The sequence below is a fragment of the Apteryx mantelli genome, chromosome 3, assembly GCF_036417845.1.
Source record: "Apteryx mantelli isolate bAptMan1 chromosome 3, bAptMan1.hap1, whole genome shotgun sequence".
In the NCBI taxonomy this organism is placed as follows: Eukaryota; Metazoa; Chordata; class Aves; order Apterygiformes; family Apterygidae; genus Apteryx; species Apteryx mantelli.
In genome coordinates, this window is record NC_089980.1 from 3,044,529 (window position 1) to 3,116,617 (window position 72,089).

Consider the following 72,089-nt stretch of genomic DNA (forward strand, 5'->3'; position numbering starts at 1 on the left):
GGAACTCTGAGGAGCCCGAGAACTGTGGTGAGCACGGGAACTCGGGGGAGCGTGAGAACTGTTGCGAGCGCGGGAACTCTGGGCAGCACGGGAAATCAGGGGAGCGCAGGAACTCTGGGGAGCGTGGGAACAGGCCTGCCCTTAGGGGCCCGAAACAGGGGCTTTTTGTTGGCTGCTCTGTGGTTGCAAACAACAACTAAGGCCTGTGTTTGGGGGGCCTGAAAGGGAGGCTGAGGTGGCTGTTTCTAATCCTCAAAGCGGAGACCAAGTCGTATGTTGTCAGGTCCAGAAACAGAGACTAAGGAGTCGCATGTTTCTGGGACTTGGCAACGGAGGCGAGGTCAGCTGTTTTGGGCACTAAAAACAGAGGCCAGTGCTGTGTTTTGGGGCCACCGAGGGCAGCTTAGTCCCTGTTTGCAAGCACAAGAACAGGTGAATGAGTCCTGCATTTTTGGGGCCCAAAAGAGAGGCTAAGTCCTGTGTTTTGGGGGCCACAAATGGAGGCTCCCTTGGCTGTTTCTGTGGCTGAAAACACAGACTAAGTCCTGTGTTTTGGGGACTTGGAAACAGAGGCAAGTTTGGCTGTTTCCAGCCCCAAAGGGGAGGCTGAGGGGGCCCTTTTTGGGGTGGGGGGAGGCGGTGGGATGGGGGGGAGGGAGGGAGGGTGCGTGGACCCTCCCCGAAGGGGGGGGGTCCATCCGCGAGTACCCCGAGGGCAGGGAGGCTGGCATGCACCAGGCCGAACCTCGCGTCTGAGATAGATAGTTTCTGGCGCAAAAGTGGTTTTGGGGAGGAGGCAACACCAGGAGACACCATCTTCCAGGGCCAATATTTATTCAACATTCATCCAAGACTTTCACCACTAATTAACCAATTAGCTTGGAAGTATTGAATCAGTCCTGACCAGGGAGTCAATATCGATTCAATATTCACAAGCTAAATGCTCAATTAGTTCAAGGAGTCAACAGGGAGTGGACATATAGAAACCAATTAGTCACCATTCACACAAGACTTTCAGCACTAAATAAACAATTAGCTTAGAGGCTTTGAAGCAACAGGAACTAACTAGTCACTAGGGATTCCAGATGTGTAAGGTCATTAGTCATCCCTGAGTCAATGTCCCTGAGCTCATTACTCAGCCTTCACTGAATATTCATAAGGGAATTAGTCCGCACTGATCCCATATCCATCAGCTAAGGCTTCAACACTGATGCAACCTTCAGTGATGCCACCAAGCTCTGAGCTGTGATAGCAACTGATTTATGGCCCTGTCAATAACAAATCAATAACTAATCAATAACGAATCAACAATTAACCAGTTGGCTATTGGATCAGTGTGAGCTCATCAGTGCAGGCTGATGCCATGTGCACAAGCTCATCACTCCGCACCAGCTGTTGTGCCCGAGCAGCGGCTCTGTTGTGCCTGCGGCTCCGTCCGGCGCTCGCTCCTGGCAGTGGCTCCGTCCCTCCGTCCCTCCGTCCAGTTCCTGCTCCCGGCGGCGGCGGCGGCTCCGTCCGGCTCCCGCTTGGCGCTGTCCATCCATCCATCTGTCCGTCCATCTGTCTGTCCGTCCGTCTGTGCGTGCGTGGCAGCCCCGCGGCTCGCGGCCCCCGCGGGAGGGCAGAGGCGTCCCGGGAGCGCTCGCGGCCCCACGGGGCTCCGCACCGGGCCCGGCCCGGGGCTCCCCCGAGGGTGCCCGCTGCTGCCCTCCCCTGCCCTCCCCGGCCGGGCCCCGCCGCCGCCCGCCTGCGGCTGTCACGGGGGCCGGGGCCGCCCCCCCCGCGACTCCCCCCGCCCCGGCCCGGCCCGGCGCTCCCGGCGGCCGCGGCTCCCGCCAGCCCCGGCGGCTGCGGGGCCGGGCCGGGCCTCCGCCCCCCGCTGCCCCGCGGACAAGCCCGGGCCGCCCGCTGCGACCCCCCCGGGGGGGCCCCAGGTGCCTCCCGGCAGAGCCGGAGCCCGTCCCGCCTCCCCGCTCCCTGCTGCTGCTCCTTTTTCTGCCCGCTCCTCCCGCTGCTTCTGCCGCCGCCGCCGGTTCCGGTTCCGGTAGCGCCCCGCCCCGCCGGTTCCGGTTCCGGTAGCGCCCGCCCGGCCCGGCGCGGAGCCGCCGCGCACCTGCCGCCCCTCAGCGCCGCTCGCCCGCGCACGGCGGCGCCGCCTGGCGGCCGCGGGGGCGCTGCAGGGCCCGGGCAGCCCCCGCGCGGCGGCGCCCCGGGGCCCCGCGACCGGCGACAGCGGCAGCGGCGGGGCCCGGAGCCGCGGGGAGAAGAGCGAGAGGGAAAAAGGAAGGAAGGAGACAGAAAGAGAGAGGGAGAGAGAGGGGGCAGAAAGGGAGAGGGAGGAGAGAAGGAAAGAAAGAGGGAAACGAGGAGGAAAAAGGAAAGAGAGAAAGGGAAAGCGGAACAAGGAGGGAGAGAGGAAGAGAAAGACGGAAGAGAGAAAGAAGGAGAAAAAGAGAAAAGAAGAAACAAAGGAGAAGGAAAGAAAGGACGAGAGAGAGAGAAGGAGAAAGAAAAAGAGACAAGGAAGAGAGAGAAGGTGATAAACAGTGAGAGAAAGGGACAGAGAGATGGATAAAAGAGAAAAATAAGGAGGGAAAGGGAAAGAAAGAACAGGAGAGGCAGAGAGAGAGAAAAGGAGAGAAGGAAAGACAGGGAGAGAGAAAGAACAAGACAGAAAGAGGAAGGGAAAGCATGAGAAAGAAGAGAGGAGGAGGAAGGGAGAGAAAGACAGGGAGGAAGCCAGAGCGAGAGAAAGAGAGAGAAAGAGAGAGAGAGGGAAAGAAAGAACAAAGAGGGAAACAGAACCAGAGAGAGAGAGAGAAAGGGAAAGGGGAATAAAGAGGGAGAAAAAGAAAAAGAGGAAGGGAGAAAAAGAGAAACAAAGAATGAGAAAGAGAGAAGGAGAGGGAGAAAGAAAGATGGAGAGAGAGCGAGAAAAGACAGGAGAGAAGGAAACGGGGAAGAAAGAGGGAGAAAGAGGGAGAGGAGGAGGAAGAGAGGCAGCAAAAAAGACCAAGACAGAGAGAGATGCAAAGCATGATAAAAAGGAGCGGGAGGGGGGAAGAGAGAGGGGAAGGGAGAGGGAGGGAGAACAAGAGAGAGAGAGAGGGAAAGAGAGAAAGCGGGAGAGAGAAAGTGGGAAAGAAAGGAAAAGACAGGAAGGGAGGGAGGGAGGAACGGAAGGAGGCAGGGAGGGAGGAACAGAGGCAGGAAGATGGTGAGAGAGAGCAGGAAAGCAAGCGGGAGAGAGAGAGAGAGGGAAAAGAGGAAGAGCAAGGGAAAAAAGAGAGAGCAAAGGCAAAAAGGGAAAGAGTGAAAGAGAAAGAAAACAGGGAGGGAGGGAGAGAGAGGGAAAAAGACAGCAAAAGAAAAGAGAAAGTCAAAGAGAAAAAGAGCAGGAGAAAGGAATGGCAAAAGAAGCGAAGGAGAGAGGGAGTAAGAGGGAGATCGATACAGATAAAGATAGAGGGAGAAGACCGGGAGAGAGAGAGAGTGACAGCAGGAGGGAGAAAGGGAGAGAATGAGAGAGTGAAAAAGAAAGAAAGAATGAAGGAGAAAGAGAGGGAGAGAAGGAAGAAGAGTAGGGAAGGGAGAAAGGGAGAGAGAGAAAGGGAGAGAGTGAGAAAGAAGACGACAGAGGGAAAGAATCAGAGAAAGAGAGAAAGACAGGAAAAGCAGGATAAAGAGGGAGAGACAGAGGGAGACAGAGAGAGAGAGCAAAGGAAAGAGAGAGAAGGAAGAGAGAGAGAAACAGAGAAAGAAATAAAGAAAAAACTGAGCGAGAAAGGGGGAGAGAGGGAGGGAAAGAGGGAGAGAGAAAGAAGAAGATGGAGAGTAAGAGAGGAGAAGAGAGAGGGAGAGAGAACAAGAGAGAAAGAGGCAAAGAGAGAAAGCAGGAAAGAGAAAGAGGGAAGGAAAGGAAAAGAGAGAGGGAAAGAGGGAGGAAGGGAGGAAAAAGGGGGGGAAAGAATAGTAAAGAGAAAGAGGGAGAGAAAGAGGAGGGTGAGAGAAGAGAGAAGCAGAGGGGGAAAGAGACCAAGCGGGAGAAGGAGAGAAGGAAAGAAGGGCAGAGAGAGAGAGTTGAGGAGAATGAAGGAGAGAAGGAGAGAAGGAGAGAGAGGCAAACCAAGGGAAAGACAGGAGGAGGGAGGAGGACGGGCAGATAGGAGAGAAAGAAGAGAAAAAAGCAAAAGAGAGCAAGTGAGGGAGAGAAAGACAGCGGGAGAGAGAGAGAGAAAGCAAGAGAAAAAGAGAGAAAGAGTAAGAGTGAAGGAGAGAGAAAGAGGAGAAACAAGGCTAGTGAGAGAAGAGAGGGAAGGAGAGAGCGAGGCAAGAAGAGAAATGCAGAGGGACCGAGGAAGAGAGAGCAAGAGAAAGAGAAGACAGAGCAAGAGACAGAGGGAGAAGGAGACGAGATAAAGGGAGGGAGCGAGGGAGCGAGGGAGAGAATAACAGAAAAGGAGAGAAGAGAGGGGCAGGTAGAGGGAGAAATATAGGCTGGGGGAGAGAAAGGAACAGAGAAAGAGGAAGGTGAGAGAAGGCGAGAGAGAGAGAAAAGAAAAGTATGAGTGAGAAAGAGAAAGAAGAGAGCAAAGGAGGGAGAGAGAGGGAGAAGGAGAGAGAAAAAAGGAAGAGGAAGAAGAGGGGGGCAGAGAGAAAGAGGAGGAAAGAAAGAGCAAGAGAATGAGAGATGTGGAGGGAAAGAGAGAGAAAGAAGAGGGAAAGAGAAGGAGGGAGAAAAAGGGAGGGAAGGAAGAAAGAAGGAAAGAGCAAGAGCAAGAAAGGGAGAGAAAGAAAAAGGGGCAAAAGAGAAAGGTGCAGAGAGAGAAAGAAAGCAAGAGGGAGGGAAAGCGAGGGAGAGGAGAGAAAGAAAGGGCGTGCGAGAGAAGGGCAGAAAGAGGGAGAGGCACTGAGGAAAAGAGAGGGGGAAGAGAGGGAGGGACAGGGAGAGAGAGAAAAAGAGGGAAAGAGGGAGGAAGAGAAGAGCAAGAAAGGAAAGAAAGAGCGAGAAAGAAAGAAAAGAAAGAAAAAGAAAGGGGAAGAAAGAAAGAGAAAGAAAGAAAGGAGGGAAGGAAGCCTGAGAGAGAGAAGGAGCGAGAAGGAGCTAGATGGTGAGAGAGAGCAAGAAAGCAAGCGAGAGGGAGAGAAAGGGAAAAGAGGGAGAGCAAGGGAAAAAAGAGAGAGCAAAGGCAAAAAGGGAAAGAGTGAAAGAGTGAAAGAAAATTGTGAGGGAGGGAGGGAGGGAGAAAGAGGGAAAAAGAGAGCAAGAGAAAAGAAAGAGTTGAGAGAAAAAGAGCAAGAGAGAAAGGAATGGCGAAAGAAACAACAGAGAGGGAGTAGGAGGGAGATCAATACAGATAGAGGGAGAAGAGAGAGGGGAGAGAGAGACAGCAGGAGGGAGGAAGGGAGAGAATGAGAGTGAAAAAGAAAGAATGAAGGAGAAAGAGAAGGAGGAGGAGGAAGGGGAAGGGAGAGAGAGAAAGGGAGAGAGTGAGAAAGACAGGGAAAGAGAAGCAGAGAAAGAGAGGGAGAAAGAGAAAGGGGAAGTGGGATAAAGAGGGAGGGAGGGGAGAGAGAAAAGGAAAGAGGGAAGGAAGAGGGAGGAAGGGAGGGAGAAACAGAGACAGAAAGAGAAAGAAAGAAAACCCAAGCAAGGAAGGGAGAGAGAGGGAGGGAAAGAGGGAAAGAAAGAACAAGGCAGGGCAAGAGAGGAGGAAGGGCGAGGGAGAGAGAACAAGAGAGAAAGAGGCAAAGAGAAAGCAGGAAAGAGAAAGAGGGAAGGAAAGGAAAAGAGAGAGGGAAAGAGGGAGGAAGGGAGGAAAAAGGCGGGGAAAGAATAGTAAAGAGAAAGAGGGAGAGAAAGAAGAGGGTGAGAGGAAGAGAGAAGCAGAGGGGAAAGAGACCAAGCGGGAGAAGGAGAGAAGGAAAGAAGGGCAGAGAGAGAGAGTTGAGGAGAATGAAGGAGAGAAGGAGAGAAGGAGAGAGAGGCAAACCAAGGGAAAGACAGGAGGAGGGAGGAGGACGGGCAGATAGGGGAGAAAGAAGAGAAAAAAGCAAAAGAGAGCAAGTGAGGGAGAGAAAGACAGCGGGAGAGAGAGAAAGCAAGAGAAAAAGAGAGAAAGAGTAAGAGTGAAGGAGAGAGAAAGAGGAGAAACAAGGCTAGTGAGAGAAGAGAGGGAAGGAGAGAGCGAGGCAAGAAGAGAAATGCAGAGGGACCGAGGAAGAGAGAGCAAGATCTGTGCCTGACTTCATCAAAATAGGCCCAATCCATTGTACGCGATGCTGCACTGATCACACCAGTGCCAAGGGCTAAATGATGACCCACAGCACAAGGGACAGAGAACTGCTGTCGTTACTGAATATGTCAGACCTGATCCCAGGCTTCCTTAAGCCACGTGGGCACCCCGACTGCAGCACTGAACCTCACACATCGAAAAAAACCCTAAAAGCAGTTCAAAAATGGGAATGCTGCATATGCTTAGCCCACAGAACAGATATCTTGAGTCTGAATATTAAATCCCGTTCAGTACAGAAACTCATCTTCAAGTGCCCCCGTCCCGCCAAGGAATGGGTGGCAGGAACGTAAGCCGCAGTAGTGGGCAGTAATGTGTCTCCTAACTAGGCTGACAACACTGGCACACGTTTAAGGCAACGTGCAGTGCATCATCCTGCACTTCTCCACAGCAACAACTATTATCAATTGGCTGTGATATACGGAGGGAGATTTAGGACTTATTTTCCTTTGGGAAGGATTTATAGACCCGTTAGCCCCTAGGCAGACTTAATGCTATACTTTGGAAAAGGAAATGAAAGAGGAAGGAAAAGGAGTAATAAAGCAGATTGGAGCAATTCTGGTTTAGGACAAGTTCCCTCAGCCAGCCTTGTTTTTTATAAGTCAGTATATTCTGTTTCTTTATCTGCTCAAGGGCCAGCAATGATTTTGGCCAGTTTCAAACAGTATAATACAAACAGTGCTATTAAAAGGCACGTAAAATTAGTACAGACACATATAAAGTCTCCTGAACATGAGAAAACCTGAAAGTCCTGCGAATTGTGCTGTTGTCAGAGTTCAGCTGCCTCTAGGCAGCTTTCTTCCACAGCCACTTCTGTGCCATCTGCAGCACATTTCTGTCTCCCTTCATGAGAATGAGAAGCTTGTTGTGAACATTCATTGCTGTGAGCAGACAGTGTTCTCAACACATGCTAGTAGAAGACTGAAAATTAGTATTTCCCCTGTGGACTTCCTTATCCCTCCTCCTCCTGTCCTTTAGAAGAGAGAGAAACTTTTCTTAAAAATTAAAACAAGCTTTGCAGCCCTTAAACCCCATCCTCCTGGCTTTGAGGCTTCTCATGAGCCCCCCTAGCTAGTTTCACATCCTAAGAACAGAATCTGGATTTACCTCTATTTTCAGGCAGAAAGGTTGTTTCGCTTCCCAAAGCTCTGCGGAGGTTTACAGCCCCCATTCTACTTTGGGTCCTGTAAGCACACAAAGTCATGCTCTTGGACCTGAGAGTCACTTTCCAAATCTGGTAGTCAGCTTTTTCCTTTGTACAAGCAAGTCTGCATTTATCTTACCAAAGTGCAGGCTCCTGGGGGCAGCGTAAAAGTGGACATACAGGTAAGCGGGTTCCTCCTTTCACTGCTGAAGAGAGAGGCATCAAAGAGAGAGATTAAGCTAGGAAATGCCTAATTCTCTCTACTGATTTTGCAGGAGACACTGTGCTCCTGACTTGTACCTAAAATTAGGTAGGATGAATCCGGGTCACAGTGCCAGAGCTGGTGCCACTGGGCTGATGCCACATAGCAACACTGGGAAGAGACCGTAAGGGTGTTTGGGAACTTTGGGATAGGCCCTCCTTTCCCAAAGCAAATGGTTATTCTAAGAAACCCCATTTTGGTGTACACAGTTTGAGACCCCTTATGGAAATCTGATCCTACTTAAAAATACTTAAAGGTATGCCAAGTTAAGCCTGTTTGCCTTAAAACTATGGCAAACAAGACCACTAGCTAATGTTTCAAAACATTACAGATTTTTAAGATGCTTAATCTGGATTAAAGAGGGAAATCTAGGATAATTTTGCATCACCATCCTCCTCTGCATGGTGCACCTGTCATTTGAGAGGGGCATGAACTACACAGGAAGAAAGACGGAAGATCTGCTTCTGAGTGCGTTTCAGACCAAGTTAGACCTCAGGTTAGGCCGCTCTGCAAATGCAGTACAGCTTCTGCCTTCTTTGGAGGAAGCTTATTCCAGCTACCAGAGGAGACAGAAGACCGGACCAGTCTGAACATGGGTCTGTTCTTCTTCGGCAAGTCCTGTGAGCCTAAAGATGCTTCGGTCCTATTGACTCCATGACAAGTTTCTGACGCAGTAAAGCAAAACTAGAGGAAAAGACATTTTTCCAAAGTGCTGCTATCTGCAAACAAGATGCCTCAAGAGACTAGAAAAGTGGGCTTTTCAGACCCACTGTCCCAGGAGCTGCTTGCCAGCGGGGAGCATGGCAATGTTCATCCTTCCACCAAAACGTGACCTGCTTTTCTCTCCGCTGAGTCCCTTTTCCACCACTGCCAGACCAAGGCCGATTGATTATAACCACATGCTGAGCAGGAACTTGAGGAAGGGAGGAGAATTCCCTGTTCCCTTTCTCCTCTTCTCTAACACCACACAGTGCATTTGTTTTCAGCCGCTCAACATGGGCGTCCCACGTGTCCCCGTGTCTAGGACAGATCTTCTCATCTCTTATCCAGGAACCAAGCTGTGGACATGGAAACAAATCAAACACTCATAAAGTCATGGCTCCATAGAGCAGTGCTGAAATCTGCATTGATCTTAAACATCTTGAGCCATTTTGAGTAAATGGTACTGCACACGGTCAATGTGAGAGAAAGAATTGACTTTGTCCTTCATCCTACACTGTCAGACTTCCCTATTGCCCCTGCCTAGCCCATCTGCCCAAGCTACAGCACGGTTTGCAGACTGGCTCCTCCGAGTCAAACGCATACTGTGTCTAAATTATGCAGCTGCAGAAAGCACATTGACTTTAGGAGGCAGAACACACATAATATTCCCTGCATATTTTGTCGCAAAGATAACAGAGAGAAGTGCAATCAGTAAATGTGCAGATCCATCTTCTGTTGTAAGTAAATCCACAAAATACCTAATGGCAATAAGCAACTCTTTAGTGAGCAGAAAGCACAGGAAACCTGCCTCAAGCCCATAATGCCACTTAACAAAGCAACAGATGAATGGAAATTTAGTATCTCCCTCTCGCTGGCTGCAAAATGTTAGGGATACTCAGGCCATTCTCGCCCAGTGCCGGAGGCAAACGCCGCACTGTGCACTGTTCCCAGACAGAACAGAGACCTCTGTGCAGAACAGGATTCTCCTTGGTGGAGAAAACTCATCAGGAGCCTTTGGTTACTTGAGCCAGTAGAAAACATTGTTTTTTCTATTCGTACAGATGATAAGGACAGTCATGAATGAAAACCACTGCAGGGCAAAACACACTGCGTAACTCAAATTACATTCAGTTGACCTGCAAGCGTCCTTCAAAGGAAGCTTGCCACTTGCTGCCCGACTAGCACTCTCCCCATTCCACGCAGGAATAGCCGAGAAGCGAAAGACACACAGCACATCGCTGCCCCAAGGACAGCAGCAGTCGCCTCCAGAGCAGGCTTCAGAGAAAACACAACTTTCCTGCCCACTAGGCACCGCACCGCACACTTACCGGAGGCAGTTCTAGCTCAGCAAAGGCAAAAGACCTTGTTCTTCAGGAAGCTTTGATCCCAGAGGCAAGCGGTTTACTAGGGAAGTGCATTCTTCCTGCTGGGTAACTGCCGTGCCGCTTCAAGCACTATTTGATTCTCAAACCGTTTTTCTTATTTCCTCAGCCCTCAATTTCCCCGTTAGCTCCGAAGAAAACACAGGCTGCATTTGTCAGCTTGTTTCCAGCAGGCAGGAGAAAGGGAAAACAGAAAGCAATAAACTGCAGTATGTTGCTCTGCTGGATAAATCAGGCACCAAACAAATCAGCAACAATTTTTTTTAGGAAACTCTCCTGTCAATTTTAATATACAACTTAAAAATGCTGCTGTTATTCAGCATAATTCCTGTGCTCAGAGGCCTCAGTAAAGACTTGTACTTCTCCACATTTCTGCCTAAATCCACATATCTCCATGGCACATTAAATGCACAGTCTTTCTGCACGGCCCAAGCTACTGCTGGCTACACACCTTCAGAAGCAGCCGTTTTCAGCAGGCCCTTCATAAACCTCTTTTGCTGGCTAATAAACCTGTAAGAGGAAAAGGCTCGGGGCTCTAGTGTCTCCGAATCTTATAGGACATACATATAAAAATCAACACAACTTAAAATTTGGCAAATTCAGTGGACTCTAGTAGAAAATTTTGAGTACAAGTTAACTCAGGACATTTGGAAATTACTCTGGGGAAAAAAACCATCCTTCCCTCTAAACGGGAAACTCCTTTTGTATCCCAGGTTTTTCTTGAATTTTGTGTCTTAGTAACGGCAAGCAAATAAGTTCCTGCCATATGGGCAAGCCCAGACAAACCAAGGCGGAAACTTTATACTTAGGATACCTTGAGACAAAGAATCTGGTCAGAACCTCAGCTGTGATTAATTGATGTCACTACATTAATGAACTATTACTATTAAACTGAGGATAAGATTACTTGAAAGAACTGGGTTGGTGGATGCTGCTGATTTTCTTTCAGCAAATATTTGATGACATGATTAGGTAATATGGGCTTGTTCAACGAGTTTAATTACATTCTGGTTGAAGAAGTCTCCTCTATTCTTCTACACGCCATGGAAAGGAGGAGACAAAACAATATTAGATTGTGAATAGCACAGATTTCACAAAGTGAGTGAAATACCATCTTCTAATTAGATTTATAACTAGAATCAGGCCATGCAGAGGGAAAATCAAGAGCATAAATCTCAGCAAAAGGATTTCTGAAAGATTTGGAAATATAGGATGAAATAAAAGGTGATAATGTAATAGAAGAGAAGAAAGCAAGACGGAAATGGAAAGTGTCGCAAGTGCTTCAAAATAAATTAGCGTGTGCCCAAGGGTCATGTCTGCCATTTCACACTTAGACATACCAGGACTGGAAAAGGCTAGCAAGGATGCAAAAAAGGAAAAAGTGCTTGAAGCAAGAGTAGATATGAAAGAGATGCAACAAAAGGAGATGCAAAAGAACATAAAGGTTAGCAAAGGGAAGCTGGGGGAAGAATGAGGAAACAGAGACAGAAAAACCCCCATGAGTGACAGCAGAATTGCTCAGGTTCAGTCCTGCGTTAAAGCTCCCTCCTGGCTTTGGGACCAACGCTGGCTCATACATGGCCAGCTCAGAGATGGATGCCTGCATCAGACCTCACGGACACGTCTTAAGATCTAACCCTGATATGACAGGAAAGAAACCCTAATCCTTTGGAGAAAGATGTGCATTTAGTTGGGCATAAAAAGACTTTGAGGCCAGTGACAGCATGTGGGTAATCTTCAGCTCAGGCCCAGTGAGGCCCAGAACATTGTGAGGGCAGACCTGGAAGGCATGAAGCCTCACACCACATCCACGGGAAGGGGGCAAAATTCTGTGATCAGCCACAGATGAGGAAAAGGGGGGGCTGGCCACTGCAGCTGTTTCCTGAAAAATCCTGTGTCTATACAGTGCTTTGCCACCTGGGTGCCAGGCTCTTCCAAGGGCTCTCCAAGTTTAACCACAAGCCTGGCTTCCAAACCTGCCATGATCTAAACCCGCAATGTCATTTTGCACAAAACTCGCATGAACGTCTGACTTCTTGTGCTTGCTTCTTGATGCTGACTTGGTCTGTTAAGGGTACTCCAAGCACAGCTGGTGGCTCCTGCCAGGAACATGCTGAAGAAGGATAATACACACACCGGTGTATTCTTGTACATCAATATTTCCAGGTTTTCTCTGCTGCACTGAAGGACCCACTAAGCAGAGGGTTAAAAGACAGTCCCCGTTTTGCCATCCTGCCTTCCAGATAAACTAGACACTTGCCAGCTGGCCCAGAGAAAGCGGAAGAAGGAACAGCAGACTGGCTGCGGGACCAGGGAAGGCTTTGCGGAACGGGCACAGCTTAATACACGAGATGCACTTTAGGTGCCTGTTTCCTCGTGGTTTGTGTTTCTTCTCAACCATCCTGTTGTGACTACAGAGCTTAAGCTGTTTGCGGCAGGCTCTGCCTCCTGCATTAAATATCCAAGCAGCAGCTGGCAGAGCAGAGATCTGGTCCTGCGGGGGTTTTGCTCCAGACATTACATTAGCAAATAGCAATAAGTGATCAAAAGAGGAAACTGAAAGGAAGCAACTTAACGCAGAAAACGGAGAGGAAATGAGAGATCCCCCTGGGGACCCTTTTTGCTGACTTGCTCGCCAAGCCCTGCACTAGCACGTTGCCGTGTTAACTCCACTGGGTCCAGCGGAGGCAGGGCTGCCATGGAAGTCGGAAACTCCGTTCCTTGAGCGCTCTCGTGGAGCCTCTGGCCCCAGCGGCCGATTCTTTCTGCTTGCTCGGGAAGCAGTGTCCTGGCGATATTTCCTTTCTCTTTCATTAAAAGGTATAACCAAATTACGAATACAAAGAGTTAGAAGGGGGAGATATCTCACAGCTCTCCATCTGCGCCACTTGCTCCCTCCTCCCATAAAACAAATAAAAATTGAAGTAATTTAAACTGGTGCCTTGCCAAGAACATCTTTTTAAAATGCATTCATTGTCATTAGGACAGATGTCCACATTGCCGTAACATTTCAGCTTAGCTTCTCAGCCCTGAAATAGCATCCCTAAAAAAACTGAGGAACGTCTTCAGTGAATTGACATGTGGGTGCCAGATCCTGATCTCACTTCCACCAGTGTAAAACACGGTTAGCAGTTCTGCACCACATCAGGTCTGGGAGAACTCCCCTGTTTTCAGTTATCTGAAGTTATTCACTGGCCTAACTGATACCATAACACAGCCCATGAAGCTGTAACTGGGATCTGAATCCACTCTTTGATCCGTACATATTTTCTTGATTATTGCTAGGCATCTTCATTACGATACACAAATTTTGTTCTGGCTAGACTGCTGGCCACACTACCACGCATTTCTTTGAACATTAAGGCAAAAACTGATCCACAGTGAAGCTGTAGTTCCCTGAACATTGCAAGGCAGCAGCAGACAGCCACTGCCGGAATAAGCAGCCCCCTGCCCCTCTGCTGCAGAGAGCCGTCCCTGCGCCAGCATCGCTGCAGCCCCAGCACAAGGAACGTGCAGCTGTGTGCTGGACCCGGCGGGAACTCCTCCGGGTTGAAACGCATCCGGCAGAACAGAAATGTTCTCTCTCAAATTCTTTTGCCTCTACACGCTGCTGCCAAGCCCCCTTACCCACGTCAGGGTTTGAGAAGCACCAGTGCAAGCTGTGTACACCCCTCGTCTCGGACTCAGCCGAGTCCTCAGTTTGGCATTCTCTACAGAAGACCCAGCTGCATACCATAAATCCTGGAAAGTATCTGCTTTCTTGCACAAAAATCCTATCTGTGGCCAGAAACTGAAAGGGTCTGGATCATATCTTGTTCCACGCTGTCTGGGGGAAAAAGAAAAAACAGCTAATTATGGCCTTCACCAACAAAGCAAACCTACAGCCCATCTCGAGCTTCTCATAACTCTTAAACCCACTAGTACGCTATAAACCATCACCAGCACAACTGTGCAGCACAGGAAGAGACACTAACGGGCTTAAGTGAACACGGGCATTTTTATACCTTTTCTGTTACCTGATCAGACTAAAATATTGACTCAGGGCTGCTGCTGCTTTTCCCCAGACAAGGAAGTCTGTCGGCACAGCAGAGGGAACTGAACTCAGATTCCATTTGAGCAGTGATGGCAGCACTTAAGACCATCTTCTCTGGAAATGTTCTTGCCACTAAATATTAACAAAACCTTTATATCAGAGGTCGGTGGGGTTTGAAAAGAAAAACAATATGTATGGAAGGAGACAAGCAAAGCAAGAGAAGCTGGGAAAGAATCATAACTAAGTGGTAAATGAAAGGAGTGATTTATCTGAAGAGGGTGTCAACAGATGTGCTGGTATATTTTCATGAGCGACAAATAAGCAGAAAAGGAGGAATAGGATAGATACTGAGAGAAAGCAGAGGGGAGAAAGAGGAGAAGTGCAGCAGGAGGAGAGAAAAAAGTGTCTTAGATAGCGAGGGGGCACTCTTCAGGACAGAACTAGTAGAAGAGTCACTTCCACGAGCGGGAGCCGTCACCTCTCTCACACCAAGTGCAGCTCTGCAACTCTCAAACCCTCCCAGTGCTGCTATATGCCAACCAGTGATAAATAACGAAGGCCTATACGAAAACCAGAAGGCACTCGCGCTGAAGCACTGCTGAGATTTTAAGGCGCAACACTGGGACTAGGTAATAGCTGCGCCAAAACCCCTCGTCTGTCGTGTAGCTTGTCACATATTTTCAGCTGATTTGTCAAAAGCACTGCGTTTGGCTCAACGCCTAACAACCTCCCGTTCCTCCCATTAAACGGGATCAGACCCGTGCCAGGAGCTCGTGCATTTCCATCCAGTGTCCTCGTGTTTCCGACGGGGCCTGACCAGCACTGACAGCACATTCAGGGTGTTACCCACAGGAACAACAAACCCCCGAACAAACTCGTACACACGTAACGCCAATGCGACCAAGTGCAAACTCAGAATAAGCCTCGTGTCTTCCCTTCCCTCCTCTCCCATAAGCAAGGACTTTCTTCAGCAGGAAAGGTGAGGAAGGCACGCCAGGAAATGTGAACCCATGTCACTCGTTATTTCTTACGATAAACTATTCGGAGACGTTAGGATATTTTTCAGAACTCTGCTGTAGATCCTGGTGCCAACAAAACCAAACATATGACAAACCTGGGGCTTGAGACCTGTGTATCAATGAAAAGCAATTTGCAGACTTGCTGCCTTAGTTTTCCCCCTTAAATGTCCCACATTCAGCACACTTTGTTTGGACTACTTTTGCAATAGCTACAGGGGGAGGCACTGTTCTCACAAGCAATTTCTGGTTTTGGCACCCCAGCGAAAATATTTTCAAAGAACTCAACATTCAGAACGTGGGCGTTCCAGTCTTTGACACGATCGGGCAATCCGCTTAATGGGCCTCCACCCGGACACCTCCAAAGCTGGACAAATAAAACATATGGTCACTGCTAAAGGCTGCCCACAAAGAACGGTCTGCATGATTTATCTCCCAGTGCTCTTCCAGACCTAAGACAAATCACAACGGTAGTTTTCAGGCAACTTTTTTTTTTTAGCATTTGCCCTGAATACCTTCCTTGACAAGAAAATAATATTCTTCACCAGAGAGCATCTCACTTTTTCTTTCCTATTCAAGACCATATAAATGGTACTGCATAGACATTTAACCATTCCTGTTGCTCTTCTTTTCCAGATTAACAAATTAGGGTACAGAGAAATTAAATAAATTCACGAGGTCACCTAACAAGTCAAGACCAAAGCAAGAGATAGGACTATAGAGGCCTTTCTAATTGTTACACTGCGATTGAGAAAATAACTTTGCTTAAAATCTGCTTAAGGAAGGAAATAGCTTCTAGCTAAAGAATTTGCATCTTGGCTTATATAAATGAATAAATCAGAGTCAGTGGCTTTTACTTCTTCCTACATTTCACTGTTATCTTGGATTTTATATTCAAATGACAGTGTTCTGACTAAGTTCAATGAAAAGCATTTTCGTTCTTCAGAGCAATTACTTCATTTAAACTAGTGCTTCAATTTACCAAAATGCTTTTTTTTTTTCCCAGTGGGCAACTTCACTTGGAGACATTACTGATTTTCTGAAGGACTATTTAATGAAATTTAATAGAAGTGTCTTTGATTCATTCTTAACGAACTTGTAAACTTTTCATTTTTAGAATCATATGAGGAAAACCTTTAATTTCATATTTGCTTATTTATTTATTCAATTTAATTTCAGTCTTGCATTTAAGTACTGCTATACTCCTCAAAATATTAAAAATCATATAACCCAATTATTATTATTTAAAATCGTTGCACATTTAGAGCAAAATATTTCAGTTAACTCTAAAAAGTATTTGATATTCTAATTACAAGAACCTCTTGGAATGAAACCAGAATGTAAAGGGTCAGCTTACTGTAATTTTCAACTGTTAAAGGAATTTTGAATTAGAATATAAGTAGCAGCTTCCAGGGAATTTTTCTCAGCAAAGTATCAACACCTTTGAAAAATGGAGAAAAACGAATGAAAGTATTGTCATAGTCTTAAATACACCAGTAGAAATGTTCCACTCAACCACGAGAGAGAGAAAGAAAAGATGCGAGAGCCTTTGATCACCCAAATGCAAAGCCAAATCCCAGAAATGCTGACTTTATCTGAAGCACTGAGACTCAAGAGTTACTGTCTAGCTACCCACGACTGCTCCCACCAACAGCAAGTCACCCACCTGGGGCAGCACGCGGTTTTCCTCCTCCAGCTGTCTCCCTCTTGCCTCCAGCTGCCTAACATAGGACAAGGTTGATTCTAAAATTAAAAAGAAAAAAACTCGCATTATCCACAGAGATCTGCTTGTGTAGACTAGTGCCAGAGCCTGTGCCACATGCTGACTTGTGCTCGCAGCAGCCGCCTTCTCTTAAAATCCCCTTAAACATGCAGCTCTGTTCCTCTCAAGGGCACTGCAAATAATGCTGGTACTAGAATTAATCCAGTTCTTTGTCACTTCTGATTCTAAACTGCTGCACTTTAAAACAATATTTATAGTCCCTTCTCAGACAAAGGAAATCTTACAGAAAGGCAACACAGACTTGATTTCTTCTATCCCATACCCCAAGCTCTGTGAGCTTGGACAAGAGCAATGCGTTCTTCTACAGGGTCACCACTTCAAAACTCAGAAAGAGAAGACTGTCTTCTGCTGGCAGATGCAGCCAAAGAGGTCCCTCCACACCAGGAAGCGGAGGGCTGGTGCAGCACATGCAGACTTCCCATGCAAGCAGTGATCCAGCCTGCAGGGAATACCACAGCTAGCCAGCACGGAGGCACAAGGTATAGCCTGGGCTGGGAATCAGGTGCGTTGTCCTGGCTTTAGCCTGTGCTGGGGATCAGTTGTGTGCATCTCCAGGGTCCTGAGAGAGCTTGGAGTCTGGCTGATAGAGTGCACAACCGCCTGAGACACAGCATCCTTACAACTATTATTCCTCGTGCAAGCTAGGGCAGCACCGTACTAGCATACGCTCTCGTAAAGCTGCTTGGCTGCAGAGCAAAATCCCACCCACCCTACTCACGAGTAACATCACTGGCCTTCATAAGATAAATCGATTGATTATGGAGAATAACATTTCCCGTGGATATGAGTACTGAAAGAGCATCTGAATGTTTCAATCAATGGTCTTATTTCCCCCTGGAAAATGAGTCACGGTCTGTTCCGTTCCCAAGAATTTACTGTAAGAAGAGTAGATCCAAGATCCATCGCTAGAAGCATCTGAGAGGTCTTGTATCATGCATTTTGGGGGGCACACAGAAATTCTGCCATTAAAATACTGTACCTAGAAAAAATACATGCCTGGGAAAGTAGTTGGTCACTGTAAGAGAAAAGACCTCTTCTCAGTACAGAATCACTGCTATGACTCTAGGACCTCCTCATACTTAGGTGCAAGCACACCATGGATTTACTCCTGACTCAACGATCCATTAACTTTCTTTGAGATGTCAATTCCATTAATTTATATGTACCCACACTACCATGTAACTAGTGTACAAATAGAAACAACTGCATCTCTGATGTCTAACTGTATGGAATCCATCGGTGTCAGGGCAGTACTGGCAGTTGATATCAACCTGCAAAGCTGCATTGACACCAGAGCAGTTCTCTGATATAAATTATCAGATGAATTTGTGTACCCTTCTCCTCTGATATCTAAATCACCGTGCCAGCCTGCCCATAAAATAAAAGTGACAGGACATGAGGTGTCACTTATTGCTCTTGTGAGACTGCAGTAGGCTAAAATATGCACGCACGGATAGTGCATGCGAATTTACAGAGCATGAGGACAACAGACAGAAATTTGTCAAGAACGATTACTGCACAGCAAGGCACTGCATTAAAAATAGCATCGTACAACAAAAGGGAAAGAGGTAATCTGAGGTTCTGTGTGCTCTACAGCATAACGATTTTCATAGCTAGTGATGGGTGCATCTCTGGAGAGCTGCTAAGCCCGGTTCGGATGAGCACTTAGAAAATGAACAGCTTCTTCAATTAACTATAGACGACAGGGTCCCTCCCATCAAATCAGCTCCTTTCCCAGCAGTAGCGCTTCTGCGAGGAGCTGTAGAAGCTTCCTCACTGGTATGGCCATTAGTGTTGGCAATAGCTCCCAGCACATTTCTTTTCTCCTCTCTGTTGTTTTCTACAGAAGATGGTTTTTTGTGCAACCACCTTTTCTGAGGGACTGAAGTCGGGGCTTTCTTCGGCACTAGCAATCTCCCAATTTGTTGGTTACAATTCTGCTGCTATGTCAGCTTGGGCACCAAGCTCACATTCAAGTCCAACTTCCCCATTATCCACATCTGACAACACATTGACTAACACCCCAGCTCTGCCCGGGTGGAAGCCAGCCAGCTTTCCTGGCCCCAAAATCCAGGGGCAGGGCGGGCACTGATTTGCACATGGGGGCACAATTGCCTCAAGCTAATTGGATCCCAGGCCTGAGCCAAACCCGAGCACAGCTACAAAAGCAGTATAATATACCCCCGGCGACCCCTTCAGAGCGTGCCGCGCTCACCAGCTTAGTTCATGCAAGCTCCCTTCTGAATTCCCGTTAACTCCGAGGCATTTTCTGTGTTACCATTTATTAGTTCCGTATATGCTGCATAGCTCTCGGCAAAGTTTGCCTCTCAGTTTTATTCCTTCACTTATATGTTGGAGTCTAGCGCTGAGATGTCTGCTGCCTCAAAAAAGACAGCTCCACTGTCAGCTCAGAACCTCACAGTGCCAGTTTACACCAGCTGAGGATCTGGTCTGTAATCTGAGCTGAGATCAATTTCAAGATCTAATTTATGGGCCTTTTCATTCTGAAGGCTTGACTTTGCTGTCAACACCATTAGTGTTAATTAAGAATGCCACTGCTATTTTTTTCAGATTAATACTAATGTATAAAGGGGTCGTATTTAGCCATAATGTGGTTTGTCCCTTCTTTTATCTGTCTGACCTTTCACTTGTACTGAGCTTTTGCTGCTTTGGCTGTTCCTCTACATTCCTCTTGGAATTGGTACTGTCTGTCCAGCACCACGGGTCCTTCTGTCCCCACACACATCACGCAGGTGGGCTGAGTTGAGGGTATAGGGACTGAGAACAGATCCCCTCCATTAAATGCTTCTTTTCCAAATGGGAACTGCCCACATTTCTCCCTGCAGCCTTTTCCCACGTCAAGAGAGAAAACGTCTAGTTCCTCGGCTCATTTCAAAGAATATTCACTCACTGGCTTACCTCCGTGGGAAGAAAGCACTCAGCTCATTTTCTTTTAGAGGCTTCTAACTCTGAAAATGTCATAAATGTAGTGAACATGATGATATAGATGTTCATGATATATATTTCCTGTAATAAAACAGTTCAAACAAATAATGCCCCCTTCATAAAGAGCTACAATGGGAAGCTGTATGGATGAGATTATCAGTGCGAAGAGACTGACTGAAAAATTGGTTCTGATCTGTTTATTTGAATTATTCAATACAAGCAGGTGTGAAGAGAAGCAATTTTCCCTAAAAAGACAGAAGGACAAGCTCTGTATTCTTTGTTCTCTCTCTGGCTTCTGCCTCAGAAAATCTTAAAAGCTTTCTAGTTTCCATTTTAGAAAAAACATAAAAGCTTCTTAAAATTACAGCAGAAGTGAAGTCAGTGATTGCAATGATGGGAGACTGTCCACTGAGCAGTCCTAAAGGACATGCTGGCAGCTAAGGATTTGGTTGCAGCTGCATCAAACTTGTCTACTATCCGAAAAAAACCTTTCTTCCCCTTAGCCACTGGGCCTCTGGCAAATGGGAGCACAGTTGAGCCACTGTCCATCTTGAGGGTCCGAGGCTGACATATTTGCCCTTGGAAGACCAAGTGACGCTTCGTAAAACAGAAATACGTGTGTTTATCACAGTGTGCCTCTACCACTTGGATGTGCCTGTGCTTGCAAGTTAGATTTAAAACAGATTCCCATGCTTATAAGGGCATTTAGGTGGAACTTGGACTTCCACATCAAAAACTCTAACCTTGAAAAACATCTGCTTAAACACCATCTCCAAGCTCCTTGGTCACATCACATTTTAAACTGTCAAATTTGCCAGGGAACCTGTTGCGCCTCTGGACTTGCCTAAAATGGCTCCAGCTTGACAGAGCAAAGGAGCTCCGAGTGGAGCTGGCACCTCAGGCAAACGTTCGACACGCCAAGCCTCAGGCTTGGTGGGAGAGGAAGGGACCGAGGCAGAGCGGATAGTCTTTCCCTTGCTGGTCGACCATGCAAAGAATTAATTGGAGACTAAGGTAAAAACAGAGCACAAAAGGGACAGCGAAGCTATCATCTTGAGAGTCTGGTCCTCAAAAGCAAGGCGGGGAAGAGACCTACTTCTGCATTTCAGAAGAGACAAAGCAGGCTGCGAGCAGACGGGTGCAGGACTACCTTCCCCCTCTGCCCTTCCCGGCAGCAGCCCCCGGGCCGGGCCCCCTGCGCCGAGCGCGGGCTCAGCCTTCCCGTCGTTTCGGGCCACCGTGCCGAGACGCCCAACTAACTTCATAGACTGCAGACCGAGGGGAACAACGTGCGGACCACAGGCGTCTCTTCTTCCGCCCTTCAACGGCGCTAGCCCTCGCCAGCAAATATCCCCGACAAATAACACCTCCCCGGCAGAAGGAAGCTGTGCCAGCGTCATTTCTAGTATTCACTTTTCTTCTAAATGCACCGACTCAGGCTCTCGTAATACACAGAAAATTGTGAAGATGCGAGCTCTACTAACACAGAACAATAAATATTTTAGACAGTAGTACATTTACGCAATCCTGTTGCATTACATACACTGGATTTCTCTGTGATCCTTCCTGCTGTTAGAACACCTGTATTCAGCACAGTAAAAGCGGAACCACTTGATTTTTACTTCACATTATATATATATATATATATATATATATAAAATATAAAATATAATAGAAATGTAATATATATATAAAACACATACACGTATTTGTGTTTCCATCACCAACTACCGTATCAGTAATTTCTTCAGACACCATAAGAGCTCTCTAGTTTGTGTCAACAAGCACAGCCCCCCCCAAGTAAAGGGCAGCTGGCACCAAGACCAGAGGCATTAAATTGTCGCTGGCGTCAGGACCGTGGATGCTGACCCCAGTTTGAAACCTGCCTTTCTGAGTAAATCCCAGGTCATCTTCATTTCTTTATTCCCGATGTAACCGCTTCAGGAAAAGGGACTGCCTCGGGCGATGTGTCTGCACGCTGCCTGTCCCAGCAGAGCTGCGATGCTGCCTGGCCCCATACACAGGCAGCGAGTAAACCAGCAGCCACCAAGGCAAGTTCCCTAAGGAGACGCCTGCGACCTGCCCCGGTTCGGCAGCCTGGCCTTGGCTAACAGCCGAGCAACGTCCCAGCTAATCCAGCGGTAACTCTCACGCTTTCGCAATGATTAATGTAGTGGGCATATCTATACTGCGAGCGTTGTAGTGCTCTACATACAGTACTGTACGTGTGCATACGGTGAATGTATTCACACTGTAAATGCTGACATCCGCTGTAAATCCACTGTTGCTGACATGGATTTATTGTTTAATAAATTACGGGTCGGATTTTGAAAGGCAGCCAATGCCCGCTCTGTTCTCCTTGAAGTTACCAGGAAAAGTCTCTCTTGACTTCAGCGGAAAAGTTAGAGGAACACTCAGAATTTTTTTTAAATCCTAACTTACATGGAGATGTAAAAGCTTACAAAATGGGTATACACAAATGTAAATTGCTCAAACAATTCTTTAAATTTACCTCAGAAAATAATTTTGCAGTTTGCAGGTATTTCACTTCAAAGCCACAGCAGACATGAAAGCCAAGAGGAGCAGAGAGAGAGAACTGAGATTCATGACTCTCTTTGTTTCTTAAATCTGGACATAATGCATAATGTTTGAGTCTTAACCTAGACCTGAAGTATAACACACGGCAGCACAATGTTTCTTACAGCAAAAGGAGCTCTATCTTGTAGCAGTAACTTATAAAACTTAAGTAACACGAATAATTAAGAGGAGATTAACAGAAATATTAAATAAATAATATGTTGCATTAAAATAGCATCACATTTAGGTTTTAAAACTCTTAACAGAGAGTGTAAGGAATAGTAAAGCACTTAGAGCAAATAATTTTTACCTTCACCAAATAATCTAACAGTTTAGTGTGTTTAAAGAAGTAACTACCATACACCCGGACTTTCAACATGGCAGAATCTGAGAGGCTGTATACAGTTTTCTGTACTTAGAAGAGGAAGTACCATATCCTAATGCTACAGACATTCTTCCCAAACACTGGGTTTTCTTAAGGGCAACTTACAACAGCAGTTTTGTTAAATAAATAAGGATCCAAATTGCTACCTTTGGTCATGCTGAGCTCCCTTTACTCAGGACCTGATCGTGCACGTAAACTCAAGGTGGGCATGAAGAGCAAGTACAAAGCCTTGGCTGCGCACCACAGCTCACAGGACCAAAGCCCATCAGGACAAAAACCCATTTCCTCAAGAAATGCCCAATTCATTTCAGAAGTATCTCCCATCCAAACACTAACACACGCACCTAAGCGTGATCCTAAGTACCTGCGCATTTAGGTACATCCAAGAAGCCATATCCCAGTGAAGAATAGTCTCTGTCATACTCCTGAGCCCTTTCACCGCCTACATGAAAAAGAGTCGACGTCAGCATCTGCAATTGAAACTGAACGAATAGGATTTGCTTGCCCTTGAGGCAAAGGCAATAGTTATAAGAATCTGCAATTAATTATTACTAAAATGACTTCTTGCATGAGCCTCTGCAAAAGTATTAGTTAAATGAGGGGCGTTTAAATTACAGCGAGACACTTGCAGATTCATAGTTATTTGGATGCGATAGCTCTCAGTAAATGCCGTCTGTTGTAAATCATGACAACGGAATATATTGCAAAAGATACTAAGGAACAGATGACATCTGAAGCCAGCAACAGTTTCAAATCGCACACGGTGGACAGATGTCTCTGTATTTCAGCGGTCACCTTCTCAAATTATTCTTCGGACCATAATACTCAGCTCTCAATAGGCAGAGCATCTCCTATCTGTAAGCGCATTCATTTTATCAATCATCTGATCTGTGGCATTTGTGGCATCTTCCATTACCACCCATCATGAGACACACTATCCTTCAAACATTGTTACATTGTCAGCACTTTTGTACAAGGCGGCTTTTAATGTCTTTTTCTTTGCTTTCCCTATAAAGAATTAAAGATGAGGAAGGTGAGAAAAACATTCCACTTACCATATCTTTTCGTAAAACTCTGATCAACTGCTTTTCGTGTAACTTCTAAAATGTGCCTTTTATTATTAATTCAGTGGATCAGAGAGCTCCTGTAAGACCTTCAGAGACTCTCTAGAACTATGTGCAGTTTACAAGCTTTAAGCACGTGTAGTATTAGACAGCTGCAACGGTTTATTTGGTTTGGGGCATTCATTTTTTCCCCACATATGCAAAACGGTCACCTCCAAGATCACAACGCCTCTCACCTACTGCCCACAAAAACTGCACGCTAACCATCTTTATGCGACTTTTTGCTTAAAGAGAAATGCTGCAGCATCTATGCCACAGGTAGATTTTAACAACCACAATCACGTTTGTATTCTCTCCAAACGCTCCAGCTCTTCCACTCCCTTGACATCTCCATTCTCCCAAAGATGAAGTCACGTCAGCACTGTTAACTGATCGGTAGGAGCTAAGTTTGTCATGGACAAGATCTGGCCTGGCAGGCGTGGTGGTATATGAAAGAGTAAAAAACAGGAGACTGCCTTTTCTGGCTGGATCTTACATTTGGCACTACCACAACCCAAGAAATTCTGTTTCCTCCCAGCACCCAATTCCATCTACAGAGCTATGGGACATGCTGAAGGGATGATAGCCTAAGTACGTGCCTTTGAGGGACTCTTCGAGGAAATCCGTCTGCTGGCATTCGTCCCTAGGCAACTACGGAGCGGCTCCATCTCTTTTGTGGAACAACCATAACCGAGCCAAAACTGCTCTGGTTTCACGTCACCGGAGATTGGAATCTGCTCGGAAGGTACAGCTGAAACATACCCCGAACAACTGGTCTGCCCACTACTCTGGATTTCTAATAACAGTTGTTTAAAAGAGCATCAAATGCATCAGTGGATTTTCCAAGCAAACTATGGCCACCAGGAGCTGGATTTAGAAGCCCTACCTTTACAGAAAGATCAGTGGCTGTCTCATGATACCTTCAAGGTCAGATCTCAGTTGAGATCTTCATGGTGAAAAGCCTTGAAAGCAATGGTATTTCCAAGATGCTATTCAGTCACCCTCCCTTACTTCTCTCCTACACAAAAATAAACTGAGAAAGACACTTTGGGGGATATCATAGGATCTAAAGAACAGATAATGGAACAGTGAACCTTTCACTGCCAGGACACCAGAGACTTCACACAGCAGATTTCACCCAAGAGTGATTTTTTTAATGTTTCCGTCCTACACCTCTAGAAATAGGGCTTTAAGAATATGATTTTCACATTCCCTCGGCTTCGGTGTTACTCTAAAGAGAGACTGCTAAAGAAAGCTCGATTACCTGGGACAAGATAAAAAAGACTTAAAAAAATTAAAAAAAGGTTTCAGGGCAAGTAAGTTAAATGCAGAGTGTACACGTATTTGAGAGACACATTTATTCCATGCAGTTGTATTTTCTCCTGTATTTTTCTCTTTACACAATTCTGTTTAAAATTAATAGGCAGATGGTCAAAATATTTTAACTGTGCACCTATCTCTATTTTTCAGTATCTGAGTGCTCTCTGATTGAGAATCTCTCTTGAGCAATTTTTTGCCATTTTAGCAAATACCCAAAAAGGAGCAAACTGAAGAGCAAAACAAGCTGATTGCCAAATTTTTTTCGAGTAAAAAGCACAGCCTGTGGCTTTACCTACCTAACGGGGTCAGGATTTTCCAGCCCAGCAAGTGTTCAGAGAGCTGGCGCTGGTAGAATCCGTGTCCTGGTCTGGCAGCAGTTCACCAGGCAGCACCCCCACGTCCAGAGACCTGGTGCTTTCCATGAAAACCTTGTCCTGCCTGGGAGCTATGATCAATGTATCTGGGGTTCAACCAGTCAGAACTCCTGAAAAGTTTCAGCCAAATTTTCCATGCAAAGTGCCAAAACTTTCTAAGTTCCAACACACTAGTCTGCCAAAACACTGCATAACCCAGACTTGCAAATCTTTCACTCTTTCAGCATAAACACCGTCAGGCGACAGACAGGTTTAGATGAATGCCATCAGAACCAAGGATTATAGTATTTCACTCCTGACCAAAATTAGGGTAATATATCACCAGAAACCTAGCCCTAGTGCACCAATGAACCCTTAACAAACCAACAGTAATAGCTGTAAGCAACATTATTAATATCTGACACTAACTGCTGAATGTAAATATGCTGGACCTTCCATGCAATTTGATGCAACAGGAATGCATGCAGTGTGGGCACGTGGGTCCAAGTCACCTCTCTTTCACAAAGGAAGGAATTTGCATCACTAGATCAGGTAGACCCAGGAGAAACATCAAGGGCAGGGAACAGTCTGACAATGAATATTCTGCCTCAAAATAAACCGATGGTGACTTAATAGCCTACTCCCACCTCGCATAATCTGCTGCCAATAAGGCTATGAATGAATGAATGAAACTTCTGCACCAGAAGAGTAAGACACTTTCTGTGTGATATTGGGCACTGAAAAAACAAAGGTTGTCTAGTAAAGCTATATAGGAGAACAGAACTGAAGATTGCTATTTTTCATTATGTAAATTGAACAGTTTATAGGACAAAGGTCTGTTTCATTTTCCATTATTGCAATTTATACTTTAAAAAAAAACCAAGAGCTTTGCATGAAAAACTCTTTGAAGGTTCTTTTTCAAGTGGGCTATGTTAAAAACATCTCCTGTTAATATTTTCAATATTGTTACCCAGTAGCTCTACAAAGATCTAAATTTTCAAGTACTTTTGCTCAAAGAAAAGGCTGTATGTGAAGGGAGCAGACAACCTAGCTGAGTCACACTGGTTCCAAGTAAAAGTACAGAGTATTTGATGACAAATGTGAAATATATGTCCCAAAACCAGTGCTGTGCCACATACCTAAGGAACAACATGAGGAAGTTTTTCAGAAAGCATAAATACCAGTTTCCTTCTGTTTACCTTCTGTAGCGTAGTGAAGACATAATTACCCATGAATGGTACAAAAGGCTGCTTTGAATCTATGATTTTTTCTGAAATGCTTCCAAAATACCCAAACGCAGCAAGGCCCTAAATGAGAACTTCAACATCTCAAGAACATCAATCTTTTGTGAGACTCTTACAGGTTATGTTTTGAGTTGCAGCTGATAATCAGAAGCGGAAAAAAACCTATCTAAAAAGTTGAAGCAGTCTCAGAGGAAAGGGGTGGGAGGAATAGAGATTTGCAGAAAGATCTTTCAAATACCAATTCAATTTTTTAGACATCAGTGGATTTTGTGTGCACGATGATCTTCAACAGGCAAAACGGTACAGTAGTGGTCATCCTTTTAAGGTACAACCTAAATCAATATTCTCAAAGATTTCTCGGCCATCTGAAAGACATATGGGCTTTTTTTCCATTTTTGCAATTTTACAGATATTTCTTCTACTTTAAAAAACAACAAATGTTTAAGTCAAACTAAGCTCTCAAAAAAATTACCTTCTGATAACAACCACATGCTAAATGGCAGTTGTACAGGCACTGCAGTAAGAGATTACTCACATCTGCAAGTAGAAAGCATTTATCAAAATTAGAGCCTTATAAACCATCATACATAAACCTATAGAAAAATCAATGCCCATGGCTTATATTAGCAAGGAGCAATGAATTATTACTTATCCAGCAGATAACAGAAGCTTGCTTTTCCTGTAAAAATTCAAAGCCCTTCAAACCATACCCAAAGCCCTTAGAAGTCAGTGAAGGCTTCTCACTGACTTCCATGAGCTTTGGCTGACACCCATAGTCTGTCCTTAATCTTGGCAGCAAATTCTATCACTTCTTTCAGAGAAAATCCAGGGGTTGCTTTAAGTGTGTCTAATCCATGAGGACAAAACTTTAATGAGTTTCTAAATTTATATCTTTAGAAGCAAAAAAATATATATATAGATATTATAAAAAAACCTGTGACCTAGAATCTATTCCAAACCACTGCTCTTCTTTTCACTGGCTCTGCTCACTCTCCCGAGCCAAAGTCTCTAGATCAAATTCATCTCACACACCTGGGCTAATGGACAGAAAATATACTATAACTCTCTCGCCACATAGAAATAAGGTTTTTACCTTATCCCTCAAAAACAGCAAAGGGCTTGAGCTCTGCAGACCCATTATCACCTCAGGGAAGCTATCACCACATCTGGCTGCAGATGTAAGTCAGCAAATAGCTACTTACATTAATCATCATCATATGATTTGACATACAGCTTGCTAACTCGGTGTGCGCATGCATGTGCAGGTGCATATATAAATGTGTGTATTAATATCTATATTATAATTAATCTGCACTGTGATCACTTCCCAGCACTAGGGGAGGGAAGGTTTCACCTTCCAACGAATCAACACATTTTTAACCAATTAGGCAAGCGTGGGAATGGTTATTTCCTGTCTGTCCGAGCAAATGAAAACCATTCAGGACACTCACAAGATAAATTATCCTTTCCACACTGGGAGATGGCAACAAAACTGCTTTGCGAGTTGAATGACTAAGCCCTTTCCTGATCAACTTAAGGGAGTAAACAATTAAGCCAAATAAATAAGCACTAAAACACTGGGAACATAAACTATTTCATAGCGATTCATAGTTTAAGCTAGTTCCATCAACCCGTGGGCTGTATGGTTACAAATGACTAGCTATGTCTCATTCCAACTGACTCCTTATTTCCTTTTACTTAGTAGCTTTTAAATGAAAGTGATTTTCTCTTAGAATGACTTAAATGGCAGAATGCTCAAAAAAGTGTATTTTATTAATTACATTTTTCAGAAAACTGCCTTGATTTGGCAGAAAAAATATTATCTGCAATTTATTAAGCTTGACTCTACAGTTCATTGGCCATCTGAAGTTGCCTGTTTCTCTCTCCATTAACTACAGAGGGAGCCTTGGGTGACTAAGCTCCCAGCTTTCACAGTTGGGAATGGGAAGATAGATGGGAGGAATACAGCCTTCAATTCATCAGACTTGCCAGAAAGATTCAGAGACACCAGTCACTACTGAGCCATTACTCTTCCCCAGGCTTAAAAAGCATAAAAGAAGATTTCTAGGGTCTGGAAAAAAATTGGAAAACTGAAGCTATATTTGAACTGAAATGTACTTGTCCAATTGCCTTCTGAATTCCCCACCTCCATAAATTCTTGTTCAGCAAAGGACCACAGACAAAACATTTCACATGGATTACTTTAGTTTTTACCAACCTGATGTGTGACTTCAGCTAGGGTTACTGGGATGCCTGTCTCAACTATGGAGACCACATAATAAACCTAAGCGTTCAGCATTCCCCTCGACTCTTTTGGTTTTCCAACAGAGAAAAATAATGTCATGTAAAGTGGTGGTGTTACACATTTGATGATTGGATGCTCACTAATGTAACACCCTGCTTAGTGAATAAAAATACGTATTTGTGTCTGAAATGCCATTTTCCGTAATCACTAAACCATATGTTTGATGGAACTTTTTTTTTTTTTTTTTTAGGGCAAGGGCTATACTTCAAATTTTCCGCAACTCTACAACCATACATGAAATATTTGTTCCCAGCTAGTATGTCCACATAAAGAATCACAGCAAGTAACATTTGGGTTAGACATTCACCAGACCTTTATAAGGGTAACAGCAAAGCAATGATATAGACAGCCTGAGGAGACTGTGAAATCTTCAGCATTGGAGATCTGAAGAAAAGGTTGGAGAAATATTTGCCAGGAATAGCTGAGACAGAGTTGATTCTGCCTTAGTCAGGCAGATGAGCCAAGGGACCTCCGAGAGTCTCTTCCACATGAATCTTCTACGGTTTTCTTTGTGTGTATGTGGGTGCCTGACAGCATGACATCGTTTCCAGATGAGAGATATTAGTTTTAGGAAAAATAAGAATTCAAAGAAATGAGGGATTGAGTAGGCCTTTGGGAACAGTAACAGGCTTATCCTTGATAATCACTGTCCATCCTGAAGGTGGTTTAATAAAGGGCAGGATATTGCACAGCATAAAATGAAAGAGAGAAAATGCATAAGAACTTCTTGTGTTCCACTGGGTTGGTTTATAATTTGGCAGGTCTCTAATTTAAAGGAATTGAACAGTACTTTCTAGGCAGACTTTATCAACCTGAAAACAATAATATCCTACTCTAGTACCTAGGGTTTATTACATTTCTAGCAAAACGACAAATGAGAGCAAACAGGAACCTTTCACTCGTTTCTACCCAAGAACTTAAATTCCTTCACTGACCCATTTTCACAGTCTACAGGAAACTACAGAGCAAAATCTTTTACTTAGTCCCATTTTTATTTAATTTTTAAATACATTTATTTACCTTAAAGTGAATAAACCAAAGCTGGTAAACAGCTGGGCGAGGGGGCCAATGTATGGAAAGAGGAAGATAATTTACTGTGTTTAGTTATACATACACAATGTAAAAATTACATAGAAATATGTGAACAATGAACTATGTATTTATGATCACACTGATCGTTAGAGTTGCTTGGTGTAGCTCTCGCTGCATCCCTTTTTTACTGTTTTTCTAGTGTTTATCGTCTTTGTGGAAAAGACAACATTCCTTTGTGTTTCGACAGTGCTGGACGCTTTGGGGATGCCACCACAATCTAGCTAATATCTGTCCCCTTAGAACTCGTTGGCTGACACCTACAAGGCTTATTGAGTAAAAGAGAGCAGGAAAGGCCAAAACAAAGCAGCAGAAGTGCAGCAACGAACACTTGCTGCAGCAGGTGAAAAAGTACAAATCTGACTAATTCAGTCTTCTGTGTTCGTAAGCAGATTCGGATTTTGCTCTCAAGGCTTGACCTGGAATAACTTATGACTCCATCAGAAAAAGAGCGTGTACCAGGACTGCAGATGACATAGGTCAAGAAGATGTAATTTGATGTTATCACACCCTTTGACTCATAATGGTGATAAAATAGTTACTATTGAAGTTTTGACCTTTTCCCATCTGGGGCCAGGCAGAATTCTAGGAGGAAAACCCTGTCTTTTGTAAAAAAAAAATAAAAAATAAAAATAAAAATAAAAAAATAAAAAAAAAGGTTGTAGAGGAGAGACAGAGGGGAGATTTTGTCTCATAAAAATATTAAGAAGAAAATTAAAATAAGAGTATACCAGACATCTGAAAAATAGGGATTTCTCCATCTCTGCATACTCTCTGGGCAAAAAGCTTTGGGAAACCTCTATTCCACTGTTGTCCTGCCAAGACAGCTACGGAAATATAGACTGGTTCTTACTGAATTCAGTAGCAGGCCCAGTGGTAAAGCAGGGGAGCTTGCAACTTAAATCCTGCTCTAGCTCCTGGCAGCATAAATCACACTGGCTTTTGCTCAGCCACCAAATAAGAAATTGGTGCCTCCTTCAATACTTCACCACTTATCCTCTTTCCTAGCCAGCTTGCGTTCAGCACGAAGAGTCCAAAGGCAGCTGACAAGCGACACTGCTTCCTCTTCCAGCTCCAGCATCTGCCTTGCCCTTCTGGGCCGTGCACCAGGACGGTCTTGAGAGCAGCAGCTGGCAGTGTTTGAATCTACCCCTTCAGCCCTGGTCAGTAGCACTGTCCAGCGCTGTTACTGCTGTCCTTGCAGATGCCAGATGCGACACCACCGCATCGCTGGGGTGCAGAACTGGCGGGGGCAGGGACTAAAACCTCCAACCAAACACCTACTGCACTCTGCCCTTCTTCCTTTCTGGTCCTCCAACTTTTGTCCCGTTTGATCCTGCTGAATACATAATAAGTAAATAATGCCTTTCTCCCATTTGCAGATACTGCTAGAGGGCTTCTCCCTTGTCCTTGTTTCATGTTGATTTTTATTCAGTCACATTTTCATATAAAAATGTGCACATCTGTAGGATTTAATCCATATGGTGTTATTTCTGTACATATAGCCTAAACAACATTCCTGCTTGCAAATTCCCTTAATTATAACCATCCACTAGCACTAAAATAAGCCACAGTACCTAATGCTCATAGTGTTCAGTCACAACATGCTCAGTATGAGCTCACTTTGTGTGCAGACCAAATGATCCAGACCAGCTCTATCTATACTGCATAGACAGGCAGACTCTTCTGCACTTAGGGCTCCTCACCAGGTGAGCAAGTTTCTGTGCACGACAGTAATCGATTCAAAAAACAGGTAATACAAACAATTTGTGGAATAGCACTTCAGGACGAAATGAAGATCCAGAATAAAAGACTACATACAGCCTTGAAGTGGACAAACTAACTGGCTGTTTCAGGGACACAGCAATTATCACACTGAAGAGCTGAAGTCAGGCTAGTCTCTACCAGTGATTGGATCAAGATGCTGCAGAGCAACAGGCAAACACTCCACCACAGGCTCATGCAGGTTAATTTGCCCCTGTCCATAGTGAGCATGTCTTGTTCTTTACTGGACAGAAGCAAACAAAATCCTGAAATACAGTTATTCTAGAGCAAAGTTTATTCCATTTAATTATGACGACACTGGACATTCCTAATATCCACGTCTGAGTCTTTTTTCAAATATAACTACATTTTAAGCATTGACAACTTCTTTGGGTAATAAATTTTATTTATATATTTAAACAACAGATGTAGATTGTTTTCATTGATTTTGAATTTCCTGGTTTTGAATTCCATGGAGTATCTCTTATCTTTTCTATGAGAGAAGCAGAAAAAAGCTCCAAAGTGTATTCTGCAGTTATTCATGCTTTACATATTTTCAATCTATTTTCTCTTCTTCCTCTCCTCAAAGATTAAAAATCTTTTCTCAATTGCCCTTCACTGAATCTTTTTTATGAGACGGAGATGACCAGAACTTCACATACTATTTAAGATAAGACTTATACAGAATATACATGTATTATCATATTCTCCATAGCATTCAAGGTCCCATGCAAGCTAGCATCGCCTTCACGTTTTCTAACCAATGCCACACGAGAATATGACCTCATTCAGCTGGAATGCCCAGGTTCAATAGCAGTATTGATGATGCCATGACTTTAGAGCTATGAAAAGTATCTTTGTTATTTCACATCCCTGTTAAAATTATCCTAGCTGGACAGTATGGCTGTCATATTCAGGCCACATATCGTGGCCTTGTGCTCTTTAGGCTCAAGAATCCAAATAAACGCCAGCCTCTCTCCCTAGCCTGCATAATACCTTTCTTAGGCACAGGTTTCCATCACTCTTTACAGGATATGCAGGCTTGGAACAATACAACACCCATTTAAGCCACTACAGTAGTTTAAGTTCACCACCGTATACAGAATTTATCGCTCTGAAGACAAGTTGTATCCTTGGTCTTTTTAGTGATCTATCACTGAACTGTGATGAAAACATTAAAGATGCAATCATTTCCCACACTTGATATCCTATAAGAAACAAGTGCACCAAATTTCAAGATTTTAAATTAATGCAAACGTGTAAATGATTCATATCAGTCATCTTGTTAAACATGTCTAGTGTATGGCATCTGGTGTTAACCATTTCTCCTATCGTCAAGCTCCAACATGTAACTAGCTAGCTGGAGTCATTGATCCAACACTGTCAACCCTAGCTTCTCACAGAAAGAAAACAACAGTAACATATAACGCTCTAGGTAACAGGGGTATCCACAGCTTCCCCATGAGCAAGCAATTCACACCACCAATGAAAGTATCATGTACGTCATTAAAAATGGAAGAGGGTTAACTAGCACTAGCAAGACAAATCCCAAGATGAAATGTTTTTCAATATGTTGCTTGATACAATATGATGACTTTGCATCAAATTTTTGTGGAAAAAATTTATTATATTCAAGTAAGCTGATCATGAATAAATTTGTTTTGCTGTGGAATTTTTCCAGGCATGACTCACATATTAAGCAAACACTATCCACAATGTGTTTTTACTCCTAAAGGCATTTGAATCTTTTTCTAAAAAGAGACAGAAGGACAAATATTTGAGACTCCCTCCAGGGGCAATCTTTGTTCAATTGCTACTTTTCCACCGGGTTTTACTTGCTGTACTCACACCTTCATTGTGAATTCTGCAGAGGTTCCCTCTGTTCTCTTTCACATGTCATTCTCTTTTCAGGTGCCCACCATTGATCTAAAGACAGCTTTTCCTATTTGGTAAAAGGGCAACTGGAGGCAGAGCAAGAGTTTAAAAATTTTCGGTTCCAGTCCTGTTCGGTAGTCAATTTAATCTCATCACCTGCTTCACGCTCCTTTCATTCCTCTTGTTCAGAAACCCATAGACACACGGCAAGAGCTATCCAGAGGCAGAGTGAAACGGCATGCAGCAGGGGCTTAGAGCTGAACTAAGAAAAATTAATTCCAACAAAGGTCAAGTTTTTCACCAGAGGTAACAGAGGGTTCAGTATTGTACTAAAGCACCCCAAACAAAAGAGCAGCACTTTCTGCATGGGCACTTACAGTACAAACACCTGAGCATATGCAGGTGCCAGGCGGGAGACCTGCTCTTCCAGTCCCCAGGCCAGCCTTACTAGCGAGGATCAGAAGGCAGAATGAGGAACTTAAAGAAAAGGCGATAAATGCCTTACATTCACATTGACCAAGTCTCCTTTCCTTTGACCTAACATGGTCCAAAATGAGAGTAAGGACCATCCTGACAGCAAGGGCAGGAAAGTTCAGGTAGCCACCTGTGCTACACACACTTTCAGGTGTAAACCAAAGGCAGAGTAACATAGAGGCAGTTCTAACTAAGAGATGGGTCCTGCTGTTTTACCCTGCTACAGTGTCTGCATCGTGCCTTCCCCTGTTTTGAAGGGAACAGATAACTTCCCGTCAGGATACCCAGGAAGGCTGAGCTACATCCATACGTGCAGAGCTCGAAGCCCTCCTGCCAGCCCGGCTGCCACTGCACCCCGGAGGGCTCAGCCGCCGAGCCAGCTCACACCAGCGGCATTGCACAGCCCTCCTAGTCAGTCTTCTGCTGCAGGAACCATCAGAAGCTCCACAGGACAAGGACGGGGGCCCTGCCGAATCAGAAAACAGCTCTATCTTGCCAGTACCTTCTCCTCTAGGTAACTGCAGATTTTGGCTGCCTGCAGACCACCTGGGAGAAGGTAAGCTGTGCTTCTGTGCTGTATGGCACAAAACAGCTTTCACAGAGACAGTATTTTCCTGCTCAGATGTCCCCTCGGTTGGGAGAGGTTTCTAGCAACCCACCTATCCCACTATCTGTAAAATGTTGGATGTCCTATTTTAACCCAACAGAGATGCTTCTTGCCTTGTCTGAAGTTTTCCTTTATCATTCCTAGGAGATGCTGGAAAGCCTGCTGTCTTCTAGTGAGCTTTAGTTTTAAACCTTTAAGGCACAATACTGAAAGTTAATGGTGTTAAATTATAAGACGAATAAAAATAGCAGCTGATAAAAATCCCTGTGAAAGTGAAATACAGCTTACCCTTCTTGCAACTTCACATGCAGCTTACATTTCTTCATAAAGCCTCAGAAAAGGCCAGGAGACAGACTATTTATCAGGAACCATCAAGCTAGATTTTCAAGTCAGGCTAAAAAGATCCCAAGGGAGCTGTTCCCTTATAACTAAAATTACCCATGAAGTAGGGTTTGGAGCTTAATTTCCTTGCCTTTGAACCCCAAAGCAGAATGTTCCAAATCAGAAAACTCTGTTCACAATTTAATTCACCTTATTTTTGAAGTCCTTCTGCAGCATCGATCAGCTTGCATTTGCTATCAGGCCTTCGTTGTGCATCAGACTATAAAATACACACGTGGCCCTTTGCAGGCTGTCAGCTCATTAAGGAGAGAGCGTTAAAAGCTACAGCACTGTTGGGACACCCTCCAAACTCTACGTTTGGACGTGTCATTAAGCATTCGCAGAACAGCCAAGAGATGACTGAATTGGTCTACATGTACAAATACCTTTTTGCATAGGCTTCTACAGATGAGGCAGACAAGCAAGAGTTTGGAGCCAGCCATGAATACCAGGTGCCATGGCAATAGAATGAAGTGGTTAAAAAAAGCATTAGAAATATTGCGATATTCGCTTTATGGCAGTGGTCTGGAACCAAACCCACAATATCTCCGAGGTATGCCTGTAGTCATATTCATAGTCAAGCAAGTCCATGTTAGGTACACAGAATCCCCCCCCTCCCAAAAAAAGCAGCTCCGTAGCAGTCTGTGCTTAGCCTGAGGTTAAGGGAGGTATACTATTCACTGCAATGACAGAAGAGTTACCTCAATGCTGTATCCAGCTCTGCATACAGCATGGCTCATCATTTTCTTCCCTCCTCACTACAATGTCTTTACATTTTTAAAACTCTTTCATGAAGAATAGGGAAAAAATGAAAACAGCAAGAAAGATGTATTAATACAAGTAACCAAAAAGCCTCTCTTTCCTGGCTATTACTAAATTGGATTAAATGATCTCCTGCAATCAGAGCCACCTCTTACTGGAAAAAGGAGAAATGAAGAAATGGTTCTGAGATGAGAACTGACCTTAAGAAAAATATCATTATTGCCTTCTTTCTCCAAAATGTTAAACATAGTCAAGTCTTACTTGATTTCATCAAGATACTCCCTAGGCAAGAGAAAAGATTCCAAAAATACTACAAACACTACGACTATTTGCACTGCAACATATTCCCAGACACTTTCCTTGCGATCTATTCCTTCTGACATGACATTCAGAACATCACTAAAGCTCAGTATCAGGCCGTGTCAGTCAGCATCTGGCGTTGCAGCAATTATTGAGTTACTGGGATTGAACGCCTTTCCCTGACTAATCCACACGGACTGAGGGTACACAGCAGGAGAATTTGACTTCTGAAGACAACACTGATCTTTCTACGCTTCAACACAGGATGTGTTTCTAGGTCCTGCACGTTTAGCATAACTCAAACCAGCCACAGTAGGAATTTCAACAAGTAGATTATTAAAGCACTGGCATTCTGCAACTGCTATTTACTTTCAGAATACCTGCTATTAATGTCTTCTGTCTAAACAAACACCACCATCACTGCTCCCAGTGCTTCCCAGTTTTCTCCCCTCTTCTTGACCACACTACAATTTCCTTAAAGCTTGACTATAAATCTTCTCATCATTTTAACTAGTCATTGCATTGTGTGTAAGGAATACTGAGCATCAACTAGATCTTGCACTTTTTCTTTATTCTCCTGCTCTTCTCAGGCTTTTATGATTCCTGCTGGCATTGCTTGCCTAGGAAATCTCAGATCTGGAAAAGGATTTCAGTTTCTCTAAGAAAATGAAAAAAAAAGAAAGAAAGAAAGAAAGAAAAGAAATAGCCCATCAAATCAATTGCCTTAACTCATATTAATCAGTCAAATGTTTTGGGGTGCTTTCTTTGCAAGAGCTCTGATTTTTTTTCTTTCTGGATTAAGAACCACCAATGCTTCCTCTAAACTGCGTGTCAGCCTAAGCAGGTGTAGAGACAATGCGACTTCATCCACACTAATGGATTTGGTCCTACTTTGTTTTGGACTTCCAATACAAGACAGACATTGACAAACTGGAGTGAATCCAGGGAGGGCCACCAGAATGGTCACGGGGCTGGAACACACGGCATATGAAGGAAGCGGGGTTGTTCAGTCTGCAGAAGAGAAGGCGAAGGGGGTCTTACTGCTGTCTATGACTACCTAACAGGTGGTTACGGAGGAGATGGAGTCAGACTCTTCTCAGATGCACCGGGAAAGAATAAAAGGTTCCGAGCACAAGGTGCATCAAGGGAAATTCTGATGAGCTATTAGGAAACAAGATTCACAGTGAGGGTGATCAAATGCTTGGCCAGGTTACCCAGAGAGGCATGCAATCTCCACCCTTGGAGATACTCGGAGCGCAACTGCACGAGGCCTTGAGCACCCTGAGCTAAGCTGGTCCTGCTTTCAGCAGGAGGTTGGACTAGAAACCTCCAAAGGTTCCACCAAGCCTAAACTATTCTGTGTTTTTACGATTCCACCCTGATATCACTGAATCAGAAGAGGCCCATTTTCCAGGCTACTTGATTCCTCCAGATAGTTCACTTCTCTCTACAATGAAAACTCACAACTAGTACAATATTTGAGTATAATAGGCAGCTTGTAACTGGCATCTCACATTTAACCTTTCCTTTCCTCTCATACCAAGCAGGGTGATGCAGTTCTCTGCTCTGTTCCTGAGAATGATCAGGAAACATTAATCTCAAGAATGCTCATAAGCTCTTTTCTGTCAGTAACAAAGGACGTGGGAGGCATGGACCTTCTACTGCAAGGATCCAGGGCCTAGCGATCCGTGTTCAGGAATAAATAACCAGTGATTGTAAGGAAGCCAAGTCTTTTCAGGCCAATACATTCTCTGAAGATAATGAACTATCCTGACATATTCTGCAACTCTTCTCCCTGTCCTCTGTAGCAATGGGAGAATGGAACCATTCATCAACATGACACAGCATGGCTTCCAAATACTGAGACATCTCGATACAGTCAGCTGAGTAATATCGCTTTTGGCATCTCTGCTGTTGCTTTCAGCAATGATCTAGTAACAACCAGGCAAAGACAAAGCTGTGATAACTTTCCACAGGCCAGGTGAAAGCACACACCAGACCAGGTAAGGCACAATTATTCTGAGCTTCGTCTTCTAGCTCCCTAGGGAAAAGTTTTAGGGCTGCTTTCTTCTCACATGACTTTGCTGAATGAGCCATTTCTGACAACAACATATCCAAAGTACTTTCTTTCTCCACCACATTTTTGCCATTCCCTTCTCTATTCAACCAGGAAACACTAAAGCAAATCATATAGTACAAAGTACGTATTCGACATAAAGTGCAATATATCTTAAAGTATGCATCAAAACTAAATGCTGCCTTTGGATGCAAGCATAAAGCTTCTGCAAGTATCTAAGGGAAAGAATTTTTTCAGGATTCAACTGAGACCACCAAGTACAAGTGTAATACTCAAGTTGTCTGAATTGCCAGAGTCAGAGGCTGGAAGCAGGCCTGTACTTTTTGGCAATACAGCACTTCATATGATGCAACACATGGCTCCAGTCAACACTCCTTTCTCTGGTACAGCAGGCAACAAAAGATCAAGCCATTAGTCCTTCACTGTTTTCTATTCCAAGGTTTTATCCCCTATGTTTCGAGATGCTCTCTCATTCCATGCTGTCTGACAGCACTTTTAGCTTTTTAGAAGTTGGAATTATAAGAATTATTTACATTTGAAAAAGTAACATTTTGCATGCACATTCTGTTCTTGGCCAGAGGCGGCTTTTTTTTTTTTTTTTTAAACTTTTCTACCTGCTTGGCCTGTAGAACCATTTTAACTTTGCTAAAACTTCCAGAGAAGCAGCACTTTTACCAGCACTGAAATGCACTGCATCTTTCATGTCTTCAAATAAAAATTAAGCCCAACCTGCCATCTGTTAGATCTGTTGCATCTAACACTTTCTGCAAAAGAGTGCTAGTTTGATTATCCTCTAGCTAGACTTTGCTGGAGTGATCACAGGATCCTATCTAAAGCATAGTAACAAATCTTAGTGTCTCTTCCATTAGCAACCCTAATGTGCTGTAAATGGCCATAGGCTTAAAGCCTATGACTAGATTCAGCAAAATGTTCACTACTATACATAATAATAAAAGGTTCTATTATTTATTTACAATTATTACTCACATTGTAAAGGAAGACAGGAGTACACCCTGCAGACAGAAGAGAAACTGCAGTAGTATTTACAAAAGCAGGCAGTAGAACATATTCTACCACTGACAACAAAGCCAATGTTGAGCGGTCCTGAAAGAGTTTGTGCCTTGAGCAGCCTGACAGGTAACGCAGAACATCTACAGGCAATGCAGGAAGGCTATAGCAGAGGGAACAGCAGAAACTGGATCTAGATTTTGGCCAACTTTTTTCCCCACTATGACCAGACAGTACAATCCAGTACTAACATCGCCGAATTAGGATCATTTCGGAGAGCTGGTGAAGAGCCCGCAGAGGCCTGGCTGTTGAGAAAGACAAAGGAAACTATTTGTGACCTAAGATGCATTTCTTTAATATAAAAAGACTTTTCCATAACTGAAGCTTCATGACTTCACATTCCAGAAGTCAATAATTTGAAATCATTGTTTTATGACTACACTGAGCTTAAGCTTAGTCTTTTAACACACACCCATGTTTACTGCACCATCAACATTCACTCATTTTTTTACAACTTTTTCCAGTGGTGAAGACTGGGATGCCAACAGCCCCTTAAAGAAACCGTCTCTTTCATAACTACGCTTGTTCATCAGACAGTCAAGCCAGATGCAACTATGAGAGTCCAAATGCTGTTCATTCTGATAAATACAAGATGACATTGAAAAGAAGGGAGATGCATAAAGAATAATCACGATCCTTTTTTACCCGGCAGAATATTCTCTGGTTTGTTGCACTACAGGGATTGAAACCTGTAATTTACAGGATCACTTGTGAGCAGCTGGGAGTCACAGGGCACTGCAGCAGGTGGTTCTCAGGGAATCAGAGTAGGGGCAATTGCATAGTCACCAGGTACATATTGACTTCACCAGCCAGGATAAGCAGAAATCCAGCTCAGATATTTTGAAATGCTTTAACACGGATTTTTTTTTGAAGACGTATAGTCAGAGAGCAAACAGCATTTCCAACAACAGGACAAAGAAGAGTTTTTCCCACAAAGGCAATGATCTCTTCCAGACACAGTCTCAGACTATTTCCACTCTCAGCAGGTGTTTTTGCTTATAATTAGATCTATTTGAACTTCCAAAAATCAAATACTGAAGGCTGGCAGGGAACCGGGATTGAACAAAAAGGGGCAAAGAGATCATATAAGACAAAAGACGGTTTTGATAGAGAATAAATAGTTACTACTATGAGAGAAGAGAAAGTGAGTCTGCTTCAGGACTTGAAGCAGATCGGCGTAAAAGGCTGTATTTGTTCAGAAGCACACAACAGTATTATGCAACAGTTCCTGACAAGAAGTGAACAGTAATATTTTCAGCCAAAACAACAGGAGAAATGCATGCGAAGCAAAATGCATCAGCTATGTTAGCAGAGAGCCTTGGAAAAATTTTACTGCTCTCGGTCTTTGGGACTTTAAATAATAAGTCGAAAGAATCTTAGCTTAATCTTTCAGACTTTACTCTAACAGGATTTATGACTGACTCAAAGGAAAGATGATGTTTTCTTCCATCACTTCCTAGGACACCTGTGCTCTCTGCAGAGGTTATACATGCAAGCAATAACGCAGACTGACCACGCTTAGCTTACAAATGCCAAGAACAGCCTCGCTTGCTAAAGTACAGCAGCATGCGAAGGCCCAAGTGAGCAGATGATCTGCTCTCAGATTCCACCTGCTAGTTAGATAGGGACAAACTGCATTTTGAAGACACTATACAGAACACACATAAATAAAGAAAAAACAATACTTCAATAAAAACCTAGGCACATATACATTTCTAACATGCTTGTCACTTAAATGCAGCAAAACTAAAGCTCTAAAGAACTAAAGAACACTTCCTATTAGGAATTAAATTCTCCTTTTCTACACTGAGTCTTTGCTTTAGTTAGCGAAGACACTGCTGAACCTTCTGCCATTCTGAAACTGCATGAGAGCCTATGTATAAGTGTGGATTACCCAATAACCTCTGAACAAAGCAAAACTGTAGGATCACCTGATCCCTATAGGGTCAGAACCAAAACCACTAAGAATCTGAAAGAGCAAGTAGTTGCTTACGTCCAGCATTTAGGTGCTAGCGAGACTGTCAAAGTCTTTACTATATGTGGCCTAACTCTGCGGATTCCCAAAGTCCTGTAGACACTGGCGTTTCCACCAGCAGGCACATAAAACACCCCTCACCCTGCTCCTGCAAAGCCTGATGCAGCTGAGCTATTCACCAGCTGAGCTGCTCTTTACTCTGGCAAGACTCTCAAATACGCACTGCTCGTCTCCAGCATCTAATGGACACTGACAGTTCATTCCATCTAGTCAAGATTACCAAGATGAGATTCTCAGCAGGAACCGGCTGTATATGTTCACATAACGCTGCATTTAAGATACCCACCTAGGAAACAGCACAAGTATTTTCAAACCTCCACAGCGCCTGACTCAAACCCAAGTCTCTTCTGTACCAACAGAAATCCCTCATCTCTGTGTCATTAGGCATTTTCTCTCCAGGGGAGAGTTAACATCCATACCACAGCCGACCTATTACCTTTAAGAGGTGATGCCCTGATGTACTTCTCCCCTCGGCCTCCTGTTGGCTTCTCCGCTCAGTTTCCTAGCCTTTACTAATCCCACTCCTAAACGCTTTATTCTCACCATAAGTTAAAGGGGAAGCCTAGGTACAGAGGTTGGCGCTGAAGACTCCCTTAGGCACTGGAACGGGGCATCCCTTAGCTGATCTAGCCCTGAAAAAAATACAGCGACTTCTCTCTCCCCGCCTGGGCTTTCAAGCAAAGGCCTGCCAAGAGATGAGCCCAGACACCGCAGTGGGTAACAAAGCACCGCACACAGAGAGAGGGACGACAGGCTCATCATTTAAGTCAAGCCCCATGAGAGCTTTAAAGAATAACACCAGGAATTTCATATGGAACCGGATTGCAGTGAGCTACAAACATCTTTTGCAGCATAAACTGCTGTTAGACTAGCTTCTTAAGCATCTCTTGGGGAAAAGGGAAGTATTATTGTTGTGAAAAGCACAATTCTTTAAATCTCTCATATCTTATTTTTGAGGGTTTCTTAAATGATATTTATCAATCATATAAGAGTCCAGGGGGTACCAAAAAGTGATCAAGTGAATAATCCACTAAAAATTTTGCATGTTGGTTCCACAGTTTTAAAGGTCATCACCAAGACATCACCAAATCACCAGCACAAGACTAGAGCATCTACTTCATGCATGAAGCAGCAATTCATCCTGGTCAATTTAGCTGTGGCTTTTATTAAACTCACTGCAGTCTCTGGCCAGGCAGTAGAACCTGAACAGGCTTTCACATCATATTCCTCGGAGATTCAAATAAATCGAAAACTCTCATTTTCATGTACCTACTGGGTTTTTAGAAAATTACTTAACCATTTCAACTACTAAACTAGTCAGCACCTTCCTCCTCTTCTCTCACCTTCTCACACACCAACTGAGATAGTGTCACTTCCTAAACTTTAACCAAAATTTTAAGCAATTATCTTTTATTTCATCCCTCAGATTACATCAGAAGAACAGCGACAGCCTGTGTGTTGATGTCACGTCAAATTTAGTCTATGAAAAGGAAGGCAAACAGCATGAATTCGCATTTCCTAAACAAATTTGAGGTACAACTTGCAGAGTCTGCAAAAAGTCTTTGTGGGTGGGTGTCTGCTACAGACTGCCAGATCAGGAAGAAGTAGATGAGGCCTTCTTCAGACAACTGGAGGAAGCCTCATGTTTGCAGGCCCTGGTACACATGGGGCACTTGAACCACCCTGATACCTGATGAAAGGGCATCATGAACTGGCGGGAGTGGTTGATACTCCGAAGGGTTGGGCTGCCACTTAGAGGGATCACAACAGGCTGGAGAAATGTGCAGAGAGGAACCTCATGAAGTTCAACAAAGGGAAATGCCAAGTCCTGTATTTGGGCAGGAACAATCCCATGTATCAAAACAGGCTGGGGGCCAACAGACTGGAAAGCAGCTCTGCAGAGAAGGACCTGAGCGTCCTGGTTGGTGGACAACAAGTTGACCATGGCCCAGCAACGTGCCCTCACAGCAAAGGCGGCCAACAGCCTCCTGGGCTGCACTAGGAAGATCATTGCCAGCAGGTCCAGGGAGGTGATCCTTCCCCTCTACTCAGCAGTGCTGAGACCACACCTGGAGTGCTGGGTCTAGGTCTGGGTGCCCTGGTACAAGAGAGACATGGACATACTGGAGTGAGTCCAGCAAAGATGATTAAGTGACTGGAGCATCTCTCCTATGAGGAGGGGCTGAGAGAACTGGGACTGTTCAGCCTGGAGAAGAGAAGGCTCGGGGGTGGGGGGAAGGGCAACGAGTGTATTAATGTGTACAAATACCTGATGGGAGGCAGTAAAAACGACAGGGCCAGACTCTCAGTGGAGCCCAGTGACAGGATAAGAGGCAGTGGGCACAAACTGAAACACAGGAAACTCCACTCAAGCATAACGAAAAAGAATTTACTGTGAGGGCAGCTGGTGGAAGAGCTTGCTCAGAAAGGTTGTGGAGTCTCCATTCTTGGAGATGATCAAAATGCAAGTGGGCATGGTCTTTGGCAGCCTGCTCTAGGTGACCCTGCTCTGAGCACGGCGGGGGGGGACTGGACAATCTCCAGAGGTCCCTTCTAACCTCAGCTATTCTGTGATTCTGTCTCAAAAGTCATACCGAAAAAATCCCTTCCCAAGGAACAAACCCTAACCTAACCCAACCCTAACCTTTTCTAAGTGTCAGTGAATTAGTCTATACCAATGGAGAAGCACTGAATCTTAAATAGCGAGGCTACATCCGTTTCCTCTAGAAACGATGGCAATATTTCTATCGATTTCAATGACAACAAGATCAAAACCTCTACCATCAACTTCTCATTCAGATTTTTCCCCCGTGCCCAAAATGAAATGAAAGCAACTTCAGCAGTTTCCAAATTCCTCTGTCCTTTCTCCCCACGCTTTACTGACCATTCTTTTCTGGTGCGATCCCCTGTTTAATGCTCTAAAGGATGAATCGTGGCCTAGTGTGTCAAGGTTTTATTCCAACCCCACACAGCTGTTTCCTTCGCATTGATTTTTCAAACTTCTAACTATCCTGGGAAACAGAGGTTCAGGGAAAAAGTTCACTATCAAGTATGAAACATACGTTCCCATGAAAATAAAATCAAAAGGCAATTCTGTACTACCAGCTCTTAACAGTAAGATAGGTTTTTTCCTCTCCTTCTAACGTTCCACTTTTCCTCAAAAACCAAAATGGTGTTGAATAGTCTGGAAGCAGCACTTTGGAACCACCCATGTCACCTTCTAACCTCCACCACTCCAATTGTCCAGGGGTTAACTGTTGACCTTGGTAGCATTAATTCTTATTCATGCTTCAAAGAACACTGCTGTTCAGCAAGAAAACAAGCCCTACAATTCATCTAGTTCAGTATTTTCTTGATTCTACTATGGATTTCTCCTCTGTGTGTGTGTGTATGTGTGCGCACATATATATATGTACTTACATGGGATGAGCATGTGTATGGATTTCTCTCTTTGTACATATGTAGCAAAAGGGATTACTGAAAAAGCAGACTATACTCTTATTATTCAAAATACATAAGGACCAGAACATCTGATGTGAAGAAAAGTTCAATGATTACAGGAAGTTCTGCTAATTTACCCTCAAGCTTTTAGGCTTATCATTTCAACAACACGTCCGTTGCTCTGATGAACACCAGGTCACAGTGCAGGGATCTCAGATACTGGTTACACTGACAATGACCAGCTAGCAAAAGATAGCCAAGGAAAATCTGTTGCTTTTGCCTATCTGACAAAATAAGAAAAACTAACCTTAAAGAGAAAAGTCTCTAATAAATTTAAAAACATATTTTACAGCTATATGGAGTTTTATAGGAAGCTTTGTGTCTACTGTAAATTTGTTTGCCTTTCCTTTTACTCTGTGCTGCTTGGTAAGTCTTGATCACTTGGCTTTCTTCATATTCCTAGTCACAGGTCCACTGCTCAGAAACAGGAGTCCATGGGAGTCTTTACATTGACTTTCATCTCATCTAAAGTAATGACAGAACTAACTGTAGCCCAGCAGAACGTAATCCAAGGGCAGTAAAATCCTGTCTTTCTCTCTCTCCAAAGCATCAACAACACCTTTCCCAATCTAATTCCATTTGCCTGAAAAACAGTGAAATATTTAATGCAATTCCTTTACTTGGGAGGAAAAAGCTCCAAACACCATGGCCAAAATTACACCCACAGTAATTGTGACTTTTAAGAGATCAGTGACTAACATCTGCACATCACTCAGGGAGCAGAGTTGTCTTCTTTTATCAGTCTACCATTATCTCTTTAGCAAGCAAACACTGCCGGCCCTTGGCTGTCACCAAAGCAAAGTCAAAAGGAAAGAAGCAACAGATTAGTCTCCAGAAACGCAATCGTATTCCGCGTTAGAACAGCTTGAGTGCTCACTCATGTATAGTTTTCTCCTAGAAGCATTACATAGAGCCTGGCATACAGAAAGGCTGTCTCATAGACGCTCATAAAATTAACTTCCTGCACAGAGGAGGTGTCACTTCGTGCCATCAGTATAGCGATAGCCTGGCAACAGGTGGCAACACTCTTGCATTAATTCTACTTCACATCTCTTGTTAAATCCCAGACAGCCCGTATATTTGAACATACAGTTCATCTGCAGAGCTAGAATATAATCTATACTTTATTACATTGTATATGCTCTTGCATTTGACCTATCTTTTCGAAACATGGATATAGAATTTTCCAGACAGAAGTGCATATCATACCTGGAGTTTTGCACAAAAGTATCTATAATACATGGAAGGAAGGGGATGGGGGAGAATATAGCCCACACCCATATCTTTTCCTGAAGGAGCACATATCACTCTGTGCTGAAATCTGAAACATAAAAATCCCCTCTGATAAACATTTTTGCTTTTCACCAAAAACCTTGGCAGGGTGACCACAGTCCCCAGGCACTTGCACCGTTTTACTCTCCAGTCTCTCCAAGACAAAGCATCTGCTCTCTTAACTTAAACTTTTTAAAACAGAAAGGGAATTCCATGTTAATTTTGTCCAGTTCTAAAATCTCTTTCTCATCTCATTGATCTTCCATGAAAGTTTTCACTCCCACAATAATTTTGATAAAGTTCACAGGAACCAAAGGTAACATTTAGACAAACTGAAAAATTAAAGGTAATCAAGGCTACGCTTAAAAAGAGTCATAACGCTAAAGGCTATGGATTTCAAGTTACTCAAGACAGCTTTCTCATCTACAGCCTTCAAAAGATTATTTAGTTAGTTCCTTGATCATCTTCAAAACAACAACAAAAAATACTCATCATGAATTACCAAAAAGCCTCAATTTGTCTTCTGACTTGGAGGAAATTGTTTTCAGACCTTAACTAAAAGACATACATTTACTTAGTAGTGCATTACTAAGGCAAAGCTTGGAACAAGAAGTATTCATTCTTTTCAAAGAGTTTATTGTTGATGCTGTATTTTCTTTATGAAAATATGCTAATGTGAGAGGATATTTCTACAATAAATAAAAAATGCACACAAACTCATTCTTCATAAGCATTTTCTTTCTTCTCATTGGCGTACTGTCAATGAGATTTGTGATCCATTCTGGTGCTGTATCACAACACTCTTCACTACAGGGAGCTAACACTAAGACAGCCTTTCTTATCCTACCACCTCCCTTCACTCATTTTCATTTCCTCAGATTATGTAGTCCAGTACTTTTTCATGCCAAGTAAGAACCAAAAGACATTATTTTGGAAAGGTTTATTAAAATCTGCTCAGTCATTATGGTGATTCCAGTCTACTGGGGGAAACCATTTAACATTTAAGATTTTTTTTTTTTCCAGATTTTTCAAATCCTACCCTGTTCATTTAAGTACTGCCTGGTTTGCAGAATTCGTTCCATGTACGAATTATGAATTCAACAATGCTTCGAGCGAGGCATGGGAAAGGAAACTTACCCACATTAAAAACGGAAGAAACGGGGAGAAATCATTATTCAAACTTCTGCCAAGGATCATTTCCCCTCCTGCTTCCTCCTTGCTCCACAAGTGCTGGAAAGGTAATGAAACACTGACTTACACCAGCAACAAACTGCTGCCTGCAGTGTACTGCCTCGAACCCTTTGGCTTGAAAATGAAGACAAGAGACCCCTCACTACCTGCTTCTCTCCCTCCATGAGGCAGCAAACAGGCAATTTCATTTCACCCCTTCCTGCATGTGTGGATTCAAAGCCTAGATAACGTCAATAAGATTCTAAAAGGACAATTCTTTCTTCTTCCTGCTCCATAATCCCTTTAGCTGAAGGACAGACCAAGCTAGAATCCATCCTTTACGAGTATATTCACATTGTCCATCTTTGACTAACTTAGGTGCCTAAATTAGGTGCTTACACTTCCCAAAGTTACTAAAGTCTTCAGAAAATACCTCATACCATCCCCTGGACACTCCGAATACCTTGTATAATGTGTAATATACTTCTGAGAACCTTCATCTGCTGCTGGTTTTCTATACTTTTCTGGCTCTGAACAAATCCTTTGCTACCATTTTCATCCATGAGTTTACTTTCCAGCACCTGAAATACAGACTCCAAAACCCAAACACTAGGAAACAACCTCACGGCAACGTCCCTTGATAACGCTACCCAGCGCTACACACTTCATCCACTTCAGAAAGCTGCATTTCTTCCTCTCTCTCTCCAAACATCTTACAGGACTGAAGTTTATGAAAAATTACAGATCCAGCTATTCCCCACCCCCAGCTCTGTTTCTGGGTACGATTATCCAGAGAGCTGCAAGTCCACCTATATGAAATGATGGCGGAAAAAAGACAGGTAGGAAGAGCTTAGTGCTTTTGTTCCAACTAGTACTCATTGCTCTGTTTCTAAAAAAAACAACCTCTTTCTCTTAGCAATAACAACCTTTCCTTTTTTTCAACTTGTGATGAGTTCAGCAGTTTTTCACTGCTAGTGAAAAGCGCTAGTAGAGCTGGTTACAATCCTGCAGAAATAGAAGAGCACTGGGGGACCAACAGGAGGAGGAAGCCACACTGAGATACTGTTAAACATTGTGTCCCCTTTGTAACTGGAGTTCATGTTTGAGTTTGCTATTTATCACTACAAGAGAGAAGAAAAAAGAAAAAAGGAAAGAAAAAAAAAAGCCTAGCCTAAACTGACAACTCTAAAGACCAGAATCTGAGCAAGTAACACACAAACAACTTCCCTGAGGCCCACAGAAAAACTTGGAGAACTGGCTAGTGGAAAACATATCAGGATTCTGCCGTAAGATATTAGAAGTTTAAAATGATATGTAGATGGTAGTTTAACATGCTAGTTCAGTGGCGCCTTACATCTATGCAATGTACAACTATATGATTATCAAGTGACACACGACACAACCTTAGTAACTGAAATTAATTTGTTAGTTTTAATTTAATTAATTTGATAGGTCTACCCATCTGTCATACCTATTATCATGGCATTCGAGCAGTTGACTGAACACTTTTTACTGAATTTGAATGAAGTAACAAGTGGTTCCCTAAATTCATAACTGCTATCATGTAAGGAAACACAATGTGAATCATCATATTCTTCCCTCATTCAGATAATCTACACGATTTTTTTTTCCTGAGTGCTAAAGCATAGGCACATTTAGGAAACGCTGTGGAGTTCTTCATACCACCAAATGATGACTCTATATTAGCCAGACAGCACCCATTAAAACAGCTGCTAGACATGGAATAATAAGATGAACCAGGAGCAATTCCTACATCCCTGCCTCCCTCTGAATAATACCTCATCTGCTATCAAAAATAAATCCAGGTAAAGGAAACATTTTAGAAGAACCTGTTATCTTTTGTAGTCACTGCCAGATTTGCAGTAACAAACCTCAGTATTGGCTAGGGGAAAAGTCCCTCTTCATGGGAACAGGGATAGTGCTGTTGAAACCAGAAGAATCACGTCAGATCTGGATGTGACCCCAAGTTTATCTAATGAGATGTACTACACAAACATAAAAGTCATATACACTAAACTTTTTCCAATACACAAAAGAAATTAAGCCTATTTACTACTACACTGCACACAATATATGAGAGATGATGAAATAAAACTGAAACAGAAAACATTAACTAAGTGCTGCATGAAAGGCAGCAATCACAGGATGATGTGTTTTACGAGGACAGACAGGACTCTCACAGCTGGGTTTGTGCTGCAGAACAGAACTTGTAAACTAGTTCTGGAAAACGTTTTCTATGACTTTGATCTACGTTAGGTTGGTTTTGCAGTGTCCAAAGCACAGTTTCCAAACCCAAAGTTAAAGTTTACTTATCAACACGGTCTGAACTTTAGGTCTGCAACAAATTCCCTGCACCATGTGATTTCTTGCAGTGCCAACTCTAATGAAAAAACTTTGCACAGCTTTGCCCTTTAAAACAAGACCAAGCCCTCATATCAGCAAATACTGCATTTGTACTTTAAATAAGGAACACACAGACAAGCTTGCAGAAGTCAGCAGGATCACTTCAGCACATTATGTTAGAGCTGTTGGTAAACGACCACGACTTAGAGCCAACAGTGTAAAGCTATGCACTTCATAACTGCAAGGGGAGAGGGAGGAGGGGGAAGGGGGAAATAAATGAGGATTGCAACCCTATGCATCTGTTAAGCTATTCTTTCCTTCAGAGCAATGTGCACTGTCCCTGGCCCGATAGATCATTCTGATTATGCTTACATGCACATCACTATGCTTTTAAGCAGCTCTACAACGCTGAAAGAACAGTGCTGTGAGAGCCACCTGGATCTTCCACTGAAAATCTTCATTATATCCTTAGGTACTGCTGGACTCTCTCTTTTGCCATATCGCTAAACCCATCTGATTTTGCCAGACTTTTCTTGTCTGTTCCTAGACACAAACACACGCCTCCAAAAAACCACACATGAAATTTGGTTGCCAAGCCAGGACTCATGAAAATTCCCTGTTCTCATGGGCAAGATATTTCTTGGCTGAATCTTCTGTCAAACCCAACAGCATTAGGGTAATGCGTTTTGCACTTTGAGGAGAGATGGCTGACACACTAATTTGAAGAATTTATTGTTGCAGCAACAGATTACAAAAAGAGAAGAAACGTACCTAGCAAAACTGAAAATCCAAATAATTCCTCGCTTCCATTCTACCTGTAGATAGTCTAAACTATGCACAGAGAATGTAGCAAGAGACTATCCCTGCCCCATACAGGTACTAGCACTGTAAAGCTTTTATCTTGTGTTAGACTTTTAGTTGCTCTTCTAGCATAATTTCTCCATTCTCAATCACAAGACAAGACTTACAGCAGACACCTCAAGCGCTTGAGACGTCAAACGCCACATAGAGTCAAGATGCTACAAAAGTGTCCTGACTGCCCACTGTGAGCCAGTCAGAATCAGCACTGCCATGAGGCTAGCCACATCAGGACTGGCAGATGCTGTAAAACATCTCCTATTTTTTGTCTGATAATGGAAAGGGGGGAGGGATATCAATCTGATATCTGCAGCTCACAAAAACCATGCATATTCAATAACAAGGAAACCTTCAGCTATCAATCCTTTTGAAAGTAGAGGGTAGAAGAGTAGAACTTCTTGAAACAGAAGTTTAGATTTCCTTCACATCAGAACATTGCAGGCAAAAAGGGATTGCTATCGCTTCCCCTGGAATAAATTTCCAAGGCCCAGCTTGTTTGCATGGTGCCATGCAAAAACTACTGCTCCTGGAAGGCTGTGAACATGGTGGGAATCTGCAAGTGTATAAAGCCTGTCACCTGCATAAACAAATGCAGTATCAAACCCTAAACAGTCTCATTAGCAAGAACAGTATCTCCAGTGTGACAACACGGTGAGTCACTTTGTTTTCAGAAGTAAGACTACAGCACACATCTGTGCACACGTGCATTTCTATAGTACAGTATACAAGTGTCTAGAACAGGCAAGCATTTCTTCTAAGTAGCATCAACAGGAGTTTCACATGTTGGTTTAATACTATTCACGCATATTCCTAAAAGACATGCTAAAATTCTTTATTGAACCTTAATGCACAGGCTTAAGGCTTCAGATGTTAAAGGAAGCACTTTCTGGGAGCTTGTCTTTCAAAACCCGTCCAATTCAATCCTTACGTGCACTCAAGCTGCAGGCTCCTCTGTAACATAGCTCCTGGGAAGGCACAGGGCAGCACAAGGCCCTGTCATCAGTTTTTTTTTTTTACTAGTTGTATGCCCTAGAGCATTTCCTAGATCGACAGGTAATACAGGTAATGCTTATCACATGCCCATACCTTGATACCTTACATTACTTCAAGACCACCACATTAAGCAGCATCCTTGCTTTTCCACTGCTGTGGAAGAGGAGTAGTTTTAGATCTATACCACTCCTTGAGAAAAATATTTTTGCCCACTTCTAAAGAGCAAGTTTGTTTAACAAACTTTTGCTAATTCTCTCTCATGTTCAATAATGGTTTAGCAATGTGCAAAAGTACTCTGGTTATTCTGTTCCTCTAGAAGAACTAATACAAACTGTGTCAGCTATGCCAGGGTCTTCAGTCTCAAAAACATTTTCAGTTTTCCTTCACAGTATTTAATGTGTTATTCTGCATTCTTTGGTAAATGAGATTTCTTGCACATTCCAGAACAAACAGTAGTGAAGGTATTTACTGACCTTTCAAGGCTGTCAAATACCAAAACTCCTTGCTGTGTTCACTGCAAAATAAATAACTAATATTAAGTATGTATGTGTGTATATGGTGTATATATATATATATATATATATACACACTCCATTCCTTTAGCAAGTTATGAAAGAAAACAGTGAAGAATGACAGACGCCTGTGAAAGCTCAATTCTGATGCAGCCTTCCTGAAAGGGCAAGAAGTACAGACAGTTACTGAGAAGATGCATCTCTAGACACATTTTCCAAACTGCTGTGGACCTACCTTATGGGAGTTTAATCAAGCCATGCTTCCCTAGCTTGCCAGGGGATATCAGGTGAGACAGGGTCAAAACCCTTCCTAGTTCAAGATAGTTACATTCCCTATCCCCCGCTCTCCCCAGCGCCTGTTACTTTACAATACATAGGAGAGAGATTGTTTTGTATCATTCTTCTTAACAAGTTGACCTCAACTTATTTCCTCCTTACCACCTAGACATTTAAAAAGTTTAGTTACTTGTTCCAGTATTTTTCCAGATATTATTATTAAATTGGCAATTCCAGTTTTCTCATTTTTTTCCCCCTCAAGACGGGAAAATCAGCATAGTCTCTCTTCCAAAACTTCACTCATCTTCTTTCAAGATATCAAAGAGGAGATTGAGATTCTCCTTAGAGAATTTACTATGAACTTTATCAGGCCTAGTTTACTTGGAGGAAAAAAAAAAACCCACTAATTATTTTTCTCCTCTTCCCTTTCCTTTTTTTAAGTTTGAGGTCTTACTAGAATGGTTTTAGCCATCCGATCACCGTTCACTAAATAGACTAAGATGGAAGCAAAAAGTAAAAATCCATCAATGAAAAATCCGGCATCACTTGTAGATGGTATTAAGTAGAAGAGTAGCCGTCATCTTCCTTGTGATAGTAAAATACTTGCGGAATGCTTTTGTCCTTTAAGCCCTTGGTTAGCTGTACTTTCCAACAGCCTTTCTCATTACATCCTCATGGGCTTCTACAGTACACAAGTGCAGAAATAGCACCGTGCACACATTTTCATGCATGTGGTTTCTTTTAAGTACGGTCTCAAAAACACCTCAGCTCACATTCTTCTTCTACACTCAGAGGAACTGGATCTCACTCCCACTTTATGGGAACTTCGCTGTTGATTTCCTAATCGCTGAGGAGCTCACAACCTAAATGCACTGGTCTTTAACTGTACCGCCTACCCTTCTTCCACACTGGGCCCTTAAATGGCAGGGGGATAGGCTGCTTGGTGAGTGATATTTTTGTTTGTTTTGAAGAACACCACAGTAGGCAAGAAAATCCCACCCAGAATGCTCTCAGCTGACAACAAGCCTTCAACCCAAGACAGGTGTTGTTCATGTACTGCTTGTCCTGCCTGCCCTAAAAGCATTAACAAAACCAAGGGGGTAGGTAAGGCTTCAGCTCAGCATTCAACACTTAAGCATTCAGAAGCCTTCACCAGGCACTTCAGAAATACTAGCACAGAAGCTGCAAGTGGTGAGTTCATGCAAAGTGTTACATACCATGTGTGGCTGTGGTTTAGTTGCAGTCCTGGAAGGGGGGGGACTGTTAAGCTGAATCCTTCCTATGCATTCCCACTTTAAAGTGTAGTGCAACCTCCTATCTCCCACCAAATAGCCACAGAGGGAAGCACATCTCTGCAGTCAGCACTGGCTGATTCCCACTCTGATCCTCAGCTGAACTTCTCAGGAACCAGAGTGCTGCAACATTCAGCCAGCTGTTTCAAACCAGACAAGCTTCTTTATAAACAGTCTTCCCATTAAGATTCACATACTTTTACTGGAAAGATGATCCAGCATATACTCAAACATTTAAAGCAGAACTAGTTTTGCCAGTGAAGTTAAAGAAATGCAAATGTAAAGTTCTCCCGTAAGCCCTCAGACATGAGTTTCTAGTCGTTTCATAGCTCTCATATTATAAGCCATGTTTTAGCTTGGCAAATTACCCCACAGAAAGGACTTTGTCAATAAATACAGCATGCTCTAATCACACACATACTCACATATCAGGCCTCAGTTCTCTTGCAGTCTGTAATGCCTGAACCCAATTTATGAGTCTGATGCAAATCCTATGGAATTCAACTGAAAGACTCCCATTGACATGGAAGTTTTAGACCTCTACACTTAAAATAATAAACCCCTGAAATAAATAGTAGATTAATTCACAGCGACAAGCAGAAATTCTATCAATCCTGTAGCCTTCGTTTATACAGCAGGTTACTCTTAAGAGTAAATAACACTGTATTAGGCTCTAAATGTCAGGTGTATATTGGGTGCCATCAGGAAAGCTCAATTTACACACAAAGTATTGTGCACTGCTACGAATGACAAGCGAATTATTTTCATTTCAATTGTATGAGAAGTAACATGTAAGCAAGCCTACACAGACACGTGACATCATTTCACTATTTCAGCAGCAGGATAGGAGCTATTTCCACTGAAATTAACTCAGTCACATTATTACTGATTTTTGCTCTCTGAAGTCACATTGCACTTTCCTCTTTTTACTCAAAGCAGTAGGCTCTTATTTTATTTTCCTTATAAGCAGCAATGCATATATAGCGGAATTTTTCAAAATTCAAGCCGAGTCTCCATTTAAGCCAACAAATACTTTTGCTCAAGAGAGACAGCATTGCATTTGTTCTGTACACGAGTCCTCGCACCTCCAGCAGCGCATACAGGGTTAGTCAGCACTTTTATTTCTAGTCATTAATAACCTCAGCAGGAAGCAAAAAGCACATCTGAAAGCCTTCTGATAGTTTCCTTTCACACAAAAGTCAAAGCCCAGAATCAAACAAAAGACTTCCAAAATAGAAAATTTACAATAAACTGCTTAGAATAAAAAACACTTAGACTGCAAATCCTGAACACACATTAATTTATATTTTTTGCACCCACATATTTGTGTCAGAGTTAAAGACTGTCATGTATTATTTGAGACTGCATAAGTGTCCACTGTAAGATGTTTTTACCACTGCTATTTTCCACCTAATTTCAGCCATCTTCCTATCCCAAATAGCCCTGTGCTCATTAACCAGAACATTAAGAGGGATTCCAGCAAAAGATCATTAACTGCTACAACACACCTTGAATCTGGTTAGAGCCTTTACAATGAAATATGTTTTCAACTAACAAGCACCAAGCCAAACGGAGCTTTCAGACCCCACTTCTGGGACTCCACAGCTTGAGGGCGCCCGTTCCACAAAAGACAACGGACCAAAGACAACTTCTCATGTCCCTCATGGGAGCTTAAAAGATGCACGAGGCCCAAACAACAAATGCATATACCAGATCCTGTAATGCGGACTATAGCTACACACCGCATTTCTGAAACCATCACAACATTATATTGCTTAAGAGTTTGACTAAAGCCTGCAGAGATTCCATCTCTGCTCCCTGTATATTTACATACAAAATTTTGGTAGAGATAACTGCACATGACTGAATACATCGCTTCCCTGTGGTCATGCAAGTGCTAACAAGACCAGAACTCAGGGTAAATAGGAGCTATTAGTTATGGATGGAAGATTTTATTTCAACAGAAACAGCTGGGCTGTCTGCAAACATGCTTTCCAAGAAAGAACAACAATTTCAGGTGGACAGTATAGTACTTCTCAGAGCAAGGTCTGATATGCAGAGGAATACCTTCTCCTCTCAGACCTGATTTGGAGTCCACATAAGGCAATGGAGGCCATTCCATCTCATCCAAAGGGAGACGGGCCAGGCCTCTACTGAGCCAGGTAAGTTCCAATTACATGATTAAAATATATTATTTCTACAGAACAGTCAAAAGATGTTACTCTTCACCATTTACCATTTATCAACACAAAAACTTCATTCTTGATGGTCAAACAAATGACAGTCACAGAAGTACTGCTGTAACATTGGAAATGCCCTGCAAAATAATCAAATGGCCACGCAATCAGCCTACTAGCTGAATATAGTCTGAATTTTAAAGTAAACTAGGTTTTCACCAACATGATATAATAGACTTACTACTTGATTTGGGGATAAGAATCAAAAATAGCATCCTTTCACATTGCTCATCTGAGTTTAAGGCCAGGTTTCCATGCCACTTTCTTACCTATGTTTGCACAATTTTAGCATTTTTTGCTGCAGATGCAAAATTGGCATTTTTGTTACAAGCTCAATGTACAGCTCCCAGTCTGTACTCAGTTGGCAGGTTCATGTATACAGGAACACATAAAACATGCCAATTAAGGTTTACAGATTACATTTGCAGTGATGGTAAGTTATATCGGTCAGCGCTTCTAGCACTTTTGTGCAACTTCTTCCCTAAAAGGCCGGGGGGGGGGGGGGGGGGGAGGGAGGAGAGCAGCAGTTGAGCCTAGCTGTGAGGATGTGAAGACAAAGTCTTTTCCTCAAGTTTTTAAGGGTTATTCCTTACAGCAAAGCTCACAAGAGTTTAACACTTGACCAAAATGAGACAAAAAGTCAGACCAAAGCCAGAAGTCAACTCACAGCTAACATCTACCTCATGCTTATATCAAATTACATAAACATGAGAGAGGCTTGACAACTTATCCGGGTGCAAATTCCTCTGCAAAAGTGATTAACACAAAGGGTGGGACAGGCCATGCTCTGATTCAAGTCGATAAACAGACTCCCAAATCACTGGCTCCCCTCTCCAGCTCCCTGTTATCCGAGTCACAGCTGCGGCTATTTGAGATGCCCTGCACAAAGCAGGTCAGTCACCTCAGGTTTAAAGTAACAACTGCTGTCATCCCACTGTTAAAAACAGGACAAAAAAGAACTATTTGGATTGAAAACACCAGAAAGCCCACCGTGCTGGGAGCAGAAAACCTGTATCCTTGTCTGTGAATGAGTTTGAAAAATGCATACTTAAGGCCTTAAATCACCTTTCTACGTAACCAGTGAATACATTCGTGAACATCATGGGCAAAAGTAAGAAGTCTCTAGGAAGTGTGTTTCCATACTACATGCTACTTACAAGTCAGTGTTGTTCCCTTATTTTAAGGGAACTGAATGGAGAAAGAAATACAGCATTTAAAGGAAGTTTTGCAAGGTCAACTTTCAGAACTTACTTATTTGCATCTTCACATAGTTTTCATACATTCACCTTATTAATTACCTGTTTTAAAAATTAATTTGAAGTCTCCACACTTACCACTTTGGGGGTTATCAGCCCTGTGGAATACGCACATGTCACTGAAAGTAATCTGGACTTACACCTACAAAGCAGGTGATCTCAGCTGAAGGCATTCTGCAAGTTATTCATCAAAGATGAACGGACTGGTGCGAGACAGCAACATGATAAATGCTGAGGACAGCACCCGGCACAGAGCTCACTGTCTCCATCTCACAAGCAGATCCAACAACAAGCAGTCAGTTCCAGCGATGGCAGAAAGACTTCTCGCAGCTGCTTATAAAATGGCAACACATGAACTCCATCCGAGACAAGTTACTATGGCAAAATCCTCACTTTCTTCTGAGCTCTGTTTCAAATCTACGTACAAAGAACTGAGAAATGAGTTTTCAGCTATAAATAAGATGCTGACTTCTTTTATGAAAAGATCTCAGAGCATGTAGAATAGCAGACTACAGAAATTTTGCTAAGTCTACCAAAAGTTATTTCAACAACAGAAAATGTTTATTTGAATTTTGTTTTTAATTATTTCATTTACTCTATTCCAATCTATATTCATTTCAATAATATTGTCATAATCACTTGTCTCCCAAAATACCAAGACACTTAAATTGTGCCTATCTTAAAAAAAAAAAAAGTTAACTGCAATCAGTGGGGATATCAGCTCCTTAAAGCTAGGCATGTTCATTGGGTATCTTCCTAAAGGGCAGCAATAACAACAAATATCCCTTAGGATCTTCCTTAACTTTTAATTTGTTATAATTAAATACATGCAAAAATCAAGGCTTTGGAAAGCTTTAGGAGTATCAGATTCATTTATATTGAGCCTAGCTCTTCATCTGGCATCTTCTCCAGAGTTTATGGAAAAGCATGTAAGAAGCCTTCCATCAATAAAGAGGAAATGTTAAAATCTTCAAAGCTACAGACAGACTAGCTTAGAAAGGTGGAAATGAAATTGGAGACATTCACCTCCCTTCTGCTGACTCAAATACAGACAGCATAAGAAACACACATAACTCCTCCCTAGCTGATACCTGATGTAAACATAAGTCTACATAGGGACAGTTTATGTCTACCAACCACCGGGCAGAATCAAGTCCAAAAGTTGCTTCTTGATACCTTACACAAGCACTCAAGATGAACTTTTTCCTCCACTCTTTCATCAATCCACCCAAAACCTGGCAGAAGGACAACTGGGTACACCCCGATTATTTATCAAGTCAGTTAATACTAACATCAGACTTGTTACCTTTCATTTCACATAAAATATTATTCTTTTTCCAAAAGTGTTGACACAGAACTGAAACTACCTTAGGAATTTTGAAAAAAGAGCTCTCACTAAATATATTGACCCACCATTCATTCCATTGTATATACTTCTGTGGTGAGGTGACAGGTCATCTGTTACTTGTCTCCTGAGGGGACCTTCTCTGCTGCCTCCACTGAGATGTTTGAGATGCTCTGGGCTCCCTCCAAAATGTTGTTTGAGGTGCTCAGGGCTCGTACCCCTCACTTTGTGCAGATGTTCTGGGCTTCTGCTTGGTGTGTGCTTTTGAAGATGATCTGGGCTGCCACTGCTGTGCTTTTGATGCTCAGGGCTACTGCCAGGCCTGTGCTTTTGAAAGTGTTCAGGGCTACTACTCAAAACGTGCTTTGGGAGAGTTTCTGGACTGCTGCTGCTGTGCTTTTGTTGCTCAGGTGCTTTGACAAGGGTTTTGTGATGTTCTGGACTTGGTCTTTTCAGGTGATGATCAGGACTGCCAGAACCCCTAGGCTTCTGGAGATGCTCTGGGCTGATGCTCCTGTGTTTCAGGTGCTCAGGGCTTCCTTCAACCCTGGTTTTTTGAAGATGTTCTGGACTAGTACTCGGATGATGTTTATGATGGTCTGCACTGTCTGGACTTCCAGTGCTAGAAGTACTACTCCCATCACCAACATCTCTTATGGATGTGCTTGTTGCAGTTAACCGGCACAGGCTGATTTGGCTGTCAATAGAGCTCCGGCTGCCTGCTCCACCAGGCTTCTCCTCATCCAGCAACACACACAATTCTTTTAGCTCCAGCTTTTCTTTAACCACTTCTTCTTGCCTCACTTCCAATTCTTTCAGCTCCTGTAGGTATAAGGCAACCTCTTTGTGCATAATGCTAGCACTGTGCCTGCCCAGTCTCTGCCACTCACGGCATGCTTTCTGGATGATGACAGGCAGAAAGGCAAGAAGGTAACAAAGGTCTCTCAGCTCCTGGTTATCTTCTTGCAGCTTCTGATTGATAGCCTTTAAAAGAAAGATAAGCATGAGAGAAGAGTGTCCAAAAAAATTAACATTATACCATTAGCATTGTACAAGTCAGTGAACAGCACTGCTACAAACCATCAGCTAAGCACTCAAGTAAGGCATAAACAACTGTGTGTGTAGATCTGGCATATTATAACTGCACCATGTTTCATACTAACAGAACACCTGTCCAGCACAAAACTGGATATGCAGAGCTAATTTGGAAAGGTTCAATGACTAACTTCCAATATGGTATGAAAATTTCAGGTGTTTAATAATGCCCAAAGGAAAAACAAAAAAACAAAAGCACAATGAGAAATCCAGATGATCATACTCTCTCATGATGTTCTCACTCCCTCAAAAATACTCACTTGTAAAGTTATTGCTGACTAAAACCAGAAAGTACATCAGAAATGGTAATCTCGCTCAGATAATTAACAACATTTATATTCTCTGTTCCCTAAAGCATATTCACATATAAAACGAACTTTTTAGAGATTTAAAATATTTGGGGTTTGTTTGATTCTGCTTCAGATTTGCATAAAAGAATCTTGTCTGTTCTCACTTAATCAGAATTGGTTCAATCACTCTGAAATGAAATAATCTGCTTTAATAGATTTTTCACTTTAACAAAACAAAGCAGTACATGTTCCCAGTGCCCTTCTCTAACTGAAGAACAGTAATGCTCTGAAGAAAAAACGTTCAGGCTCTTACTGTAGCAGAATAATACAGCAAAGAAATCATTTTCAGTATTTCGTCATCCTACTTTTACTAAACTGGCTTGTAACCATATTTGTCTTCTCTGGTCTAAATGTTCTTCCCTTATGTCTGGTATTACAAGCTTAGTCTTACGGAAAGACCATTTTAGCACAGTTTCTTAAAATAAAAAAGGAAGCTTCTGCAACTCTGCTGGGTGCGTGCCTGAGTGTGTGACCTTCCTCTCAAAATGACTTTGAACTTGACCAGTTTCAGCCCAGGTTTGACAAAGGAAAAGTCTCAATGAGGTTGCAAGGTAACCTGAAAAACCTATACAGGATAGGGATTCTTCAGATGACCCCATGGTGGAAAAAAGTTTAAGTGACAGCCCACAGTTTAGCAGTCAGAGTATCTAAGCAGGCAGCAGGCATCCACTCAAGCCAGGCACAGCTGTTCATCGTTACTCATGGACCTGTTCCTTCACATGGGACAAAGCAGCAAGTAGGTACCCACACACCACTGAAATCCATTGGAGCCCAGAGACCTTGTTCTCCCAAATTCCTTTTAAGTTTCAGCTGAGACATCTGAACAAAAGGTGGAAGTTGAACATCACTTAGGAAGTTCAGAATTGAGAGAGGAAGTTGTCACTCCTTCCTACACATTTTGGTGTGCTTTGTTACTTAGCTGGCAGATAGATAAACCCATATAACATCACAACACCTTTGAACATAACCAGGAGAATGATATTGCTGCTGTAATTTAAATTGCATTTAAAACGTAAGCTCTGTTTTCACTAAGCTAATATCATTGATGGGTCTCTCTTATCCCCAGACACCTTCTATTGTCAAAATGAAGGGAGGGAGGCAGGATTGCTGTACGCTGCAGAACAGGAAAGCTTGGATTATCAAAGACCCTTTCTCAATAATTTAGTTGTCTAAAACCATTCTACAAGTCATGAACTCTCTTCTGTTGTACCCTCACATAACAATTCAAAAGGCCACACTGCATCTGGGTCTCTCCTCCTCTCCAACCTCACCTCGACTAAGGAATTGTACAAAAAGTGCCACGTGTCACAGCAACAAGACAGATAATGCTTTGTAGTCACGTCCGCTTTAAAGCAGCTTTCAAGTTCTCCAGCACAGTTATACCTGGTACATCAGGGTAATTCTCTGGCAGTAGTTACGCTGTCTTCCCAATTCTCAGAAGCAGGGAAGGAAACATTAGGGACTACGCTCCCCACCTAGCAAGAGTTAAATTAAGAAGGCATCAATCATCACAGCCTTGGTCTGCCTCTCAGGGCAGTCTGTGGAAGTACACCACTGAAAGGGACTTCCTTAGAGATGCATCCTCAGATGTCCTTTCCAGACAAGGAAACTAGGGAATGATTCTCATCACTCCAAGGCAGAGCCTAGGAAGTCATCTTAAAAAAACGTGACAGAAAACAGCATAGGCAAAACAAAGCCTTTTGAATCTCTACAGCTCCGCACATTGTATTCTTTCACATGTATTTCAGATAGAAACACTGAATCTTACCAGAAACCAACGAAGTCTACTGCAAAGGTGACAAGAATTAGATGTTCCCATCAGCCCAAAGCGCAGTGGGACACATTACAGAACAGCTGTGCTCCACAGCCCGCGGAAGAGTTTCTCACCGCTTTTAACCGGGCACTTCATTTCCAGCAGGCTCAAACCCTGTTCGCTTTTCACGCCATTCTCGGCGAGAACCGCCAGCACATTCACCTGACGAGGGCTCGGCGAAGCCACTCGCGGTCGGGAGACGCACTCGTGTGCCCGGCACCTACGTGCAGGGAAGTTTTCCGCGCGAGGACCCCGCGCCGCGGGAAGGTCGCCAGCCCCCGCGCCCCCCACCTCGGCCCCGGGGCACCGTCGCAGCTCGGGGGCCGCCGGCCCACGCCCCACGCGTGCCGGCAGCTCCGCCGGGCGCAGCTTCGGCCCTGCTCCCCGGCACCGCTCCGTGCCCGCCGCTCCGGCACGGGCGGGCTCCCGTTCTCGCCGCCGCCATGCGCTGGGGACGCACCGGAGAAACTCGCCCCCCCCCCCCCGCCGCCGCCCCGCCGCCCGCTACCTTCAAGCCGCGGATCTCGCCGAGGCGGAGCTGGAGGCGGCGGTTCACCTCGCGCATGAGGCTGCTGCGGTCCAGCATCGCGCTCCTCTGCTCGGCCTCGGCCCGGCGGGGGCTGCGGATCAGCTCCTCCTTGCTCCACGCGAGCAGCTCCTCGTCGGACACCTCGCACAAGTCCTCGGCCGCCGCCGCTTTCGACGTGGTGGCGGCCAAAGGGCCCGAGCCCGAGCCCGGCGGGCTCCTCCCGCCCCGGGCGCCCCGCGGAGGCAGCCCCGCAACACCGCCCCAGCCGAGGGCAAGGGGAAGGGGAAGGGGGCGAGCCCGGAGCGCCGCGGGCAGCTCTTCCCGGAGGGGGGGGGGGGCTGCCCCGCTTCCAGCGAGGGCGGGCAGCGCTCCGCCCGGCTAGTTCGTGCCTCCTGTGCCGGTAGAGGATTTTGGGGGGGGGGGATACGAAGGGAATCACCTCCGGCCCCAAGCAGCGGATCCTGGAAAAAGAGAGGAAGAGGAGAAGGAAAGGGTGTGGAGGAAGCCGGGCTAGAGCCTGGGGAGCAAACGTCCCCCTTCGAAAGGGGAAAAAAAAAAAGAAACAAAAAAAACAGGTCTTTCAGCAAGTCAACGGTAGCAGCGCGCGTCTCGTCCTCCCTGCTCCTTAAGAGCTGCTCGTCCCTTGAAGCCGTGCTGTCTAACGAGGGCTGCTGTGGCAATCGATTTCTCTTCGGGTGGCAGATGAAGCCACGCAACAGATGAACGCAAAGTCCCGAGCCGAAGCCCCATCGTGCACGGACGGACGGACGGGCGGGCGGGCAGAAGCGGGAATCCGCGCAGGGAGACCGCAAGCGCTCCTCCGAAGCCGCCTCTTCCCGCCAGCTTCGTGCCCCCCGTGCGCGGGCGGCGGCGGCCAGGGGAAGGGGCGCAGGCGGGGGCCGGCGCGGCCGCCCCGCGCCTTGGCATGTGCCCGCAGGGCGGCGGCGGACGCTGCCGGCGCGCGGCTTTTGAGCGGGGCGCGCAGCACGTGGGAGCCCGCGCGGCGCGGGGGGGGGGAGGGGGGGAGGGAGGCGGGGGGGAGGGAGGGAGGCGGGCGGCGCCGGCGGCTCGCGAGCGCCCCCTGCCGCCCCCGCGCGGCACCTGCGGAGGCTGCTCGCCGCGGCGGCCCCGGGCGGGACACGCGGGCCGGGTACCCCGGAGCTGCCGCGCGAGGGGTGGGCACAGCCGTTTGCTTTCGCTTACCCTCTGCGGGTCCTCCCCCCCCCCCCCACCTCCCGAAGGGGCAGGGCAGCTCCATGGAAGCCCATAAAAAACGCCCACAGAAAGCCCAAAGGGAGAGATTTGCTTTCGTGCCCCCCCACCTAGCTCAAAGCACACCTAAACAGGGCATCAGCGCTCTCCTAAGGCCTACACAAGCCTCGCATTTCCCTCACGTGGTTTAAGTGACGCTTAAGTAAGCAATTTTATTTCTGGAAATAAATGTACAAACACATTCAACTTCACAGAACTTCTGGTACCTCTCACAGGGCGGCTTGCGAGTCGCATTTGATCGCCAAAAGCCAGCACCGCAGCAGCTTTCACCTCATCTTTCATTTACAATGGGAATATTTAAACTTTATAGACCTAATTCTTTCCAGACAAAACTAGATGCAGTCCCGTACTCCAACTTTTTACTCAAGCTGAAGGTAGCATACCATGAAAAAGTAATTAAGATTGGGATATTCATATTTCTTCTTTGAAAATATTTAGCAAGTGCGTTGTGGAAGGCTTACGTTTTCCAATTTGCGTAGAGATACAAAGGCTCTCTATAAATCTGCCTTGCAGATGATTTGAGAATGAAATTATTCTATTCTTGTTGCTCATGAAAAAAGATGACACAATATATCTCAATGACAGAAGTCGATGAACAGAAATTATTAGGTAAATAATTGATTGAATGCCCATTTTTAAACCACCTAATTCCCCCAGAACAATCCCCTGCAGACGGAGCAGGGTGCCATATTAACAGGCCCTTACCACCTTTAATTTTGCAATTTTATAATTACTTAGCATTAAGGAAGATTTCTGATTCTTAAGAGGAAAGTTTAAAGTTCTTAACATCTCCACTTTTCTCTTGTAAATCACATCGGTAAATCGTGAGGTTGTGGTGTGTCAGATCACAAGGAGGGCTGGCTCTGGGAGAAGGCAGTTGCACCTGGAGAACGTGCCCCTCATGGCCCACCATCATTGTCCCAGCAGATTCCCTTGCCATTTTGCTGCCTCAGGCAACTCTGTCCTGTCTGGTAGGCAAATCAGCTGATGCCACAGGAGCAGACTAGCCTCAAATTATTTTCTGCTCATGGTACTATTTAAAAGCTGCCACAAAACCAATTAAATCAAATACTATTCCTTTGTCCTTATTTTTAATCTTCTCCTTGAACAGCTACCACTTGACACAATAAAAGTTTTACCGCCCCTGTCTATCTTGGGCTACATGGTGCGTATTCACCAGGTCAAAAAGCCCCACGTGTTTTCCTTTTCCAAGCACCATTCAGAGATGTTCCTTCAGGTGATCGTTTTTGACGGACCTCCTGTTGCTCACTGCCTGCTATTAGCAGATGCTCTGGCTCCGTTCAGCTGAGTCCCAGGATGACCCAGCAACGCCAGCCTCTGAAGCCAGCTTGCTGCTTCTCATAGCTAGTGATTCCGATTACTTGGCAACCCCTGTTCTAGCTATTTCCTTATAACAGTCCCTTGTCAAAGTCATGGCATGGGAATCAGAGTCGAGCTGCTAACAAACGATGTACAATACTCCTTAGGACATAAGAGAACAACCCACCACCTCTAACACACAACAGGACCTGTTATGTACAGTTAGGCGCCAGCAGGATGGGCAGGTGTGCTGAGCTGTATCATGAACTCTCAGGTCCATCACAGTCAACAAAAGTTTCAAAAAAGTATGGAGATTAGTGCTGATCAGAAAACAGGATTTCATGATGGCAAAATATCACATAATTTTTTTCCCCTGAAAACTCTCCAAGCACTCGCTTAAATCCTCTGAAATTCTTCCACTGCAAAGAACAAAGGTTTAGATAAAAGCATCTGACCAGCCATAGCAGAAATACAGTAAAAGACCACGAAAAGGAGCTGTCATTTTTTAAACCCAAATATATTCCATTCTAATGCAACTGAAAAACAACAGCTTGGGAAAAAAGGCAGCAATAAAGGCTTTTTTTTATTATTATTAATTCTTCTAAGTCAGCAGAATATAGGTTGAAAAGTCCTATTATATTCGATTTCTATAACTTCAAATATATTCCTTTCCATGAAATAAACAGGTGACTGAAAAATGACAAATTTAATACAGAATTTTCAAGAAAGAGAATGTCCATTTGCCTCAATTCAACATTAATGGCATTTTTGTATCCTTTGCATGTGGTGCCATGGGAAGCATGGATCTGAAATGAACTGCTTAGGGGAACATTGTAATCTCTAGTGATATGAAACACCTCCATATTTATGTTTTCAGGAGGTATAGTTTTACTATATAGACACAAATGTGAAAGGAGAATTCATATAGTATGGCCATTAGAGACAGTTTACTAACAAACTTCAAAAGTTTGGAACAAATGTACCTCTAACAATGGAACCAAAACTAATTTAGGATGTTTCAACAGGAAAAGAATCTAATACCACGTTCGCTCATGCTTGTGTTATAAGATCAAAATGGAAGTGGGAACTGCTACATAATTATTCCCATCTCCTGGCAATTTTAAAATTTTACTTTTAGATAGTCCACCTAATTGCTCTAGTGTTGAGTACTTTCCTAGGCTGGAGCTGTTTATCTGCATCAACTATGATGATAAGAATTGTCCCCAAACAAGCACTTCTATTTTTCAAATTCAAGCTGAATTTTCGCAATGCCACTTCACTCACCTGAATAATTCTCCCTCACAGACTGAAGGGGAGAGACTAAACAGATGAGCAATGGGACTGCAGCGCTGGGATCACTACAGCCTTCGTCCAACGGCAAGGGTGATTACATCCCCCTGTCCTTTCAGTTCTTCCCGACTGTGGGCCAAACGCTAGCACCAAGTGGATGTGCATCCAGTTACAGAGCCTTCATTGACTATGGTTTGCCAGCCTGGTAACACCTTCATTGCTGTGTCCTGCTCCCCCAGAGATGCAGCTATCATTGCTGGCAAACTGTGCTGCAAGTCTTTGAGGGTTAGCACTGGCTTTTCCATTGCCACCTGTAGACTATCTAGCACTTACGTCTCTGGTTGATGGGCGGAGTCTCTAAGCATTGCTATGATCAATAATAAATATATAATGATTTCAAAAATACTTCTGGCCATCTCCAATTAGTCACTAAAGCTGTTCAGTAGACGGCTGCCAAGAATGTGTCATAGCAAATGAGTACTTTTGTAGCAGTCAGTTTACACAGAGATGGCTAAACTGTTTTTATTCAGACTTTCCAAAAACACTTTTGAGCAGAGTTCAGACTTGAAAAGTGTCATCCCCAAATCAGAAAGTAGTGGAAAGAGCTTTGAAAATGAAAAGTTCAAGTAATTTTAGTTATAGTTGCTTCTAGATGTTCTACCCATCATTTAGAAACAAACGCTTCACCGTATATAAGGTGAAGAAACCATCTGAATTTTTAAAGTGCTACATGCTACAACAGGTTTTATGCAAATAAATCATTCAGTGAATTATCAAGCACTGCTTCCAACCCTAACACTTAACTCTCATGAACACTTTTAGACACTTAGAGACTCTGGGTCTTTGCATCACGCAGTCTCAGATCAATGTGAGATGTCACAGAACCAGAAAGTGTTTGTGTGGGATAGGTGCATAATGGGAAACAAATTATTTTTAATTATGCCATTGACATTTCTTCTCTGCAATCTCCAAGAAAGACAGAAGAATAAGTCCCATGAAAAGTACCTCACTCTTCAGAGAAGGAAAGTTGTATGGTAATTGAGCTAAGCAGATTTGGGAAATTCCAGGGGCCAAATCCCCATCGCTTCTTCCTGGGTGGCTATATCTCTCTGAACTCTTAGAGCGATTGCAGCTTCCACTGACTTACCTCAGAAATTACCATTTCTTGTACCGCTGGTACTAAAACCCCAGCGGGGCAGAGCTCACCATAGGGTAACTGCTTCTGGACCTGCTTCTCAGGCAGTTTTTCATCCTGAGCCTTCTGTTGCTGCAGCTCCACAGCAACTTAAATGCAGCACGCATATATACCTGCACACGAGCCAAACACGGAAGTCTTCCATTAGAAGAAACTGAGGCTTCAAGAGGCAGCAAAACAAAGACATATTCTGGTAACTCATCTCTCCCTGATGCCAACCTTAATCTTACATTTTGAAATTACTTCCTTTCAATATCTATTATTTTGTGCCTAACAGACTGACCTTTTGGAGAAGGGAAAAGTTCCTTCTAGGTTTGCAGGCCACTGCTCTGCAGGAATGTTGGGCTGAATGCCTGGATAACTCAGTTTTGGGAGATTTTCCAACAGTTTTCAAAGATTTTCAGGTATTAAAAAAAGTAACCACAAAAGCCATAACAACCCATACACACTAGTTGTCATACACAGCTTACAATAAAAAGAAGTCTCCCTCAGCTGACAGGGTACATGCATTTGCTTTTTCTCCACAAAAATAATTTGAAGCAGAGTGCCTTGCTGCAATGAAACTTTGCCTGCTGATACTTTCCTACCCCTCTCAATCTGCAGAGAGTCTGGCTTTGGCCTCCTGCTGTTTTGCACACCTGGTTAAGAAAAATTAGTTCACATTGCTGCATTTTTCCCACTACATGTGTGGGCTGGGACTCTCTGTGCTTTGCTGTTCTCTTTCCTTCTTTATGGATCAATGCAAATGGCCCAGGTAGAGTTTCTTGTAAGAATCTTTTTCTTCACACATTCCTACGTAATCGTCAAGCATTGCATTTCAATTTGTGAGTGTGCAGGAACACAAGCATTTATGCAGCCTGATGCAGTTACCTCATTCAAATGACTTCTCTTTTCATGTCTTAATCCTTTATCTAACTGCAGAAGCCTCTGGGCAGCTGATATCCATTCCACAGTCTTTGTTGTACTAGTCACATTTTTCCAATCAATGAAATCAGTAGCACACTTACTTACCATATTTTCCCTATTGCATAAATAAATATAAACCTAATACCTCGAGCACATAGGTTTATGTGACAGAGAAAGTGGAGTACACTAACGAAAACCAACAGAGATTTATGCAAGTCGGGCTGAATAAAGCTCTTACTAATAATTCAGTCATCAGTCAGATTTGTCCACTTGAGTTACTAAAACACCCACAAAGCTCTAACTTGAATGTCCAGTGCTGATTTCAGCAGTGTCTTGGGACGATGTTTTGGCGCAGCTTTCGCCGGATTTCCCGTTACAGCAAGTACCTGCCGCGCGCAACAACCACCAGGGCGAGGCGGGGGGGGGGGGGGGGGGGGGAGGCGCGCGGCGACCGTTGGGGGGGGAGGGGGAGGCGCGCGGCGACCGTTAGGGCGACAACGAGGCAGAAGGGCCGGCGACTGCTGCGGCAGCCTGGGCGGGGAGCGCGCGGCGGCCGTTAGGGCGGGGCGCAGGGGCGGGGCGCGCGGCGGCGGCGGCCGTTAAAGGGAGCGGGCTGCGGTGGGGGGTGGCTGTTGGGTGCTGTGATGGGGCGTGTGTGGTGGGGGTTGGGGGTTTTGGTGAGGTGTCCTGCCGAGAGACAGCGTCAGTCCTGGAGAAGGGCTGGTTCTCAGCCTTGTGGGGGAAGGCAGCTGTAGGCTGGTGCCTGGGTGCCAGAACCCAGACAGAGGCAAATTGCTGCTGCCCCGCAGTCCCCAGGGAGCGGGGAGGAGGTGGTGGTGGCACCAAAGCGGCCTTGCAGGGGCTGCAGCTGCTGGGGGTGAGTGGGGCTGTGTGGCAGCCAGTGGTGGGGCTGCCCGGCTGCCTGTGCCGTGCGCTGGGGAAGCCTGTGGGGGTGAGAGCAGTGAGGTGACCCCTGAGCGCGCCTGGGTTTTAAAGCCATCTTGGGCTGTGTTGGTGTCCTCTTGGTAGCTTTGCCTCTGCACTTGTGGCTCTTCCCTCGGTTGAGAGGCATTTCTGCTGCAGCATAACGTCCACAGCCTGTTGCCCCTAGCAAAAAGTGAAGCAACCAAAGCCAAGGAGCCTTGATCAGGTGCTGCTGGTATCTACATAAGCAGCGGTGCCCTGGTGGAGTTGCTTGGCCTTTGAGGTGCATCCCTGCAGAGCTGCTTTTCCCTTTGGCTAGGTGTTAGGCTGCTTCTGGCTGTCTGGCCCTGGCTTGCTTAGAAGTGTGACTGTGTGGCCTGTGTTGAGGAGGGAAAAGCCAAAGGAAGTGAGCTCCAAGGGCTCCATTGCCCCCGGGTGGTCATTGAGTGTGTCCCTTTGTGTTAAGCACCACAGGGTGGGACCTTCCTGCTGTGAATGGGCTGCAAAGGAGTTGCCGTAGGTGGGAGAGACAGCTGCTGAGCTTGTGCTAGCTGCAGGGGAATGGCAAGGTGGGTGTGGGCAGTGGGCTTAGGCAGGCAGGGTGCTGGTGTCCTGTGGTGTGGAAATGTGCTTCTGGGGCAGGCTTTTTATGGTGCTTTCCTGGCAGCCTTGTGCTGCCTTGGAGAGCAGGTGGGAACTTGCCTGAATGTTCTCAGTGAGTAGCTGGCCCCGACGAGGCTGAAGGCAGCTGGTGTTGTGTGGCTGGCTGTTTGAGTGTGTGGCTTGTGTGGTATCAGTTGTGGCTGCTTTATCCTGGCCTGAATGTGCAGTTGTCCTTGAGGGCGGGCGGGCTCCTTCTCAGCAGTGCCTTGTGGTGGGAAGCTCTGCAGCCTCCTTGTGGGGTTTGGTTTATCCGAGATGCTTGTCTTCCTTGGGTGTGGATCACCTGCCTGGGAAGATGTGCAGGAGCTTTAGCTAAGACTGTTACCAGGACCGCATGCGTAATGATTCTGTCAATATGATAATTAGTTCCAGGGAATAGAATGAATATGTATAATCCTTCTGGGAAATTCAGTGCATATGTATGTGAGAGAGCAATAGAAACTTTGGATGATGTGAGACATGGTGTGCACGTTGGGTGGAGCTATCCCCCGAGCATCCGGCGCTGTAATAAAGAGAATGCCTGCTTCTTAATACTACATTGGTGTTAAGGAGTTTTTTCTCCCGATTTCAGTGGCAGCTTTGGCACCCCAGATGGGACCGTGCTTCTGAATCTCGACGCATCTGTGGGATTGCAGGACGTCCAGCCGGCACCGAGGGATTCTCGGGGAGAACCTCTGATCCCCGGACCAAAGAGCTCTGAGTAAGCTCCCTGGGAAGGTAAAGGCATTCCTTTCCTTAATAGGTCGGGTTGCCCGCTGGTCAGATGCAGGGAGCCTTGCAGAGTTGGGTTAAAAGGGTGGAAAAGGTGGGGTCGCCTACCTGTAAGGTGTGGTGAAAGCCATACAGGGAGGTCAGGTTGGGCTCTAGAGGTCCCTCAGGGGGAGGAAGGTCAAGTTATTTGTGCACAATTGTGTGTTTATGTGGTAATTTCCAATTTGGAATGTTATTGGACTTTGTTTTGTGGATTTTGTGGTTATGGGTAACCAAGTGTTGAAAGAGGGGGGGATTTTGAAGAAATCACCCCTGGGGGGTATTTTAAAGCATTGGAAGGAGGCGGCAGGTCTGCTGGGAGGTACACTTTACAATATTCAATTAATTGTCCTTTGGTATCATCGGTGGCCAATGTGTACTTTAGACGATCAGGAAAAATGGCCTAAGAATGGAGGTGTGAACTACAATACCATATTACAATTAATGTTGTTTTGCTGGAGGGAGGGGAAATGGGATGAAGTAATGTATGTAGATTTCTTTTTTGCATTAAGAGACCACCCTGAATGGCAGAAAGATTGTGGGGTAATTCCAAAGGATCCGATGATACTAGCACTAGAGAAGGAGGGAAAGGGTTGAAATTTGAAAAGCTGTTGTTCTGCTTGTAGTATTGGAAAAAAGTGTTTAAAGTATAAATGGGAGGAGGAGGATTTGGAGCTGTTGGTCGCCCCCCGACAGAGGTGGGGGGGGGATGTCGAGGATGTTGTTGGGGAGGCTGAAGAGGCAGAAGGATTTAGCCTGATTGCAGGGAGAACAAGAGGATGCCAAGGGGAAGTGGGGGAGGTTTTACAGGCTGCCCTTCGGCAGGCGGTTGGAAATACCGGACCAGTAACAGTTAAAGTGCCTTTCTGTATAATGGAGTTAAGGTCCTGGAAGGAAATAGCAGGGAACTATAGAGAGGATCCAGAGAGAGTGGCAGAAGTGTTTGAAACTCTAATTAGGACTTAGGATCCAGGTTGGAATGATTTACAGGTAATATTAGACACCCTGCTAGATGATACTGAAAAGAAGATGGTATTAAACATATAGCTCGGCAACAGGCTGAAGGAGCACATGCTGGTGGGGATTTGCAGGGGATGCTAGATCAGAATTTTTCTGCTGCAGAGCCAGGGTGGGATCCTAACCAGCCAGGACCCCGGGGAGTCTTAACAAGATATCAGAGGTGGATAATGTTTGGCATAAGACATGCCCTGCCAAAAGCAGTGAATTGGTCTAAGCTATATGAGGTCAAACAAGCACCAACTGAATCCCCATCTGCTTTTATGGAACGATTAAAGGCTACTGCCAGGAAATCTACCAACCTGGATCCTAAGAAACCAGAGGAAGCCCAGCAGTTAGCTTCAACTTTTATGGGACGATTGGCCCCAGACATAAGAAGGAAACTTCAAAAATTAGAGGGGGCAGATTTGAGAGATCTGGGGAAAATGCTAGAAGTGGCCTGGACGGCTTTTAATAATAGGGAAAAGGAAAAAGAAATGCGACATATTCAAAGGGAGTACCTAAGAGAAGGGAGATTGATTGCTGCTTTAAGCAGAGCTCCTGGAGGAGCCTATGGAGAAAGGGAAGGCCCAGGAGGGGGTTACTGAGGTGAGAAAGGGAACATGACCT